The sequence below is a fragment of the Papio anubis genome, chromosome 8, assembly GCF_008728515.1.
Source record: "Papio anubis isolate 15944 chromosome 8, Panubis1.0, whole genome shotgun sequence".
NCBI classification, from domain to species: Eukaryota; Metazoa; Chordata; class Mammalia; order Primates; family Cercopithecidae; genus Papio; species Papio anubis.
In genome coordinates, this window is record NC_044983.1 from 58,805,822 (window position 1) to 58,877,910 (window position 72,089).

The window sequence follows — 72,089 nt, forward strand, 5'->3', positions numbered from 1 at the left end:
GACTTGTTTTGTGGCCTAACATATGGTCTACCTGGAGAATGTTCTATATGCTGATGAGAAGAATACACATTCTGCAGCTGTTGAATGACATGTTGTGTATATGTCTATTAAGACCACTTGCTCTAAAGTGCAGCTTAAATCCAATGTTTCTTTGTTGATTTTTTGTCTAGATGATCGGTCCGATGCTATGAGTAAAGAATTGAAGTCCCCAACTATTATTATATTAGGGTCTATCTGTCCCTTTAAATCCCAAATAAATAACCCAATGATGCACCTCAAGGAACTAGAAAAGCAACAACAAATAAAACTTAAAATTAGCAGAAAGAAATAAATAATAAAATTCAGAGCAGAAATAAATGAAATAGAGAACCAAAAAAATACAAAAGATCAATGAAACAAGAAGTTGGTTTTTTGAAAAGATAAACAAAATTGACAAAACATTAGCTAGACTAAGAAAAAAAAGAGAAAATTCAAATAAACAAACTCAGAAATGAAAAAGAAGACATACAACTCATGCCATTAAATTACAGGGCTATTTACTATTTCTCAGACATGCCTTACTCTTTCTGATCTCTAAGTCTTTCCTCAATTTATTTTCTTTAAGTATCCTTCTCCTCAGTTTTCATTGCTACCTTAAAGGCTTTGATTCAAATAATATCTCCTTTTTGCAGCACTATTCACAATAGCAAAGACTTGGATCCAACCCAAATGTCCATCAGTGACAGACTAGATTAAGAAAATGTGGCACATATACACCATGGAATACTATGCAGCATAAAAAAGGATGAGTTCGTGTCCTTTGTAGGGACATGGATGCAGCTGGAAACCATCGTTCTCAGCAAACTATCACAAGAACAGAAAACGAAACACCGCATGTTCTCACTCATAGGTGGGAATTGAACAATGAGATCACTTGGACACAGGAAGGGGAACATCACACACCAGGGCCTGTTGTGGGGAGCAGGGAGGGATAGCATTAGGAGATATACCTAATGTAAATGACGAGTTAATGGGTGCAGCACACCAACATGGCACATGCATACATACGTAACAAACCTGCACGTTGTGCACATGTACCCTAGAACTTAAAGTATTAAAAAAAAAAAAAAAAAAAAAAAAAGAACACATCCTCAGTACCCTACATGGAAATTATCTTTCCTTCTGTTAAACTCTTGAAACACTTTATTAGAATCACTTTAATGGCCCTTACAATATACTGCACTTTAGCTATTTGGAATATATTTTTCCCACTCCCACGCAGCATATGATTAATTTTCCTAGTCACTGTAGTACTTAATTCAGTCTACTTATCAAAAGTAGATATTTAACAGATTAATATGATTGCCTGAGAGAGAGAACAGTCCGTTGAGTGCTAGGTATGGGTGTGGAAGAAGAATGGTGTATATCATTGCTAACCAGAAAAGTCGTAGGGTTGTACAGCTGCCAATCCTAATTTTATTGCTCTCATTTCTAGTTCCTCCACAGCATCTAGGTATGGCAAAATTCAATATATAAGGCCAGTAAGGAGTGTTTCAGACAATACCATCTGACTAATTGGCTGGAGTTCTTGGTTATATGTCTAACCTGTTTTATGATCTACAGTGTTAATTTAGGTGATTGACAAAGATAAAGCTATTTGCAATAGGACTTCAGTGCTATTTCTGTAAGAAAAAATCTAGTTTGACAAATTAAATCATGATCTAGGCTAATTGCATATTGTTTCAAAATCAAATGACTCTATCTTGTACTTCATGCTCAATTTTGCTGAGAACCTAAAACTGTTCTAAAAATTGAAGTCTATTAAAGAAAATAAAATTATCTGATTAAGTGGCAAACTATGGCATTTTTTGCTTAGAACTTTTAACTTCTTGACTATACATGGCTTAGGGATTAGTTTGTGGTCCCCTTTATGTACAGCAAAAGACATTAGAGAAATATGGTGTTGAACTAAGCAGCTGGAATACCAGCCTGTCACTAAACTTATGAAGAAAAAACTGACACTTGAGTAATGGACAAATAGATGTGCTAAGATTTTTTTTTCTGTAAGGAAAAGCAGTTTTTGAAAAAGAATGCCTCATATTTATATTTTAAAATTAAAAAATAACTTGTACACTATGGTTTATGTGAAAGATGTTTATTTTCTTTCAAACAATATTAAAACAAATAAATTACTGTGCAGTTAACACAATGAGCACATAATACAGTTAATCTTTTAAAAGGCACTTCTGGTATAATCACTAAAGTAATATGGACAATTAGACAATTACTTGCTTTGACACTTTGTTCGTTTACCCATTCATTTCAATTTTCTTTTAATATTCTTCAGTGAATTGCTTCATTTGTAAACATTACCAAGTTCCATCATAAAATATGCCTAGATTGATTGACTTATCTTAATTCTATTTGCTATTGATCCTATCATCAAAAAATCACATTTAAAAGACATTTTAAAATGTTATCCTTTATTTGGGTACTAAACTAATCACTCCTCCACAGAGTCATAAGAAAGTATTTGAAATAGCCAAAAATAAATGAAGTGGAACTGGTGATATAAATCTTCCAGAAACAAAAGTTGGGTGAGCCAGAGGTTTTTTGTTATTCACACTGTTTATTCTTTTTAAGTGGTTTTATTCATTTATAATTTTTAATTATACAATTTTAAATAGTATGCTTTTATTTTAAAAGAATTTAAAGTGTTTTTTAGAAAACAGGCAGGGTCTAGTTTTTTAATAAAAATTATAGTGTTGTTAGCTTCCCAATGCTAAGTCAAAATCAAAACACGTTCTCTAAAGAACATCCACAATTACTTTCAATTTTATCATAGATATATGCATAATCATAAGTATCAGCTTACCTGATTAAACTAATTTTCTTATAAAGAAAAACACCCTTCACATATCCTTACATAAAGATACTATTAATGTATATGATTAATGTTGAAACTTAACTAGCTGAACAAATGTTCAACAGATTTTGGACCCCATATTCTTTCATTTTCAGGTTTATAACAAAATTAAGAAATTATAAAATACTTATAAAAAGTACAAAAATTATGTCATAAATTGAGAGCTATGTTGAATATAAAGCTGAGATGATATCTTTCTTAATAAATGAAATATTATAAACTGCAGTACAAACAGTATGTCTTTACCGGTTATTTATTTATTTTTAAAATAGACACAGGGTTTCCCTGTGTTGCCCAGGCTGGTCTACCACTCCTGCGCTCAAGCAATCATCCTGCCTCGGCCTCCCAAAGTGCTGGGATTACAGGTTTGAGCCACCACGCCCAGCCTCTACCAGATGTTTTTTTTTAAGTTAATATAAATTGCAGGATTTGATTAAAATATTCTGATACAATAGTCAAACTCATATTATTTTATGCATAGTCTGAAAAATACCAGATGTAATTGACAGTAATTTTTTAAAATATAAACAGTTCCTTTCCTTTGTGTAGTTATGTTATTTTTAACTAAAAACAGTTCATGTATAAGACAATTAAATATGATTCCATCCCTTTCTGTGTAGTCATAAGAATAGCCAAAAGCAAAAGTTAAAATTACATTTTTGATTTGTTTAAAAATGCAAAACAGATATTGAGAAGCCGTCAACTGTGCCTGATGTATTTTCTAAATTACTTTGTTACTCAATGACATCAACATGAATGATTTCATAGAGATCTAAAGATGCCACACAAAGTAGTATGGTATATAGACTCCTCAGTTGAAAGTTTCTATTGTGGCCAGGCGCGATGGCTCACGACTGTAATCCCAGTACCTTGGGAGGCTGAAGCAGGCAAATTACTTGAGTTCAGGAGTTTGAGACCAGCTTGACCAACATGGCAAAAACCCATCTCTATGTAAAAATACAAAACTTAGCCAGGAGTGGTGGTGTGCACCTGTAATCCTAGCAGAGGTTGCAGTGAACTAAGATCGCACCACTGCACTCCAGCCTGGGGGACACAGCAAGACTCTGTCTGGAAAAAAAAAAAAAAGTTTCTATCGTGTTAATATACTAAAATAAAATTTCCCTGAGATGAAATGTCTTGCTGGCCCACAGGAATAACTATAAAACTCTATTCAGATTTTAATTATAATGAATTATAATTTAATCTGACATCCACTTAAAATAAGTGTTAATTTTTTTATCATCAGTTGACTTGTGCGAATATTTTTACATGGAATATTTCTAAATTTATTTCTAAACTAACATAATCAGAGAACTTTTTAAAAATATAATTTTCTAGAAACATACAAAGATGCACATGAACGGCTACTTTAGTAATAACTTTCATGTTCTCTTCCAAGTACAAAATCGCCAATTTTTATGCTCTTAAAATGTACTGCCATTTAATTACTTCAAAAGTAGAGAAAAAAGCATTTAAAAAGTAAAAAATCTTTCCAAACACTTGTGTTCCTCATGTCAGAAGATTTCTACATTTTTAAAGATCAGGCAAGCATTAGTTTAAAAGATTTGCTCCTTTTCTTTCATTCATTTAACCAGGTTGGATATCACTCATGTTTTTAATTAGGAAGCCATTCACATGAAATAACTTCTCATTGAACGCTCTCAGAAATGCTGCTGAGATAATCTTCAGATTTCATTATAAAATTTGTCCATTCCTGACAAATGTCCTCCATGGAGAATTCTTCACCCCCATATTCCAGAGGAAGAATGTCTGGGAAATGCTGAAGCAAGCTTTGTTTGTAGTTGTTCCCATGCATATGAATCTGAAATAGCCAAAACATTTTAGAAGGAATCCTCATTAGATGCATTTCCAGTGGAAAATCAACCTCATAAAACAAGGTATTCTAATAACTTCTAAAATAGGAAAGTATAAATAGATACTACATCCTTTATTCCTCTGGTTATGAATCTAATAATTTTACTTATGTTTAGGTTGTGTTACTGTGGATCTAATAATCTTACTCTTTCTTGGATTTGCATTCTTATAACTCCATAAAATTTATAAAAAGTCATTTTCCTCTTCCATAAGTAAATTTTTAAAGACTAAAGTTATTTTATAAATTCTATTCCCTTATTTGCAAGTGATTCTTACCAAACTAATATCTTGGGACTAGTCTATAGATAATAAAAATGTACTAGTTGGTACCAATTCATATTAAGTAGAAGCATATATCTGAGCACACAATTAGGTCTATGAGAAACAATTTATATGGTACAGTCGATGGATACTGTTGGCTAGTATAAAGTTAAGAGACAGCCAGGTGCAGTGGCTCATGCCTGTAATCCCAGCACTTTGAGAGACCAAGGCAGGTGGATTACTTGAGCTCAGGAGTTCAACACCAGCCTGGGCAACATGGCTGGTACAAAAAAAAAATACAAAAATTAGCTGGGCATGGTGGTGTGGGACTGTAGTCCCAGCTACGTGGTGGGCTGAGGCAGGAGGACTGCTTGAACCCAGGAGGTGGAGGTTGCAGTGAGCTGAGATCGTGCCACTGCACAAAGTGAGACCCTGTCTTAAAAAAAAAAAGAAAAAAAAAGTCAAAATTTTTTAAAAATATGAAAAAACAATTATGACGGTTGAGAACCTTAACTTTTCAAATATTTTAAACTATAAAAATTGATCATAGAATGCCCTGAAGTTAAGAGAAAGCCATCGAAACTTGAACCAAAAGCACACACCTGCTAAAATAAATAAATAAGCTTTTTCCACTTTCTAGGGCAAAATGTTCCTCTATGAATTCAACAATCATTTAATAAGCACCTACTATGTGCCAGGGTATGAAGCTTGATGGATGAAATGAGTTTCCTATACTCACTTAGGAAACTCACAAAGCCAATCTTTAATTTTTTTTTCTGAAATATGTGAAATATTATCAGTTAATTGAGAAGAAATTCTGTCTCCTCAGGAAGCGGCAAAATAAGAAAATGTATGGGGCATTGCCAAAAAGTTGAAAAGGAAAAAAGTGGCTGGATCAGAGTTTTTTCTCCCTATTTTGGCAAGTCTGTTTCATGTCAACTAACTTTTGCTGACATCCTTCCCCTAACTTCTCAACTCTTTACTTTTCTTTCTTTTTTCTCCATATTCTCCTATTTCTTAGGTTCAGTTTATTCTTGTTTTTGTTTTTATCTAAAATATAATGCAAACTAGAAATAGCTATTTTTAACTCTCTAAGGATTAAACAGAGGGAAACCAACTATTATCAAGTTACACTGAAGATAGAAAAAGACAAACAAAAAAGTTGATTTGTATAAAAATACTAGAATAAAAAGTAGCTGAAAATGGCCATCTTTGCTAAAGCAGGCAATTTAAGGGTGGTTCCTGAAGACAAACAGAAATATCCACTAGATAACCTCTAAAGAAGCTCGAGGGGCATAACTTTCTGACCAGGTATAAGATGTTATATTTTCTTAATATGAAAGAACATCTTTTTTTAAAATTCCAAATGTGTTATTACAGTTTATATTATCACTGCTGACATTTCAGTAATTTTTTAGATTTAAATTGTTAAAGCCTTTACAACTGTTTTGTGTTCAAGGCATTAGATGATGCCAATGTTTGTCTAAATAGATGCTCTAAAAATTCTTCTTTACAGATTAATTTAGAAGAATGGTTGCCATTCTTGAGAACGCATACTCTATTTTCAATATTTCAAAAAGTCTAAGAGATATGAGATGTTTTTTCTGAGATAAGACTCCATAGGGTAGGTAAAAAAAAAAAAAAAAAATCCAGTATCTTTGCTCTAACTAGCGTGACATTGTCATATACCTCAGTTACTGTGGTTCTCAGTTACACTGAAACTGTTAATTAGGCTTCACTGTTTAAGAAAAATGTTTATTTTTATTTGCGTTAATAATAAATTCACATGGTTACAAATCAAAACAAGATAAAAGATACACAGTGAGAGATCTTGCTCCCAAACCTATTCTCATCTACTGTAGTTCACACCTCTTCTCATGTTCCCTATAGATATCCACTTATATTACTTTTTGTATATCCTTTTAATGTAAATGTATGAAATATATTCTTATTTCTCCGCTTTGTATACAAAAGGTAGCATGCCATAAACACTATTCCACATTTTGCTTACTTCAGTTTACAAAACATCCTGCAATCTCGTTGTTTTCTGTTGTGTCGATATTTATTTAACCAATGCCCTAATGGTGAACACCTGCTGGTTTTCAGTCTTCTGCTGCTGTGGCTCCTCTAATATATGTAATTTTGTTTATGTACAGGTAATTCAAGACAGTGATTTTGATGTCTTTGCCACACTGCCCTCTATAGGAATATACCATTAAGCATTCCAACCGGCAGTGTATGAAAAGCCCAGTTACCCCACAGTCTTACAACCAATATGCCTCATTTTTATAAATTAAAACTAAATTTTAATTTACTTTTTTTTAGTTGACTTGTTAGATAAATATTCAAAATATTGGGCTAACGACATAGATGGGCAGGTACGAGGAAAGATAATAAAGCAATCCTTAAATTAAAAAGGGTTGGAATGTTTGGCGTAGAGGAACACAAACTTGAATACGCTTTACTCACCCGTTTCTTAATTTTTTCAGTCAGGAATGGTTTGATCATGGAAAAGACAGCATGGAAAATTACTGGTTCATTTATCAAATGGATGCCACGAACTTTCAATGGAAATGAATCCTTTTGAAAATAAAAAAATCTTAATAACAAAACATAAATATTACAATCTGATACCTAATGTCAAATCTCTTCTTTGAACACTTGCGAAACTTACGGAAATATCTAAAGTGTGATTTTATCTTCAAAATTATTTATTCCAACAACACACAAGCGTCACTTACAGTTCTCTGTCACTAGATTAAGAAAAGATCTCTAAAAAGGTTTCTCCTTATAGATTTGGCAAAGTATTTTACGAAATATCTGCACACTTTCACCAGAAAATTCCTTTCCCATCACATATAGATGTTCTTTTAACAAACCAATGAGTCCTTTGGAAATTTACATTTAATTTTTTCCCCAAAAATGTTTATTTTGAGAAAAAAATTCACAAATATTGAAAGACTAGGACAATAAACACATACTTTTAAACTCTGACATTGGTATACGTCTTTAGCATCACAGTAATATAGGCTTGTTTAGAAAGTTTACAAAGTTAAGAGTTAAAGGAAGAGGATAGTTTTCCTACCTACAAGTTGTATTATTAATACAGAGACCTTTCATTCCAAGGTTGTTTTATATGAAGTTCTTTTATTTTTTCCATGCATTGCTTTCAGAGGTATATTATTAATTTGGGGATTGTCCTTCCAAATCCCTTCTATGCATAATTTTCTTTTAAACATAATTGCTAATATGCTGTCTAAATAATTTTCAACCCACTGTGTTCCACTGATACAATACAGCTTTTGCAAATATCATGTTTTATTATTGTTGCAAGAATCCATCAAATGAATGTGCCATTTCTTAAGTAACCATCTTTCTATTTTCTGGACTAATAAAGTATTTATTTTATTTTATTTCATTTTACTTCTTTACTGAAATTGATGCTGCAGTAACTGTCTTTATGTATAGGAGAAGTGGTGGCTATAAGCACAACTTTTACATTCAGATGACCTGGGCTGGAATTCTCACTTCACTACTGACAAACTGTGCGTGCCTGGGCATCGCTATGTCACTTCTCAGATATAGTTTATTAATTGCAAAGTGGGAAAATACAATAGTCATATGTCATAGGCTCAGTGTGGACATTAAAAGATAATGCATTTGAAACACTTAGCAAAGTACCTGGCACATAGTAAGCTATTATTGTTATATGCTCTCTTTAATATATTAAAGATTATTCCTTAGCTAGTTTCCCAGAAATAGAATTACTGAGTCAAAGGTGATGACCACTTTAAAAACCTTTTGAAAAAAAAGATATCAATATATACCTACCAAGACTTATGTGACATCTTATTGTGCCATTGCTTATATATTTTTTAATCAATTTTTAATTTAGGAAAAATATTTTAATGATGAAAAGATAAAGTCACCACATATTAAGATGCATAAATCCTCTCATTACTAATTTGAACGTATTTTTGCAGTTTGTTGCAACATTTTTTCTTTTATAAACTAATAACATTTTACTTCCTCTTAGCATTATTGAATTCTACATATTATTTCTAAAATTGTATTTAAATTTCTAATAAATGTACTTTTGCTTCTCTTTGTCTAATATATAACAAAATTTAAAACTATAATTTGTAAGTATTATGCCTAATAGTTAAAATATACATTTACCGTAAGTACAGCAGCAATCTTCTTGGCTACAGATGGAGTGATTTGAAAAGCATGAGAAAACTGCCAGCCTTCCAGATCAAAGATAGCCTTGATTCCATTCCGCTGAGTTTCTACCTCCCGTACAATAAGCTCGGATGTGATTAGACTTACTCGAAATACATCATAAGCTGTAAAAACTTTGGGGTCCCAGTGTGCTAAAAAAACAAAGCATATCATATCTTAGCATTGTATAAAAAATCAGAAAGATTTCCAAAGGGAGATTAATTCATTTTAGACTTAAAAGATCAGTTGAAATAAAAGCATCTACAAAGATCATGAATTGAATAATAAATCCAACTGGGGTACAAGAACATGTGCCTGCTTCTCCCTCCCTCCTCAAATTCTAGCAAAGAATGACTTTTAAAGAGTATGGGGGGAAAAGGAATGGATGCAGGATGAATTTGACTACAAGATGAAGTTACAACCTCACATAAAGATGGGAACGCCATTGTGTATGCTCCAAGCTCAGAGGTGTTGGAAATGGAAAAGCAAGGGCCTGGATTATAAAGAGCAATTAGGGCCCCATAGTAACTAAAGAGGTGGCTAAGAGAAATGCATGAGGAAACAGACAGGCAAGTTGATCCTCTGACAGCCTTCCAGTGGCAAGAAGCACATTGTAGAGTCATGTCCCTGTAGGCTAGAGCAGGAAGTGAGGGCTTGGGAAAGAAGAGCCAGGAAAGCACTTAGGTGGCTGCCCACACCAAAGAAAAACAGGGAGTACCTGTGCTAAGAGAGGAGTTACTGAGATTCTTGTTCATTCATCTCACCCCTTCCCACCACCCCCGGGACAGGTCATGCCATGCAGAAATGACAGTAATGGATAGACAAGCAGATAATCTTTTTTAAAAGACATCTATTCCTTAAAAATTAGAATATTAAACACATTCATACACAGAGAGAGAGAGAGGGAAGCCAAACTCAATAGACAAAGGCATCAACTCGAGAAAATAAGAAAGCAGGAGACACTTAAAAACATAATAGAAGCCAGGTGCAGGTGCCGTGGTAAGTGCCTATTAGGGTGGTTGAACTGGTGGCAGGGGGACACTGAAGCCCAGGAGTTCAAGTCCAATCAGGGCAACATAGCAAGAACCAGTCTGTGTAAAAAAAAAATATTTAAGAATTTTTTTAAAGAAGCATAATAGTTTCAGCAGGGGTGGGGAGAATACTGTAAGTTATTACAAGAACAGACTATTATTAAAAAGACTCAGTTGAGATCTTAGAAATAAAAAGATAAGTTTTTAAAAAAAATTCATTGATGGGAGAAATGCTGGAAAAGACAGAGCCGATCAAGGAAAAATGGTTTAGAAGATTAAGTTGAAGAATTCTCTCAAATTTGGCACAAAAGAGCCAAGAGTTCACATGTATGAATAAAAAGGTAAGAAACACATGCAGCTGGATCCAGGAGTTTCAACATCCAACTAATAAAAGTTCTAGAAGGCAGTAACAGAGAACAAAGGAGAGAGGAATCATAGCAATAGAGAAAAGTTCTCCAAAGCTGAAAAAAACATGTAAGTCTTCAGACTGAAGTGCCCGACAGGATGAATGAAAAAGAAAAAAAAAAAAAAAAAAACAATCTTAACTAAGTAATAGTAAATTTTAAAGCAAACAAACAAAGTTTCTGGCATGGGGAACTGGATAGAATGGTAACACCATTTATTTATTTATTTTCAACTCTTTTTTAGATTCAGGAGGTGCATGTGCAGGTTTGTTACCATGGTATACTGCATGATGCTGAGGTTTCAGGTATAGATGATCTTGTCACCCAGGTATGTGAGCGTAGTACCCAATAGTTAGTTTTTCAACCCTTGCTCCCCTCCTTCCCTCTCCTCTCTTGTTGTCTCCAGTGTCTACGGTTCCTATCTTTAAGTCATATATATCCAGTGTTTAGCTCCTACTTATAAGTGAGAACGTGTAGTATTTGGTTTTCTGTTCCTGTCTTAATTCACTAAAGATAATGGCCTCCAGCTGCATCCATGTTGCTGCAAAGGACATAATTTCATTCGTTTTACGGCTGTGTAGTATTCCATGGTGTACACGTGGTGCCATTTATTGAGATAAGAGACGTGTTTGGGTGGAAAAGATCATAAGTATGGACATGTTAAAATGGTGACTGTGAGATATCCAACTGGGTGCAGCTGGAATAGGAGCTAGTTGTGTGGGTCGGGATCCTCAAGGAAAAGGTGGGAGTGAAGATACAAATCTGGGGGTTGTTTGTGCCTATATGACGATCCACATGAGACAATCTGGGATTGTCTCAGAGCTATGTTTTTCTCTATCAAAGCAGAGAGAAGAAAATGCTGAGGCCAATGTCCTAAAAAAATTCAGAGTTTAAAGAATGAATAGAAGAGAAGATGCCAGCAAAAGAGATTAAGGAGGAGCAGCCAGTGAGGTCAGAGGAAAACACCAGGTGGACATGGCATCAGAGAAGCCAAGGGAAGAGGATTTTTCAAGAAAGAGGAAGTGATTCACTGTGTTGAGAGGTTAAGTGAAATAGGACTAAACCCGCCCATTAGATGTGGTGAAAAGAAAGTCACTGATGGTTGGTTATGTTCATTTCAGCAGGGATGGGAGTGAAATCAAACTAGGGTGGGCTGAGGAAGAACTGTGAGAAAATATGGATGGTGGACATAGCTAACAAAAGGAGTCTGGCTGAGAACAAGAAGAGGGGGAGATGGATGTAAGGAAATGGAGAAGGATGGAGAGTTTTGTGGAAACAAGGAGTTTTTGTTTTGTTTTCGGTGGCTGGTCATTAACTGATTTAAATGATAACTGGTAGCATGTAGTAGCAAGAGAAAAGTTGAAGATCTAGAAAAAGAAAGAATAAACAGAAATATTCCTAAGAAGGCACAATGCGATTGTTATTTTTTAATTTTTATTTTCTGTCATATTAATGGATCCTTTAGGAGGTGTGTTATTTTTTAAAAGTCTCAAATTTCTGGCCGGGTATGGTGGCTCACGCCTCTGATCCCAGCACTTTGGGAGGCCAAGGTGGGCAGATCACTTGAGGCCAGGAGTTCAAGACCAGCCTGGCCAACATGGTGAAACTTTGTCTTTACTAAAAATACAAAATTAGCTGAGCATAGTGGCACACGCCTGTAGTCCCAGCTACTTGGAAAGCTGAGGCGGGAGAATCGCTTGAACTCGGGAGGCGGAGGTTGCAGTGAGTCGAGGTGGCCCACTGCTCTCCAGCCTGGGCAACAGAACAAGACTCTGTCTCAAAACAACAAAAAACAAAAAAACAACAACAAAAAAAACCAAACCTCAGATTTCTCATAAGAATTTGAATAATCAACCCACAGGTAACCCAGATCAAAAATACTATACTAACTTCAGACATTGGCTGAATACAATAATGATTAAAAAAACAAGCAGAACAAAAGAAGTTTGCCAATCAAAAAAATAGTTAATATCCTAAGTTCTGAACCAACCAACATAATTGTTTGACCTACACTGGCTAATATAGTAGCCATTAGCCATGTGTGGCCATTCAAATTTAAATTAAAAATTTAGTTTCACCGGGTGCAGTGGTTCATGCCTAGAACCCCAGCACTTTGTGGGTCTGATAGGGGAGGATTGCTTGAGGCCAGGAGTGAGACCATCCTGGGCAACATAGTGAGAACGTATCTCTAAAAACTAAAAATAAAATAACCGACTGGGTGTGGTAGCACATGCCTCTAGTCCCAGCTACTCCAAAAGCTGAAGCGGGAGGATCACTTGAGCCCAGGAGTTCAAGGCTGCAGTGAGCTGATTGTGCCACTGCACTCTAGCCCAGGTGGCAGAGCAAGATCCTAGCTTAGAAGAAAAAAAAAAAAAATCTGTTTCTTAGTTGCAGTAGTCACATTTCAGCGCTCAATAGCCACATGAGAATAGTGGCTACTGTAGAACAGTTTCATCATCATAGAAAGTTCTGTGGTACAGTGCTGGCTAGAATTTAAGCTCCATTGAAGCAAAAGAAAAATATACCTTATATTTTGAATTCCTTCTTCAGTATCTACTTCACATGTATTGAGCGCTTTTATGTACCAGGTAATGTTCTTGTTATATTTTAGATAGACTGATTGATTGATTTCATGCTTACAGCAACCCTATGTGATAGCTTTTCACTATGCCCATTTTATAGATGAGAAAATGCAGTTACAGCTACATAGTGTTTCACACAGCTAGAATGTAGCAGAGCTGAGATTCCAATCCAGGTCACATGCTCCAGAACCTGTATTCACAAGAACTAAGCCATAGTCAAAACTTCACACTCACTGTTAAATTTTACTTTTGCTGCTGTAGTATACTATGGAAACTCAAAAAACATAAAATTATATCCTCCAGTATGTTGGCTGATAAAGGTCAAAACTTAGCTTCACCTTGGGTTGCCCGGCCCGCATGGAGGAAAGGGCTGTGTGTATTTTCTCATTGCTTTTACTACACAGAGATGGTATCTAGAGGAAGTGGTTATGCTAAAGTTCTATCAAAAAGCTCCACCACAGATTTCCTTCTTTAACTCCTCCCATTAATTCAATTAAATTTAGAAAAGTTTTCATTTTACTCATAAAACTTTCTGAGTTTCTCCCTTTCATCTTAGAATAAGAGAACATACAGGAGATTTGCAACATACCTTCCTGTTCTGACCATCATTAAATTACGTTTTCTTGATTTTCAAATCTCTTGAGTTAAACAATATACTTCTAAATTAATGTGCTACACGAGGCCCAGAAAATATCCCTACTGGTTCAGTGTTAAGGTATTTATGATCAAATCTGCACATCTGCTTTCTCACTATCAAGGTGTCACTTTTACTTCTTCACCTGCCTCAGTCAGTTTATGAACAAACTAGAAACAATAAAATCTAGCCAGGCAATGCAGAGCCAAGACATTTACAGAAATAATTAGCTGCAGGTTTCAGTTTTATGGTTCTTGGACCCCTGAGTAGAGTTACCAGGTAAAATATACAACACCCAATTAAAGTTGAATTTCAGATAACCAGTATATAATTTTTAACATAAGGATGCTCCATACATACTTAAAAACACTATTTGTTGTTTATCTGAAATTCAAATGTAACTGGGCATCCTTTAAATTTTATAACATATAGGTTTATTTTCTAAATAAAACATAGGTACTTTGTTAAATCTGGCAAGACTACCACTAAATAGCTCAAGGAACTTCATTGCTGTGAGCTCATTCAATTTCCTCTGACACTAGTGCAGCAATGAAAGAACAGAAAGATCATGATGTCTGTTTTATATATGGGATTTCATGATTAACTCAATTTTATTTGACACTTAAGGTAGCACACAAAAATAAAAAATAAAAAACAGCCCCAAATCATTTTACTCCATCTTCCAATATCCTTTCGAAAATTATCTTCTTGCAGTATAGCAAGCAGTTGAGTTATAGCCAGGTATCTTATCTATAAGCAGGCAAGAAATGCAAATATTTAAATATTTTAAATCTTTAAATAGTTTAAATCTTTAAAGATATAGATATTTCTGTAAAATCATAATTCAAAAATTCTGGTCATGAAATGATAGTTTATCTTTGTCCTTCCAACTGGGTCATGAGATATTCTGGGAATAGTGTGAGTCCCTCTCCTGTGCCTGTCATTTTTAATCACACACAGGTCTGAAGGAGGACAGAAGTTATAGGTCACCAATTGCTATGGTCTGAATGTTTGCGTCCCCTCAACGGTCATATGCTGAAATTCTGACTCCCAACGTGATGGTAGTAAGAGGTGGGGCCTTTGCGAGATGATGAGGTCATGAGGATGGAACCCTCATGAATAGGATTACTTCCCTTATGAATTCCAAGAGAGATGCCTTTTCCCTTCCAATATGTGAGGTTAAAGTGAGAGATATCACCTAGGAACCAGGTAGCAGCCCTCACCAAACACCAAATCTGCCAGTGCCTTGATCTTGGACTTCCCAGCCTCCAGAACTGTGAGAAATAGAATTCTGTTTTTATAAGTCATCCAGTCTATGGCATTTTGTTATAGTGGCCGGAATACACTAAGACACCAATCTACAAGAAACACTAGCAACACCTAATAGAAAAAAGGGGGATGCAATGAGAATAAACAGGAGTTAATGGAATACAGTATTTGCAACAGCTCCCAGAGGAGTTGCCTTTCCTCTGTACCCTCCTCCACCCAAGAGAATGAGCCTCTTGCTCCTCGGCCTGGGGCATTTTCGAACTAGTCATTCACTCACTCATTCCACAAATATTTAGTGACTGCCTACCAAGCACCAGACCATGTTTTCAGTGCTTGGAATACACCAGTAAACAGAGCAGATAAAATCCATAATCTCATGGAGTTTACATTATAGCCCAGAATTCTGGTTGTTTTTTGTTCGTTCGTTTGTTTGAGACAGACTCTTGCTCTTTTGCCCAGGCTGGACTGCAACGGCGCAATTGGCTCACTGCAACCTCTGCCTCCCAGGTTCATGTGATCCTCCTGCCTCGGCCTCCCAAGTAGCTGGGATTACAGGCATGCACCACCACACCCGGCTAATTTTTGTATTTTTAGTAGACACAGGGTTTCACCATGTTGGCCAGGTTGGTCTCAAACTCCTGACCTCAGCTGGGATTACAGGCATGAGCCACCATGCCCAGCCAATAGTTCAGAATTCTTATTTGTACTTCCCACTAAGCATTTTTGAAACACTATTCCATGATTTTTTAAAATATTCTCATACTATTTATCGTCACTATTTTCCTTTCTTCTTGTCTTGTACAGTTGACTGCATGGAAGAATGGAACTAGGATTTTCACTTGTATCTGTTAATTTTCTCACAACTACCAAAGTGTTATTATATTTGGGGGACATTAAGACCTAAATTAACCTAAGTTAAAACCTAAAATTTTAAATTAAAGCCCAAATTCCTAAAGATGAATGCTTTGAAGCTCTCTATATGGTATTCAAGGAAGAAATGGAAGAAAGAGAGAAGAGAGGGGAGGGAACAGAACTGGATTGGAGGAGAGGAGAAAAAAAGAAGAGTTGTATATGACTTACCGATTCTGTAAATAAGAACTTTGCTGCCGGTAGGATCCCTGGATCTCAGGACTCCATGGTAGCCAGCCTTTAGGAGGCCAATAATACTTCTAGGGTGTAGATCTGCACTTATTTCTGGACATTCTGCTCTCCACTTATAATAGTTTTGTAGTAACTGAAAAATAAAATTAAAATTGTCTACAAATGGCATACATGGTAAGGATTTTGTAAAAATGAAAGAAAAGCTTTGGCATTGTGTATAAACTTTGCCATCCATTATGTCAAGAGTTTAATCTGGGGTATCTTTTTAGCTGTGAAAACTGGAAGTTCCCTTTATCAAGGATCTGAGGTGACCGGGGTTTATCACAAATTCAGAGCTGAGCAATTTTCATCCACCACCCATGGCATTTCTCCAAAGACAGCCCACCAATTCCCCCCCTCCTGATATACCTATGCACCATTCTTCGCATTAAGAGGTGGCATCTATTTGCTTCCCTCCCCTTGAATCTAGGCTGGCCTTCCACCTCGCTTTGATCTAATATCAATTGGCAGAAGTGACACTTCATGGGCCAAGCTTTAAGAAGCCTGGTACCTTCTGAATTTACTATTTGGGATCCAGACACTATGCGAGATTACTGAATGATAGCAGTTCATGTGGAGAGAGGCATGAAGGTTAAGAGGCCATCCTGGATAGTGTGACTTCAGCCAAGTTCCCATCTAATGCCATGTGGAACAGAGATGAACCACTCCCACTGAGCCCTGTGCAAACTGGTGATATCAAAAACAAATAAATCATTGTGTTTTAAGCCACTTATTCTTGGAGTGACTTGTTACTTAGCAATAGAGAACTGAAACACCACCTTTGGTATTTTTTGAAATAAGGAAGTATAGAAATCAATCAAATGAGTTAGAAGAGCCCAGTAGCAGTATGCTTGGGTATTGGATCTTGTCAAAATATGGTTTGAAGAAATCCCACTTTCTTTCTTTCCAAAAGAACCACCAGAAATGTCTAATTGCATATGCAAATAATACAAACACCGCCAGCATATTGTGGAAAATACTAAAGCAAATTATGTACTCAAAAATTATTATGTTTATATTTTAATTTTCCTCTTTATGATTTTTGGCACTCTCAATTTTTCACAAGTTACAATATATTTGTTTTGAGTTTAAAGAGACCTATTAACAACGTGAAACTGCAATGCAAAGAAAAGGACAGAATTTATATTTGAGAGTCACTGGAATAAACAAGGTAACTATAACCACAAAAACAGCAATGATCTGGTGGAGAAACTACAAACAACAAAAACTAGAGAGGAAAATGCTGAGCCTTGGAAAATGTCAATGGCTGGGAATGGCTGGAGGAAGAGAGAAACTGAGTGGACCTTAAGAGAACCAGCACTGGTAGAGGAGAGGGAAGACAGTGCCATCTGTGTTGCTCTGCTCCCCCTCATCCCCATCTCTGATTTATCTCCCTCTCTTTCTCTCTCTGTCTGTCTCCCTCTATTTCATTTCTGTATTTAATAAACTTTTCTTAACTTTAAAAAAAGAGAGAATGTTGCTAAGAGTTAAATGCAGAGGGAAGTAAGAAAGAAAAAAGTCAATTTGCCAACAAAGAAATAATTGGTGACCTAAATAGCAGTTTCCAAAAGCAGTGAGAACAACAGGCACATTGTGGATCCTAATATCTTCATTCTACTCTATAAGGTAAATTTCTCCTCCTCCTCCAGTCTTAGGGGGTACCAGAATAATTGTTAATAGCATTCTACAATGCTGTTTACTTTTCTGATAGTTTCCTCAGAGATAAAAAGTCTTTTTCATTCCAATTCAAGTAAAATGCTAGAGGCAGCATATTAGTAACTACATAGAAATTTTTTTTTTTTTCCTGTGGAATGATAAAAGTCGTGGCTTCATTAGAAGGATGATTTAGGTTTAATAGTGGCAGGGTGCTCAGCTTATTCATCTCTGCAGAGTGCTGCACACTCAGGAGATAACAACACGTGTTGAATGAAAGAATAAATTAAGTCATGAGTAAACCAACTGGATCCACACACTTGAAAAACTGACTTCTATGTAGAGGCACAAATCACTATCTGGCACAATTTTTGCAAACTGAAAGATGTAAACCTGGATCTTTGGTCATTACTTATCCACTGATAGATAAATTCACAGTACAGTTGTCATAAATAAATTATGTAAATGAACTGCTACTGAGCAATTCTCAAACAAATCACCCTATGTCCACAACAACAACAAAGAAGTGGCTAAAAATAAATATTCATTATTGGAAGGTGTCTGTTTTGCAATTATTAGAAGTAAATAAACATTTAAAATGTTATGGGTTAACTATGTTTTGTAACAGAGTAGGTTTCTTCTTACATGTTTCATGTACTTTGAAGCAAAATAAGAATCACCATATTTGGAGCACTTTTATAGGGTCTAATGCCATCATTTGAATTCCTCCTCACAACCACCCTGAGAAGTAGCTACAGTTGTGGCATTATAAGAATAAGAAAAGTAATGCTCCAACCAGGTGCAGTGGCTCACGCCTGTAATCCCAGCACTTTGGGAGGCCAAAGTGGATGCATCACGAGGTCAAGAGATCAAGACCATCCCGGCCAACATGGTGAAACCCCATCTCTAAAACTACAAAAATTAGCTGGGTGTGGTGGCGCATGATCAGGAGGTTGAGGCAGGAGAATCACTTGAAACTGGGAGGCGAAGGTTGCAGTTATCTGAGCTGAGATCGTGCCGATGCGCTCCAGCCTGGCAACAGAGCAAGACTCTGTCTCAAAAAAAAAAGTAAAGTAAAACTCTGAGAAGTTACACATTTGTTCAAGGGCAGTCACTATCAGGAGCAGAGTAGAAACTGAAATGGACACATGATGTGAAAAATTTTATTAAAAAAGCTGCATTTAGAGAGAAATTAGCAGGGAGAATCTATGGAATTTTGAAAGCTTTGGGAAAACCATAAAGATAATTATAGCATAAAAAGCTTATCATGTGGAACAAAAGTATAAGGAACTGGGCTATCACTTGATAGAAGGAATTCATGAGACTATGTAGAACAGGCAGAGAAGTGAATGGTTATCTGTTTTATATGTTGAGAAGTGAATGGTTATCTGTTTTATATGTTTGTTGTTTTAAACAGAAGAGGCAAGTGCAGTGTATTTGAGAGCACAGGCTCTCTCCTGAGCCCCACCCAAGTTCAAATCCCTGCTTCAACACGTAATAGCTACATAATTTCAGAAAAGTTACTTACTCTTTATATCTCTTTCTCCCAAAATGAGAAAATAATAAAAGATAATCCATGAAAACCCTACTTACCAAAGTATGTTGCATTCTATAAGCACATTAGCTATTAGGATTATATAATAAAACCTTACTAATTCATTATAACTTCAAATACAAAAACTAGAATAATGAGAAATTTCATTGTGACTGAAGCACTTATCAAGTTTTCTTTATACAAAAACCATAGGGCTTCTATATTATGAATGAAGAAGTTAGAGTTGAATTAAGTGCTATTGCAGAGGAAAATGAAAAAAAAGTTTTGCACTCTTACCCTTTCCTTTTCCTTTCCAGTTGGCAGAAAAGCAAGACAAAGAGTTCACAGACAGAAACTTGATTTATATCCAGTGGATTTAGACACAGTCCTGCTAGCCAATTCCTCAAGGGCATAGTGCAATGAAAACAATTCCTTATTTAAGGAATACAGAAAAAAATATATATGTCCCAGGGGCTGAGGGTCAATTTTATTTTTCTATTTAAACGTTACTTTTTTAAAAGCAGCTAAAAGGAAATCAGTAAGTTAAACATGTTTTATTGTTAGTTATCTCTAAACATATATATGTTTAACGCCTTATTTAAGCTTCATTCTTCATAGGACCTGAGATTGTGTTTTCATATTCAGTAGTTACCAGTACATATTAGTTTATTACTCATGATATTGGGATACTTATATAGACATCTAAAAAATGAAAATAAATAAAGCTGGATTCCTATTTTACTCCTAACATAAAAACAAATCTCAATAGATCAAAGACTCCAACATAAAAAAGATAAGACATAAATAACTAGAAAAAATTTTGGACAAGAGAAGAGATTATAAAACCCAAAGGCAATCAAAGACTAATAAAATCAATTCATTTGATTACATTAAAATTTAAAATTCTGCACAGAAAAAATATAACTAACATAACAGACAAAAATCAAGGACAAAGGCCTAAAATACATTAAAATATTTTACAAATCAGTAAAACATAAAAATGGGATCCATTATAAGATGGCTGAATAGGAACAGCTCTGGTCTGCAGCTCCCAGTGTGATCAATGCAGAAGACAGGTGATTTCTGCATTTCCAACTGAGGTACCCGGTTCATCTCATTGGGACTGGTTGGACAGTGGGTGCAGCCCACAGAGGGTGAGCTGAAGCGAGGTGGGGCATCGCCTCACCTGGCAAGCGCAAGGGGTTGGAGGATTTCCCTTTCCTAGCCAAAGGAAGCCGTCAGAGACTGTACCTGGAAAAAGGGACATGCCCACCCAAATACTATGCTTTCCCAAGGTCTTAGCAACCACAGACAAGGAGATTCTCTCCTGTGCATGGCTCGGGGGGGTCCCATGTGCATGGAGCCTTGCTCACTACTAGCACAGCAGGCTGAGATCTAACTTCAAAGTGGCAGCCTGGCTCGGGGAGGGGCATCTGCCATTGCTGAGGCTTGAGTAGGTAAACTAAGCAGGCCAAAAGCTCAAACTGGGTGGAGCCCACCACAGCTCAACAAGGCCTATGGCCTCTATAGACTCCACCTCTGTGGGCAGGGCATAGCTGAACAAAAGACAGCAGACTGCTTCTGCAGACTTAAACATTGACAGTTCTGTCTGACAGTTCTGAAGAGATGAGTGGTTTCCCCAGCACGATGTTTATGCTCTGAGAATGGACACACTGCTTCCTCAAGTGGGTCCCTAACCCCTCTGTAGCCTAACTGGGAGACACCTCCCAGTAGGGGCCGACAGATACCTCATATAGGCCCCTCTGGGACGAAGCTTCCAGAGGAAGGATCAGGCAACAATATTTGCTATTCTTCAATATTTGCTGTTCTGCAGCCTCCACTGGTCATACACAGGCAAACGGGGTCTGGAGTGGACCTCCAGCAAACTCCAACAGACCTGCAGCTGAGAGATCTGGCTGTTAGAAGGAAAACTAACAAACAGACAGGAATAGCACCAACATCAACAAAAAGTACATCCACACCAAAACTCAATCTGTAGGTCATGAACGTCAAAGACCAAAGGTAGAAAAAACCACAAAGATGGGGAGAAACTAGAGCAGAAAAGCTGAAAATTCTAAAAACCAAAGCACCTCTTCTCCTACAAAGGATCACAGCTCCTTGCCAGCAATGGAACAAAGCCAGACAGAGAATGACTTTGACGAGTTGACAGAAGTAGGCTTCAGAAGGTCAGTAATAACACACTTCTCTGAGCCAAAGGAACATGTTCAAACCCATCGCAAGGAAGCTAAACACCTAGAAAAAAAGGTTAGACGAATGGCTAACTAGAATAAACAGTGTAGAGAAGACCTTAAATGACCTGATGGAACTGAAAAACATGGCATGAAAACTTCATGACACATACACGAGCTTCAATAGCTGATTTGATCAAGTGGAAGAAAGGGTATCAGTGATTGAAAATCAAATTAATGAAATAAAGCAAGAAGACAAGGTTAGAGGAAAAAGAGCAAAAAGAAACGAACAAAGACTTCAAGAAATATGGGACTATGTGAAAAGACCAAATCTACTTTTGATAGGTACACCTGAAAGTGATGGGGAGAATGGAACCAAGCTGGAAAACACTCTTCAGGATATTATCCAGGAGAATTTCCCCAACCTAGCAAGGCAGACCAACATTCAAATTCAGGATATACAGAGAACACCAGAAAGATACTCCTCAAGAAGAGCAACCCCAAGACACATAATTGTCAGATTCACCAAGATTGAAATGAAGGAAGAATTGTTAAGGGCAGGCAGAGAGAAAGGTTGGGTTACCCACAAAGGGAAGCCCATCAGACTAACAGCAGATCTCTCGACAGAAACCCTACAAGCCAGAAGACAGTGGGGCCAATATTCAACATTCTTAAAGAAAAGAATTTCAACCCAGAATTTCATATCCAGCCAAACTAAGCTTCATAAGTGAAGGAGAAATAAAATCCTTTACAGACAAGCTGAGAGATTTGTCACCACCAGGCCTGCCTTACAAGAGCCCCTGAAGGAAACACTAAATGTGGAAAGGAACAACCAGGATCAGTCACTGAAAAACATGCCAAATTGTAGAGACCATTGATGCCATGAGGAAATTGCATCAATTAATGGGCAAAATAACCAGCTAACATCATAATGACAGAATCAAGTTCACACACAACAATATTAACCTTAAATGTAAATGGGCTAAATGCCCCAATTAAAAGACACAGACTGACAAATTGGATAGTCAAGACCCATCAGTGTGCTATATTCAGGAGACCCATCTCACATGCAGAGACACATATAGGCTCAGAATAAAGGAATGGAAGGCAGGGCGCGGTGGCTCACGCCTGTAATCCCAGCACTTTGGGAGGCCAAGGCAGGCGGATCACAAGGTCAGGAGATCGAGACCATCCTGGCTAACATGGTGAAACCTTGTCTCTACTGAAAATACAAAAAATTAGCCAGGCGTGGTGGCGGTCGCCTGTAGTCCTAGCTACTCGGGAGGCTGAGGCAGGAGAATGGCGTGAACCCAGGAGGTGGAGCTTGCAGTGAGCCAAGATCATGCCACTGCACTCCAGCCTGGGCAACAGAGCAGGACTCTATCTCAAAAATAAATAAATAAATAAATAAATAAATAAATAAAGGAATGGAGGAAGATCTACCAAGCACGTGGAAAGCAAAACAAACAAACAAACAAACAAAGGCAGGGGTTGCAATCCTAGTCTCTGATAAAACAGACTTTAAACCAACAAAGATCAAAAGAGACAAAGAAGGCCATTATATAATGGTAAAGGGATCAATTCTACAAGAAGAGCTAACTATCCTAAATATATAAGCACCCAATACAGAAGCACCCAAATTCATAAAGCAAGTCCTTAGAGACCTACAAAGAGACTTAGACTCCTACATAATAATAATGGGAGACTTTAACACCCCACTGTCAATATTAGACAGATCAATGAGACAGAAGGTTAACAAGGATATCCAGGACTTGAACTCAGTTCTGCACCAAGCAGACCTAATAGACATCTAGAGAACTCTCCACCCCAAATCAACAGAATATACATTCTTCTCAGCACCACGTCGCACTTATTCTAAAATTGACCACATAATTGGAAGTAAAGCACTCCTCAGCAAATGTAAAAGAACAGAAATCACAACAAACTGTCTCTCAGATCACAGTGCAATCAAATTAGAACTCAGGATTAAGAAACTCACTCAAAACCGCACAACTACATGGAAATTGAACCACCTACTCCTGAATGACTATTGGGTAAATAAGGAAATGAAGGCAGAAATAAAGATGTTCTTTGACACCAATAAGAACAAAGACACAATGTACCAGAATCTCTGGGACAAATTTAAAGGAGTGTGTAGAGGGAAATTTATAGCACTAAATGCCCACAAGAGAAAGCAGGAAAGATCTCAAATCGACACCCTAACATCACAATTAAAAGAGCTAGAGATGCAAGAGCAAACAAATTCAAAAGCTAGCAGAAGGCAAGAAATAACTAAGATCAGAGCAGAACTGAAAGAGATAGAGACACAAAAAACCCTTCAAAAAATCAATGAATCCAGGAGCTGATTTTTTGGAAAGATCAACAAAATTGATAGACCGCTAGCAAGACTAATAAAGAAGAAAAGAGAGAAGAATCAAATAGGCACGATAAAAAATGATCAAGGGGATATCACCACCGATCCCACATAAATACAAACTACCATCAGAGAATACTATAAACACTTTTACTCAAATAAACTGGAAAATCTAGAAGAAATGGATAAGTTCCTGGACACATACACCTTCCCAAGACTAAACCAAGAAGAAGCTGAATCTCTGAATAGACCAATAACAGGCTCTGAAATTGAGGCAATAATTAATAGCCTACCAACCAAAAAAAGGACCAGACAGATTAACAGACAAATTCTACCAGTGGTACAAAGAGGAGTTGGTACCATTCCTTCTGAAACTATTCCAATCAATAGAAAAAGAGGGGATCCTCACTAACTCACTTTATGAGGCCAACATCATCCTGATACCAAAGGCTGGCAGAGACACAACAAAAAAAGAAAATTTTAGACCAATATGCCTGATGAACATAGATGCAAAAATTCTCAATAAAATACTGGCAAACCGAATCAAGCAGCACATCAAAAAGCTTATCCAACATGACCAAGAGGGCTTCATCCCTGGGATACAAGCCTGGTTCAACATACGCAAATCAATAAACGTAATCCATCACATAAACAGAAGCAACGACAAAAACCACATGATTATCTCAATAGATGCAGAAAAGCTCTTTGACAAAATTCAACAGCCCTTCATGCTAAAGACTGTCAAAAAACTGGATGTTGGCCGGGCGCGGTGGCTCACGCCTGTAATCCCAGCACTTTGGGAGGCCGAGGCGGGTGGATCACAAGGTCAGGAGATCGAGACCACGGTGAAACCTCGTCTCTACTAAAAATACAAAAAATTAACCGGGCGCGGTTGTGGGTGCCTGTAGTCCCAGCTACTCGGGAGGCTGAGGCAGGAGAATGGCGGGAACCCGGGAGGCGGAGCTTGCAGTGAGCTGAGATCCGGCCACTGCACTCCAGCCTGGGCGACAGAGCGGGACTCCGTCTCAAAAAAAAAAAAAAAAAAAAAAAAAAAACTGGATGTTGATGGAATGTATCTCAAAATAAGAAGAGGTATTTATGACAGACCCACAGCCTATATCATACTGAATGGGCAAAAACTGGAAGCATTTCCTTTGAAAACAGGCACAAGGAAGCCCTCTCTCACCCCTCCCATTCAACACAGTGTTGGAAGTTCTGGCTAGGGCACTCAGGCAGGAGAAAGAAATAAAGGGTATTCAATTAGTAAATGAGGAAGTCATATTGTCCCTGTTTGCAGAAGACATGATTGTATATTTAGAAAGCCCCACCGTCTCAACCCAAAATCTCCTTAAGCTGATAAGCAACTTCAGCAAAGTCTCAGGATACATAATCAATGTGCAAAACTCACAAGCATTTCTATATACCAATAACAGACAAACAGAGAGCCAAATCATGAGAGAACTCCCATTCACAATTGCTACAGTGAGAATAAAATACCTAGGAATCCAACTTACAAGGGATGTGAAGGACCTCTTCAAGGAGTACTACAAACCACTGCTCAACGAAATAAAAGAGGACACAAACAAATGGAAGAACATTCCATGCTCATGGATAGGAAGAAACAATATCGTGAAAATGGCCATACTGCCCAAGGTAGTTTACAGATTCAATGCCATCCCCATCAAGCTACCAATGCCTTTCTTAACAGAATTGGAAAAAACTACTATAAAGTTCATATGGAACCAAAAAAGATCCCGCATTGCCAAGACAATCCTAAGCAAAAAGAACAAAGCTGGAGGTATCACGCTACCTGACTTCAAACTATACTACAAGGCTACAGTAACCAAAACAGCATGGTACTGGTACCAAAACAGTTAAACAGACCAATGGAACAGAACAGAGGCCTGAGAAATAACACCACATATCTACAGCCATCTGATCTTTGACAAACCTGACAAAAACAAGAAATGAGGAAAGGATTCCCTATTTAATAAATGGTGCTGGGAAAACTGGCTAGCCATATGTAGAAAGCTGAAACTGGATCCCTTTCTTAAACCTTATACAAAAATTAATTCAAGGTGGATTAAAGACTTAAATGTTAGACCTAAAACCATAAAAACTCTAGAAAAAACCTAGGCAATACAATTCAGGACATAGGCATGGGCAAGGACTTCATGACTAAAACACCAAAAGCAATGGCAACAAAAGCTAAAATAGACAAATGGGATCTAATTAAACTAAAGAGCTTTTGTACAGCAAAAGAAACTACCATTAGAGTGAAGAGGCAACCTACAGAATGGGAGAAAATTCTAGAAATCTACCCATCTGACAAAGGTCTAATATCCAGAATCTGCAAGGAACTTAAACAAATTTATAAGAAAAACAACCCCATCAAAAAGTGGGTGAAGGATATGAACAGACACTTCTCAAAAGAAGACATTATGCAGCCAACAGACACATGAAGAAATTCTCATCATCACTGGCCATCAGAGAAATGCAAATCAAAACCACAATGAGATACCATCTCATGCCAGTTAGAATGGCGATCATTGAAAAGTCAGGAAACAACAGATGCTGGAGAGGATGTGGAGAAATAGGAACATTTTTACACTGTTGGTGGGAGTATAAATTAGTTTAACCATTGTGGAAGACAGTGTGGTGATTCTTCAAGGATCTAGAACTAGAAATACCATTTATCCCAGCAATCCCATTACTGGGTATATACCCAAAGGATTATAAATCATGCTACTATAAAGACACACGCACAAGTATATTTATTGTGGCACTATTCACAATAGCAAAGACTTGGAACCAACCCAAATGTCCATCAATGATAGACTGGATTAAGAAAATGTGGCACATATACACCATGGAATACTATGCAGCCATAAAAAAGAATGAGTTCATGTCCTTTGCAGGGACATGGATGAAGCTGGAAACCATCTATCTCAGCAAACTATCACAAAGACAGAAAACCAAACACTGCATGTTCTCACTCATAGGTGGGAACTGAACAATGAGAACACTTGGACACAGGGTAGGGAACATCACATACCAGGGCCTGTTGGAGGGAGGGGAACTGGGGGAGGGATAGCATTAGGAGAAATACCTAATGTAAATGACGAGTTGATGAGTGCAGCAAACCAACATGGCACATGTATACCTATGCATCAAACCTGAACGCTGTGCACATGTACCCTAAAACTTAAAGTATAATAGTAAAAAATGAACAAAAGTAAACACAGGCCATTTTCAGTTAACTGGAAATTTTGAAATTTTACATGTATATAAAAATTATTAATCACACTTATAATTAAATAAATGCATATTATAATAACAATGAAAAAGTATATCTCTTCTAGCAGGTTTATACACAAAACATGTTTGGTAATACAGTGTGGGTTATGGAGGAAAAGGCAAAATCATGTGATATCAAAGTGACAAGTGATAGAGATTCTTTCTTTCTCTCTTTTTTTTTTTTTTTTTTGAAACAGGGCCTCACTCTGTTGTCCAGGCTGTCGTGCAATGGCACAATCTCAGCTCTCTGTAACCTCCGCCTCCTGGGTCTAGTGATTCTCCCACCTCAGCCTCCCAAGTAGCTGGGATTACCAGCATGTGCCACCACACCTGGCTAATTTTTGTTATTTTTTGTAGAGATGAGGTTTCATCACGTTGCGCAGGTTGTTCGTGATCTCCTGAGCTCAATTGATCCACCATCCTCAGCCTCCCAAAGTGCTGGGATTGCAGGTCTGAGCCACTGCGACCTTTGGAAGGCACTGAAAACTCTTTGGAAGACACTTTGCTATATTACTCAACACTGAAAAATACACATCTAATTTCACCCAGCAATTTCACTGGTTGAATTTATCCTGTAAGTTTATATTCCTATTTATGCACAAAGTATAAGGACATGAAGCATGCCCAGTCAGTGATGGAAGAAACCAAGCCGCCTTGTTGACTGCAACTTGTGTACGACTAGGCAAATCGTAGAGTCCAAAAAATAATTGTTGAATGAAGGAATGAACAGCAATAAGCCCTAAGTCCAATAACAGGTTACATAAATATTAATGTAGTCTGCTATATCCATACAGTAGAATAACAGCAGCCCAATAAAGAGTAAGATGGATGTATACCAGTTGATACGGGATGGCTGCAAAGACAGGAAAGAAAGACAAAATAGAAATCACACACAAACATGCTTGTGCAAGATCAGGCTGACTAAAAAGATAAATGAGTAACACTAACCAGCCTCTGGGTATGTGACTGACAAACTAAAGTTTGAGGTAGGGAGCTTTTTTCCTTTAGAAAGTTTGTGTTAGAAACTTGTTTTTCACGTTTTAGGATTTTGTGTTATCTAGATTATTTTTACCATAATTTTACTTAAGTTAAAAACAACCTCAGGCTGCTCTGTCTCTATGGAGTAGCCATTATTTTGTTTCTTTACATTCTTAATAAACTTGCTTTCACTCTAAAACAAACAAACAAGAGAAACCCTCAAAAACCTCATACTGAGACACACTGGAATTTTGTACTATAATGTCTTTCCTGCTAGGCAGCTGTGTGACACTGAACAAGCCACTTAGAGAAAGGGCTAGATCTGGTCCAACTGCTAAATGCTTACAGTGTGCCAGGCACTGTGCTGGGCACAGCTTGTTCTGTTAAACTGGTTAATGTTCAATCTTCACAATCAATGAGACAGGCATTTCCATCATTATTTAACAGATAAGGATGCTGAACCTAAAGTGATAGAACTCAAGATCGCATCCCTCTTTCTAATCCTTATCTTTCCATCACCTCTTCTTTCAATGAGCTGTAACAAACCGGAAACACAAAGGAACTGCCCGGCTACAACCCAGACTCGAAGTATACTGGGTTGTTTTACTGTCTTGACACTTAAGTGTTACTAGTAATAATACTATGTTGCTACTATATGGCTTCAGAGCTTCAGTTTTACCAGCAATTTCATTTTCCCCGCTACACGTAGTTAATCTGGTCACGTGTGATAAATCTGAGCTTCGAACTTCTAAGCTGTTACTTTGTTTTGTACCACAAGCTTTCCTACAGAGAGGAAGGCATTTCCCCCAAACTTTGTAGGTTCAGGAGACTCATCTAGCGCAGGCGTTCCCCAGGCTTGAGATCAAATGGGCCATTATCCCACCGCTCCAACACTTTCTAGGTTTCTCGTTTCCATGACCCAGAGAAACTGGAAGGACCAGCGCCGGATTCTCGTAACACCTACAGCCTCAGCGCCCACGCCAGGTGGTTACCGGCGCATTACCTGCCAGGGTCCTGCCTGCACCTTGGGCTTTGGCACGGGTCGGGGATCCCGGGTCGTGGGACAGGGGACTGGGCGGGTGAGGTGCGCACTGCCGAGCGCCCGGGACACGCACGCTTACCCTCCAGGCCAGGTCCAGATCGAAATCCCGGGCGCGCAGGAACCGCAGCAGGAAGGAGTCGGTGAGCGGCAGCGGCGCGAGGGGGACGCCAGCTTCCAGGGCCCGGCGCCGCAGCTCCGCCATGCCCGGCTGCAGCAACGGCGAGTGGTCCGGTAGCGCGTTGAGCTGCGGCCCCCTTGAGGGCTGGAACCGCGCCTCTGCCATGCCCGCCGCCGCCGCTGGGGCCGCAGCTACCCGAGCACCCGGGAAAAGCGCGCGCCCCGCGCCACCCTCGGCCCCGCCTCTGCGGCCGCTGCCCAACCCACAACCACCCTCCAGCCTGGCAGGGCGGCCTCCGGCCTCGCACGCCCGACCCGTGCCGAGCAGAGCTGCCTCTTAAAGGAAACCGCATAGTGTCCCCACGGATGCTAACCACCCGTTTAACAGCTTTAGTTAGAAACCCCACCTTTTTCCCAGCGAGGGAAACCACTGGTGCTCAACACCGAGGGAACGATGTCAAAGTTAGTGGGGATGTTTTTTACAATCTACTAGAGAACCTTTTTTTTTTTCTTTTTCCTTCCTCCCTCTCTCTTGCTTCCATTCTTCCATCCTTCTTACAGTCTTGGAGCTGAAAGGAGCCTTAGAACGAGCCTTTAATGGCCCGTGGCGGATGCGCTACCTAGCCCTCTCCGACCTCTTTCCATCAGATTCCAGACTGCTGACCCCTCGCCTCGCACTGGATTACAGCATGCATTCTAAAACACGCATTCCACAATGCCTCCTTAGCTGCCTCACCGCTTTTCTCCCTTCCTCCCGATTCGGGAAAACTTCTCTAATCCTGGCACCGGCCCCTGTTTCTGACACAAATAAGTGACTAGCTCGTGCCCTGCCCGCCTTCCCCACCAATATTTATATATTTATATGTTTTATTAATTTATTATTTACTTATTTAGAGACAGGATCTCACTGTCGCCCAGGTTGGAGTGCAGCAGTCTGATCAAGGCTCACAGCAGCCTCCAACTCCTGGGCTCAAGTGATCCTCCTGCCTGGGCCTCCCAAAGTTTTCGTATTACAGGCATGAGCCACAATGACTGGCCTCCAAATATTTTTAGCGCCGTAAACTTACTCTGTTACACTCCACCACCACTAAACTTTAAGCATCTGTACTCGCTAAAATAGACAGTCCAAAGCTGTTATATGATTGTGTCTATGAAAGCCTGGGGAATGAAGATGAAGTAGGGAAATAATGTGGAAACTTGAAAGGCTATTTCATGGTCCTTTTCTTGATTTCTCCGTATTGGAACTAGCCTACAATTGACGTGTCTTCCCGAGAGAGAATTCATGAAACCGTTTCTTATTAAATGCATACTATGCTTCAGTTAAATGCTGGACTTGGAAAAAAACAAACCAAATCTTTGCTTTTAAGGAGCTCAGAGGGTGGAGAAAGAGACTGCCATTTCATTAATTAAAGAAAGAGTGATTGCATGACCCTGTTCTAGGTACTGAGGCTGCTCCTGTGAACAAAATGGACACAACTCTTGCTTTCAAGTTTTCATTCTTTGGGGGGAGGGAATGGATGATAAACAAGATAAATCAGTAAATAATGTGATATAAGAAATGGCAGTCAATGCCATAGGGAAACAAAGCCAAAACGTGGGCAGCGCCTATAGTGATGCTGGAATAAACACCTGAGTGAGGTGAGTGAGCTGGCCCAGGGGTATCTGGGACTGGAGGGCTGTGGGCTTTGGCTTCTATTCTGAGGGAGATGGGAAGCATTAGAGTAAATAATCCCAATCCAATCAGAAAGCAACTATACTTGGGGACAAAAGACTCCTAGTTTTGGCTTATACTCAGTGAGACCGAGCTATTGGAGTAAAGGTTTACGAGTCAATGTGACAAGTGCACAAAACAGGTTTGGAGACCATGGTGTGAGAACACAGAGGAACACTACCAACACTCCCTAGGAGATCTGGAAAGGCCTCACAAAGGGGCTGTTTGCATGGCCTTAGTGAATGTACTGGGAATGTTTGCCAGCCAAAGGAGAGAAGGGGAAAGAAGAAAGTACTAGTCAAGAGGGGCTGCCTGTGCAAGGCCTTTCTGGAAGCTCCGAAGAATTAAAAGACAATGCTAGTCTTTCTTTTCTAGAAGTTTTAAGTGTCTAAAAGTAAATTAATAAGACAGGGCCTATAGAGCGTGTTTTCCTCCCTTCAAGAAGATGTTTTTCAACGCACTCTCCTACTTGTTTTTAGCAATTAGCATCTGCTTTTTTGAAATTGGGCAGAAAGTTCAGTGAGAGATCGGGGACATTATCTAGCTATAGCTGTTGAAGGTGCAAAGAGAATGTTTCTTCCTCTCTGAAAGTTCCATGATTTTAGTCTATAAAACAAACTGACAGTAGACAGACTAATGGGAAAAAGGCACACACGTATATTAACGTGTGTAAACAAGGGAGTCATACACAAAGTATGAGACTTAAAGAAGGGGCCAGGTAATGAAGTTTTATACCATCCTGAGGTTACAAAAAGAACAGGGGCTTGGGGCTTCTCGGGGAGAGATGGAGACACTGGTTATGGGAAAGTGAGGGAGGAAAGCATGGCGTAGAGCTTATCTAGTTTTGCAGATAAAATCCTCCAGGGAGGAGCTCTCAGAAAGAATAAGACAGGAGCCTGTGGTAGCAGTTTCCTTAGCAAACCTTTAAGGTGTCCAACTTTTAGTCCCTTTTTCCCAAAAATTAAGCTTTCCTAGATCCAGAGAAGGGAAGCCACAGAGAAAGCTTGGATGTTTATTTCACCTATATGGATTTTCTCTGCAGATACAAATCTCCCCCATAAAAGACAGCTTTTCAGGGCTATTCTTGTGTTGGCAGTCCCTCTGAATAGCCATCTCAAAATAGACCAAAAGAGTATATTGTGAATGGCATATTTTTGGTTTCCTTCATTTTAGTTTCCTTTTTTTTTTTTTTTTTTTTTTTTATTTTTGAGACGGAGTCTTGCTCTGTCGCCAGGCTGGAGTGCAGTGGCGCAGTCTCAGTTCACTGCAACCTCTGCCCGCCAGGTTCAATCGATTCTCCTACCTCAGCCTCCTGAGTAGCTGGAACTACAGGTGGGCGCTGCCATGCCTAGCTAATTTGTGTATTTTTAGTAGAGATGGGGTTTCACCATGTTGGCCAGGATGGTCTCAATCTCTTGACCTTGTGATCAGCCCGCCTCAGCCTCCCAAAGTGCTGGGATTTCAGGCGTGAGCCACTGTGCCCGGCTTAGTATCCCTTTTTAGAACTGATAAATCTGTTATTTCTGCATCTGTGAAACTCTTCTAAGAAATCAATAAGATTGATTGATTGATTGATTGCCATTAAACTCAGTGAAAATGAAGCTTACATGGAGCCCAGATGGTGGTGAGAGGTGGCCCCTGAATACCTAAGAGGTGGCAAAGGAAGCAGCGGATGTCTGTAACTCAAGTGGGAAGCAATGCCAATATCAATGGTTAGTCCAGTGGTAGAAAAGATTGCACCACTATGGGAAAGAGAGAAAAACGTTGACGAATTGATGGGGCAGACATATAAGGCGACAATTTTACACTAAAATTTGATTACTTTGGGGGTAAATTATACAGATCTTGCTTCTGTCTTTCAACAATGGTATTTTGCGTTTGTATAAAAATTTTAGATTTCTTGGCACAAGCTTTCAAGAGACATTACTCAATTTTTGTTTTGAAGTGTTTTCAGATTTTCTATGCTCATATTTTTGTCTGGTGAGCTCTTGTGTTTACCGAAAATGCATCTAGGCCTCTGGCTGAAAGATTCCAAAGGGGTTTCTGGAACTAATGGTATGAGGAAATAAAAACAAAACTGGAAGGAAAAGTTCGTTGACTTTTGTAGCTACCTTACAATTTACTCTGAAATTACTTAACATGTAGTTATTTATTAACATAATAATTCATAAGTATACTGATTTATTTTCCTTTCAGCTTCAGAGAAAAGACAAATATTTTTCTCTGTTGAAAGATAACTTTTCAAAAAAGATAAAATTATGACACATACACATATATAAAAGTGAACATGTGTTAAAGATTTTATTCAACTGGTAAGGAGGAAAGTAGACACATTATTGCAAGTTCGAAGAAGTAAAAAAAAAAAAGCACACATTTACATGGAGTAAAGGATGTTGAAAGGGATGTGCAAATGGAGGCAAAACTAACTTCTTTCACAGTGAGGGACAAAGGTCAATCAAAACTCCTCCAGGTATGACAGAATTAGCATGTTATTAGACAAGAATTATTTGCCATTGCTATCAGTTATCTACAGTTCATAGAATTGTAAAATAGCTTCAATAGAATGAGAATCAAATAATGCAGGAGGTGCCATCTAGAGTCTATGTAATGCATAATTTTCCACTGAAGCACAAATATTACCCCACATCACTTGGGAAACTCTATGTAAGATTTATAAAATAATATTTACCATAGAACATTTCAAACATATGTAAAAATAATAGTAATGAATACCAATGTACAGCCTGCTTCAGTAATCAATGATATTTTGCCAATCTTGTTTTATCCACCCCCCGTACTTTTTAATAAGCTGAAATATTTTAAAGACATACCCACATATTACACTATTTTAAATATCACACTCTTGTAAATACCACAAAATAAACTTTTTACATCACCACAATACCATTTTTCACACTTAAAAAATTAGCAACAATTCCCCAGTATTATCTAGTACCCAGTCTATATACAAAATTCCCTGATTATCTCAAAGATATTTTGTTTAAGTTCTTCACATTAGGATCCACATACAGTTCATACATTGCATTTGGTTGCTGTGTGTAAGTGTCAAGAATAGCCTCCCTCTTTTTTAAATGCTATTAATTTGTCTGCATAACCAGGTCAATTTTGTTTAGCATTTACCATCTTCCGGATTTTTCTGATTGCTTCTTATTGGCATCATTACATTGTTTTTCTTTCCTCTGCATTTCTGGTAAAGAATAGTTAGATCTAGAGGATTGGTTAGATTTAGATTCAATCTTACTTTGGCAAGAATGTTTCATGAGGTGCATCACATGAAAAGGTATATAATATCTATGTTGTTCCCAGTGTAGATCCTCACAAAAGAGGAAAATGCTTTGAGAATGGACCATGCAATGCTTCCATGGTACATCTCAAAAGATATTCTCCTGATGCTAGTGGGTGACCCAACATCAATCAGCTCACTCTCTGATCAACCTATCTCCAATGGGAATCTTACTGCCCTTGAAGGCAAATGTTTCCACAGCCTCAAAGTGTTTAAATTGTTCTTTTTCCCCCTCTAAATGCACAAAGAAATGAACAGCCCGCTGTAGTAATAACCATTTACTGCAACTGCTCTCAGACGTCTCCAAAACTGCTGCCCTTGCCAGTGACCTGGTAGCTATTGCACACACAGTGGCTAAGTGCTTTCTCACAAAACACAGTAATCCCTGGTACCCCCTAAAGCCAAAAAGATCATGGAACTCAAGATGTATTAAAGGCTTAAATGTAAAACCCAAAACCATAAAAATCCTAGAAGAAAGCCTAGGCAATAACATTCAGGACATAGGCATGGGCAAAGACTTCATGACTAAAACACAAAAAGCAATTGCAACAAAAGCCAAAACTGACAAACAGGATCTAATTAAACTAAAAAGCTTCAGCACAGCAAAAGAAACTATCGTCAGAATGAACAGGCAACCTACAGAATGGGAGAAAATTTTTTCAATCTACCCATTTGACAAAGGTCTAATATTCAGAATCTACAAGGAACTTAAACAAATTTACAAGGAAAACAACCCCATCAAAAAGTGGGCAAAGGACGCTTCTCAAAAGAAAACATTTATGCACCAACAAACATATGAAAAAAAGCTCATCATCCCTGATCAGCAGAGAAATGCAAATCAAACCCACAATAAAATACCATCTAATGCCAGTCAGAATGGCGATTATTAAAAAGTCAGGAAACAATAGATGCTGGTGAGGCTGTAGAGAAATAGGAATGCTTTTACACTGTTAGTGAGATTGAAAATTAGTTAAACCATTGTGGAAGACAGTGTGGCAATTCCTCAAGGATCTAGAACCAGAATACCTTTTGACTCAGCAATCTCATTACTGGGTGTATACCCAAAGGAATATAAATCATTCCACTCTAAAGACACATGCACACATATGTCCACTGAAGCACTATTTACAGTAGCACAGACTTGGAACCAAGCCAAATGCCCATCAATGATAGACTGGATAAAGAAAAAGTGGTACATATACACACCTTGGAATACTATGCAGTCATAAAAAAGAATGAGATCCTGTCCTTTGTAGGCACATGGATGAAGCTGGAAGCCATCATCCTCAGCATACTAACACAGGAATAGAAAACTGAACATTGCATGTTCTCACTCATAAGTGGGAGCTGAGCAATGAGAACACATGGACATGGGGAGGAGAACACACACACACTGGGGCCTTTTGGGGGTTGGGGGGCAAGGGGAGGGATAGCATTAGGACAAATATCTAATGCATGTGGGGCTTAAAACCTAGATGACGGGTTGATAGGTGCAGCAAACCACCATGGCACATGTATACCTAGGTAACAAATCTGCACAATCCACGTAAGTATCCCAGAACTTAAAGTAAAATAGGAAAGGAAAGGAGAGGAGGGGAGGGGGGGAGGGGAGAGGAGAGGAGAGGAGGAAGGGAGGGAAGGAAGGGAAGGAAGAAGGGAAGGAAGTGAGGGAGGGAAGAGAGAGAGGGAGGGAGGGGAGGGGAGGGGAGAGGAGGGGAAGACAGGAGAGATCATGGAACTCAATGCAAAAGAAAGCAGAGTTTTAGACCTGAGAAAAACCTGTCCATAACTCTTGCGACTCCATGAGGAAGACAAAAGACCTTAAAGAGGAGGTGTGTGGCACCTTTCTCTGGGTTCCTCAAGGGGTCTCAGGGTGGCTAGAAATCTCTAGATTTCTTTATGTGGCAAAAGGAAGGAGGAGCCAAAGTGGAAGTAAATGGAAAAACAAGTCTTAGAGGAGTCAATTGGGAGAGATTTTAAGCTTTCCAAAGGCGAATGAAGTTTTGCATTTTTCTCATTAAAAAAACATGCCAACAAGAAGGGAAGCAAACAGAGGGACCAACCCCTCTGAGAGTAACACCTTATTAAAAATGATTTCAGTCGACTGAAAAAACTTTCCAGGAACAGGGTCCAAAAGAGAAAAAGTAGAAAGACCTTTAAAAATAAAAATAAAAATCATAACTTGTTGGCTGGGCGCGGTAGCTCACGCCTGTAATCCCAGCACTTTGGGAGACTGAGGCGGGCGGGTCACGAGGTCAGGAGATAGAGACCATCCTGGCTAACACGGTGAAACCCCGTATCTACCGGAAAATACAAAAAATTAGCCGGGCGTGGTGGCGGGCGCCTGTAGTCCCAGTTACTCGGGAGGCTGAGGCAGAAGAATGGCGTGAACCCGGGAGGCAGAGCTTGCAGTGAGCCGAGATCGTGCCACTGCACTCCAGCCTGGGCGGCAGAGCGAGACTCTGCCTCAAAAAAAAAAAAAAAAAAAACTTAAAAAAAAAATTCATAACTTGTTATCAGCTTTCAGCTAAGCTGGCTTCTGACCTTAGAGTTCTTTTTAAAAAAAAAAAAAGCTTTCAAATCTCTTATCAGATTTCCACCAGCACAACCAGCCAATATTCCTGGCTTTTGAACTTTTTTTTTCTGTTAAACCAAAAGTATCTTTCCAAGTGACTCACTAAAATCAACAAGCCTTAACCAAGGTTATTACTGAAACTAAGGACGCCCTAGACAGCTCCAAAGGGTTGCAAAGCAGTTCTCACAAGGTGCAGGACTACAACAAAGATGTCTCAAAGAAAGGAAAGTTTTACTAGCCTCAAACAGGGAATAACCCACATTTCTGTACAGCCATATTCTCTAGGGTCTCAGCTTCTCAGCTGACCATCTACCTACAAAGATCCAAAAGCCTCGTGTGCTCTCAGAGACGGAAGAAGACAGGCAATCAAAACCTGTTGTTGGAAGGGAAAAGGATCAGTAACAAAAGAGTACCCCCAAAAGTACCTTTTTAGAAGTACAGCTTTCCAGTGGTGTACTTATCCTTGTCAGGACTCAGTCCAATAAGTCTCTTCATGAAAACCCCAGGAGGTATTTTTCCAGATTTAGAATAAACTTTCACCATATAAGCAAGAGAAGTTTCTTGGAGAGAGCATAGAAAAGGCAATCTCAATGATTATCTGAGACAGAGAGAGAGAGAGAGAAAGAAAGAGAGAGAGAATTCACTCCGAGGAATAGGCTGAGATAGTAAAATACTTGTTGCCACAGATGGCTATGAATGGTGCTTGTTCTGCTGAAGTCTCAGGGAAGAAAAAAAAAAACAGCGTTTGTGCATACAGTGCTGCCAATATCCCACAGATCTGGGATATTGTTAACAGACCTGTTAATCCATGACACTAGGTAGCTTCTCCTGGGATTCCATATTGCCAGGACTAACCAGGCAACAACAGTGAGAAGACAAAAGCCTCTTATGGATGGAACTTTTTATTAAGACAAACTCTCCTGAGAGCTTGACACATTTGGAACAAAAAGTGTTTTGCTTAAAACTGTGTGTGTCTTGGGTTCCAGACTTTTCAGACAGGGCTACTGGACATGACGTGAAAATCACACTCAGAATGACAGTGCTCCCACTTGGTCACAAGTCAAGCTCTCAAAACCATTAAAACAAGAGGAGAGGAGAATCTCATTCAGTTTTTATTCATGGTTCTCATATTCTCTACCAGTGGGACAGAATCTATCTGATGGGATAACCCAAACCTTTGTTTCATAAGCTCTGAGTCCTTGGTGCCCCTAACTTTGTTGAGTTAATGTAGTTTTTCTTAATTATTACCACATAACATAGAACTCTTGGGTGAATTCCTTCGGGTGGAAATATGGTCTTTCTTACCCCTCTTCTATAGCTGAAACCCAATTTCTCCTTAGTAATTCAGATCATGAAAAGTCTCTTCATGAAAATCCCAGCAGGGGCTAGAATTTGGCTAGCACTATGACTCCCCTTTTCTGAAGGTCAATTCAATAGTAAGAGAAGTTGTAAATGGTTATGTGACAGTTTCAGTTTCTAATTTATTACAACCATAATTGTATTCTCTAATCAAATAATTCTCTTGGGTACTAAGACCTTTAAATTTTCTGAATCAAAGCTTTTTGGTACAGTAAACAAACTTAGTAAGTAGGTTATTAGATGTAATAGTAAGAGAAACATAGTCACTTTTATCTATTGTTTCCTGACCCTTGTCTTATGCAATAGTGTTTCTGCACCAAATATTGGCCATGTGTTTAAGGTATATCGATATCCTCTAACGCAAATTATAAATCTTACAGGATGCTTTCTCTCAGGTAACACCATAATTGAGTCTTGCTTGATTCTTTGTCAATCTTTAGTTGATTCTAAGTCAATCAACTGTGTCTAGGTGGTAAGGAGGCTGGCAAACCCAGTGAATTCTGTTGGAATGAGCTCTTCACTATGTCTACTATGCCATAAAATAAATTCTCAGTCTGAAGCAATTATGTGTGCGATACTACGGTGATGACAAGACATCTGTAAGTCTACCCACAATGGTGTTTCTGAAGCTACTTTGGTGAGGAAAGCCAATTTATAAGTGAAATGTGTAACTTTTCTATGAGAACATATTACTGCCTCTCCCTTATGTAAGTGGGTTCCGTGTAATCAACAGGTCAGCCGCTGAATTGTCTCCCCAGGGAATGGTGCCATATTGGGGCTCATTACATTGATGTCAAATTGGGAAAGAACCAGTTCAGACTTAGTGAAGGGAAGTCAGGATTTTGAGTTACGTATATAGCGCACATTTCTGCCATCATGTAATTGCCACTTTGTAATGGAACCCATTAAATTGACAATAGGGTGCCTGGCAATTAAAAGGATCACACACAGGATGGGTTGTCTTATCCTCTTGATTACTGAGAGACTCCTCTGCAGTGGAGACCTTTAGTAACCTTTTATCATCACCTTTCCATCAGAAATCCTTGTCTCCAAAGGGTATTTATATTTGAAGCCTGTGCCCATCTCAGGAGATACATCCACACATTTCCACCCATCTGCCTGATTGTCAGATATTTAATATTGTTGTTTCCAAATCTGTTATCCCAACAACCCATTAGCCACTGTACATAAAACAGAGTAGATATGTATTTCAGGCCTTTTCTCCTACAACATGAAGCAGACAGCCAGATGTACCTGAAGTTCTGCCCACTGGGAAAGTTTCCCTTTACCATCATCTTTCAGGGATAACCTGAATGAACATGTCATGAAGTAGTTGTTTACATCCAGTTTGTGCCTTTATGGTGTTGGCCCATTCATAAGCTGGATCATGCTTTTCCTCCTCTATTAACTAATTATAGGAATTCTTCATAACACCATAGCTGGGAGTTACGGGAGAGACGGCAAAGCAGTAGGGTGAGGTACCACGAAAATTTGGGCTGCATACTTATGAAATTTTTCTATGCTTCCTTACCTGCTAGAGCCCTGCTTTGTATATATTCTTTCCATTTTACAACAAAATACTGCTGCAAACATTCAATTTTATGATTTATTAGATCAGGTAATAAAAAACTGATGATGAACAATTCAGGTTAGATAAGTACTTGGTGTTCCACGGTCAGACCTCCAGTCTCTGCCAGAGCCCAATAGCAAGCCAGGAGCTCTATTTGAATGAAGAAGTGTTGTGAGCAGAATAGGGCATGCCCTTACTAAAAAATGCTAGAAGTATGCACTGTGATTCTCCTAATGAGGCCCCTCTGTCTGCCATAGTCATTTCCAACACCATTGGGTGGGTCATAAGACTCAAATGGCAGGGCAGCTGGTGCTACAGCTTGAACCTACTGCAAAGCTTTTTCTTACTTCATGCCCCATACAACACTGACAGCCTGACAGCTGGATGCCAAGTAGTCTGGAGCAGCAAGCTCCAGTGTGGTAACATGTTGCTTCTAACATCCAAGGGGCCAATCCGATGTGCCTCTTTCCTCACTGACATGGCAGCACCTGAACTAATATGAGGCTCATTTCTGTCCTCTGGCATGTGCCATCTTACTAAAGCACCTCATTTGTTGGCTATATCCTGCTCACCAGACCCAATTAACATATAATAATGTAACAGACAAGTGTGCTGAATAGTTTCCATTTCCACTCCAGGTACACTGACTATTCTTTCCCACAATTCTCTGTGTGCCACAAAGCTGGCCTTTATTGGCTTCCTCAGTGGGTTTCCTTGACCTCTGGCTTCAAATTGTGACATGGAAGCAAAATCAGAGATAAAATAATGATGCAATATTTTTTTGGTGGTAAAATAGACGTAACATGATATTTATCATTTTAATCTCTTGTAAGTACGCAATTAAGTAATTAAGTTCAGTTTAACATATTCATTCCCAAATTATTCACCACTATCTGTACATACGTTTTCATCATTCTCAACAAATCTCTGTACCCATTAACCAATAATTCCCCTCCTCCTACTCCCCCAGCTTCTGGTAACCTCTATTCTACTTTCCGTCTCTATAAATTTGCCTGTTATATGTATCCTATGTAATAGAAAGCTAAAGTTTTCTAATAGAAAACTGAAGTAATATTTTTTTACTTTTGCTTGGAACATTACTGATCCTTGTTTCATTTCTCAGAATCAAAGAAACTAATTTTGATTTTTTTATGGACTTTAATAATTGAGTAAGGTATAATACACTGTAATACACCTGTGAACAAAATTTGGAGCATATTTGTTTCTCTGTCTCTGCCTGGCTTCTCCAGAATTTGGAAACTAGTTGTGAGTATTCTTAACTCATGGCAATATAGTTGTTTGCATCAGTGCAATAAAAATCCATGGAATGCTTCCATATTTGTTTTTCTCTGCCTGACCTATTTTACTTAACATAATGTTTTCAAGGGCCATCCATGTGGTAGTATATATCAAATTACATCCCCTTTATGGCTGAATAATAGTTCATTTTATGTATACAGCACATTTTCTTGATCCATTCATCTGTCCATGGATCCTTGGGTTGCTTCTTCTTTTGGTGATTGTGAATAGCACTGTTATGAGCATTTGTATACAAATACCTGTTTTAGTCTTTACGTTCAGTTTCTCTGGATATATACCCAGGAGTAGACTTTCTGGGTACTGCAGTAGTTCTCTACTTAACTTTTTGAGGAACTCACATGTTGTTTTCCATAGAGGCTTTAACTGGTACGATCTTTTAATCCTTGCCAACCAGCAGGTCATGGGTATAAATCAATGGTCATGGGGAATAGGTGGGGGAGTTGATGAATCGGATGCAGTGCTCAACATTCCCAAAGTCAAAATATGGTAGTTTTATTTAATTGCAAAGCTGGCTTAGAGTTCATAACCAATGGGGCTTAGTCCTTTCATGGATTCTTTTAACAAATTCTGAATTTTGATGCCACAGGGGATGATAACTGTATGGAAAAACATGTGATAGAGAGAGGAGGCAGCCAAATGCCACCCAGGTCATTGTGCACAGGGGACTTGCTCAAACATGCCCATGGTGAGAAATTCTGTCCCTTGTGTTAAGGGACATGTGTTATGTGCATTAAGGAAAATAAATAAATGTGGAGTAGCTCAGACCAGGAGTCTACCTGCACACTGGGAGAATGGGGTGGAGCCACCAGGAATTCACACCTTATGCAGGGGAGAGGAGCCTAGCCTCTTCAGCTCATGTGTGGTGGCCTGGTATTCAATTTGTGAGGTGGGAGCCTATTGCCAGGACGCCCTTTTTTCACTGGGAGCTTTATTTTAATAAATTCCAGTCTCCCCTGGGGACGGTGGCTCACGCCTGTAATCCCAACACTTTGGGAGCTCAAGGCAGGCAGATCACCTGAGGTCAGGAGTTCAAGACCACCCTGACCAACATGGAGAAACTTTGTCTCTACTAAAAATACAAAATTAGCTGGGCGTGATGGTGCATGCCTGTAATCCCACCAACTCGGGAGGCTGGGGCAAGAGAATTGCTTGAACCTGGGAGGTGGAAGGTGCAGAGAGCTGAGATTGCGCCATTGCACTCCAGCTTGGGGTACAATGAACAAGAGCGAACAAGAGTGAAACTCCCTCTCAAAAAATATAAATAAATAAATAGATACCACCGTACTCACCTTTCAATGTATCCACGTGCCTAAGTTTTCCTGGTCGTGACACAAGAACCCAGATTGTAGCTTAACTAAAAAGCAGAAAATCTTGCATTATTTTCATGACCCGTATGGGCACATGAGAAAAGGTGATTATATGCTATCAATCATAATGAAGTTTTTATGTTAAGCTATTGCAAACCATGGAGGTAACCAAATTTCTTTGTCAATCATGTTTCCAACTGTAACTACCCTGGACAGTTTGTTATTCACAGACAATTGTTGTTTTGTTTTGATTATTTTCAAAAGTTGGTTTATAATCAGCTATAGGACTTTGACAGGTGCTCTCAAATGCAGGTTTCTGATAACTTTGGAGATTATAACATTGGAATAAAGGAAAAACGTACAGGACTCATGAAAAGCTGAAATGTTCACAAATATCAAACAGAACAAGAGTTAACAGAATGGACTGAACTAATAGAAAACTGAAGTAATGTTTTTCGACTTTTGCTTGGAACATTGCTGATCCTTGTTTTGTTATTCAGAGTCAAAGAAACTGATTTTGAGCTATTTATGGCCCTTAATAATTGAGTAAGGTATATTCCTGAGAACAAAATTTGGAGCATATTTGTTTCTCTCTGCCTGGCTTCTCCAGAATTTGGAAACTAGCTGTGAGTATTCTTAACTTATGACAATATAGTTGTTTGCATCAGCATAATAAAAATTCATTTCCTTTTGCAACAGGACACAACTGGAGAAACTGATTTTTTTACCAAAACATTGACTGGAAGGGTATGTTTCCTTTTAAGGAGTCAAGCTCGACTTGCAGAGCCAGTAAAATTCCCTTGAGAAAACTGGACTTCTCTACACAGTCCCTGTGTAGACAGGGTTCCTAATCTGCAAATAAAGAATGAGTGAGGAAAGAATGTCACCTTCTGGTTGAGCACGGTAGCTCATGCCTGTAATCCCAACACTTTGGGAGGCCAAGGCGAGTGGATCACTTGAGACCAGGAGTTTGAGACTAGCCTGGCCAGCATGCAGAAACTCTGTCTCTTCTAAAACACACAAAAACTAGCTGGGCATGGTAGTGCACACCTGCAGTCCCAGCTACTCAGGAGGCTGAGGCACGAGAATTGCTTGAACCCAGGAGGCAGATGTTGCAGTGAGCCAGGACCATGCCACTACACTCCAGAGCAAGACTCTGTCTCAATGGAAAAAAAAAAAAAAAAGAATGTCACTTTCTAACAGGCCCAGGAACTCCATGTTCTTGGGACCTCAAGAAGAGAGAAGTTTACCCAACTCACAGGTATTTGAGGGTACAAACTCATGGCTGGGCTCGGCTTTAGAAAGTCCTATCTGAGATTCTTTGCAGAATAGAGTTCCACGAAAGCCAATTTTAAAAGCCTATGTAGAAATAATTATTCTTGCTGCACTTTATGCAAATGATCAGGCCAAGTATAAGACTAAAGTTTATTTTACAAACAACTCAGTCCCATTATGATTTGTTTTTAACAAAATTGAGGACTGGAGAGAAAGAAATTGTGTTTCAGGGTTTATCATACATTTGTCATTAAATTCTATACGCATTAGTTGTTATTAAGTTTTTGCCTACATTTTAATCTAACCCTGCTTATTCCTGTGGACCAACCAGCAATCTCTGACTGCAGCTCAGAAGGAACAAAAGGGATGGGTAATGTAAAAATCTGGATCAATATTCTAGTTCTGAACAATTATTCTGCAAATTCTGCCAAGTGATGGGAATAAATAGGGTGCCCATAATACAGAGGTTTCCTTTTTGGGAAAGTGAGACCAAGGTAGCTAACCAAAGCCAAGCCCTATGCACCCGAATCTTAGCAAGCGTAATTCTAGCCACCAGTTATCTGGGTGTGTCACAAGACATCCTTTTCTCTCTCACGTTGGAGGAGGACTCAATTCCACAGCTTTGCCTTAGCATTTGGCTGATGATAAAGAGTCCATGTAATCCCCTGAGACACATTTTTGTCCAAATTCAGTTCCAAGCTTAGAGTCAAAGCCTTAGGAAAGAAAACTGGATCAGAGGGATCCAGAGGCAGACAATAAAGGAAGTTAAAAGGCATAGCACACGTGAGCTTGACTAATTCCTCCTGTTCCATGGATAAAAGTCATGCTAGTATTCATGGCATACATGAGGTCTAGGGAAATTGAAGGCCACTGACAGCATGGGAGATAGGATATATGTGGGTAAGAGCTTTCTGTGTTGTAGGCACTGCAAGATCATCTGAAACTTTATTTTGGAATCACCAAGCTAAAACAGCTTGTTTCAAAAGTTAAGTGACAGAAAATCATTCAATCTGTTTTCCTTGTCTAAAAAGAGAGGAATTGGACTAGATACTTTCTTAGGTGTAAGCATTATAGTTCTAAAATATTTGAAAATATTCAATCTAAAATTTGCTTTTTCCCCTGTAATATCTTAAATGACAGTATTAATGTGATTAATGTTATATCTAGAAAGTATAAAAATCTTCTTTGTCATGAAAGAGCTTCTATATGGTATAAAAGTAAAACAAACCTAAATAGCCATATCTACTTGGCATGTAGCGTCTAGAATTCACACTAAGAAAAGCCCTCTTCCCAAGTGATGTCGCACTCCCAGCAAGGATGACAGCAGCAGAGTCATAATTGAGGAAGGAATTTTATATGAGGGAAGCTATTTTCTCTGTTACACTTATAATTTAACGTCAGATTAAGAATATGAAAAATGCCAATTTGTCTGGTTTCAGAGAATGTTAACACATAATTACTCCGCTACATGAAAGTCATTTGTATAGATTGTCATAGTCTGGGAATAGGAATAAGTATCTGAAGGCAGAGTTTTTAAAAAGAATGAGGCACCCAGGCATCTGTAGTCTGTTTATTCAGTGGTAACCTACTTTTTTTTAGGGTAGTGTACTAAAGGAGCTGGCTACCCAGTGTTGTAAATATCCAAAGGCCAATGCCAGCATGTGCTTACTTAGCCTTGCCCTTTGAGTTAGTTCTGGAGATCAGCTATACAAATTAACTTTCATCCTATTAGCCAAGTTCAAATAATATTTCAAAACAGTATTTGCTTTTTTGTACTACACCAAAAAATTGGTATTTTCCTGATTTAAATGTTTCCAAAATGTATTTTTATACAGCTTGCATAAACTATAATCAAAGAAATAATTTTTTTGTAGAGACAAGGTTTTGCCATGTTGCCCAGGCTGGTCTCAAACTCCTGAGCTCAGGTGATCTACCCACCTCAGTCTCTTAAAGTGCTGGGATTATACGCATGAGCCACCATGCCTGGCCAGAAATACTATTTTAATACATCAGATTAGAATTGGTTAAATGAAGATCAAAGATTAACATGATTGTTGAGAAGAACATTAGGAAACCAATACTTATACAGAACAATACACCACAGAGAGTGGGAGTACAGTTTGGCACACATTTCCAGATTGTTTGGCAAATCATATTCAAATGCTCTGGGGGAAAAGTACATGCAATTTAATCCAAAGATTTATTTTGAGGAAATTATTGGACAAGAATATAAAGGATGACATACAAACATGCTCATTGTAGGAGGGGTAAACTCAGAGATTTCTCGCTAAATATTTAAAAGTTAAGGCCTGAAGTCTCTGTTGTGAAATCCCCCTAACTGAATGTAACAAGCAGGAGAGGGGGCATCGTGTTGCTATAGCTCCAGGAGAACTGACCAAGCTATGTCATTCACAAGAGGAGTAGGAGGATCATGACCTGAGCCCAGGAGGACCATGGCTTGAGTCCAGGAGGTTGAAGCTGCAGTGAGCCAAGATCGCACCACTGTACTCCAGCCTGGGCAACAGAGTGAGACTCTGCCAAAAACAAAAAGAGAAAAGAAAACAAATCAACTCATTTCAGGTCTTTGGTTAAATGTACCTAGATTTGGGCCGGACAGTGGCTCACAGCTATAATCCTAGCACTTTGGGAGACCGAGGCAGGTGAATCGCCTGAGGTCGGGAGTGCAAGACTGACCTGACCAACATGGAGAAATCCTTTCTCTACTAAAAATGCAAAATTAGCCGGGCATGGTGGCACATGTCTGTAATCCCAGCTACTCGGGAGACTGAGGCAGGAGAATTACTTGAACCTGGGAGGCAGAGGTTGTGGTGAGCCGAGATCGTGCCATTGCACTCTAGCCTGGGCAATAAGAGTGAAACTCCATCTCAAAAACAAAATGTGTATATACATATATATATATATGTATACACACACACACACACACACACACCCAGGTTTTCTTTAGACGATTATATTCTTTAAAAAAAAAAAAAAAAACTCCTAATCATCTACATTTGCATTATGGTCAACTTACTATGTGCCTCGTTAGGCAGTGTGGAAGAAACTACTGGTACCACCTATATCTGTGTTTTCCTTGCTGGACAGGCAGCTAGACCACATTTCCCAGCGCACCCTCCTTTTGCAGTTGGGTGGGACATGTGCCTGAATTCTGGCCAGTGAAATTTAAGCAGATGTGATGTGTGATGTCAAGAGCCAATTAGGAAAGCAGACAAAAAGCATTTCTAGTAACAGAAAGTTAATGCAGATTATTGCTTGCACAGGTATCGAAAGGGCTGAGAAAGTAAAAAGAAGAATAAAGTGATGAAATGCCAAGATTAGTAATGTCAGAAAGCACCTACCATGTGCACAATTGGAAGAATAATGGGAAGAGTTGGTGTCACCAGCGACCAGTAATGTAGAGGAGATGCCACCTGGGCTGGTGCTTGGGACCACAGAGGAAGAGCCCTTGAGTTGGTGCTGGATCCACCGAAAGATGGAGGGACCACCACAGAGCACTGCTGGGATCATGAGGAAGAGGCCCCTAGCAGATGCTGGGACTACGAGCAGGATCTGAGTGCTAATGCTGGGACTGAGGAAGTCAGCACTGGGAATGGGCTGCGCCCGTTGAACAATGAGACAGTTAAAAGACACTTTTCCATAGCTGACTGCTTCTGAAAGAATATTGACACAACGAAGGATGCATTTCTCTTCCTTTCCCCCCATCTTCTAATCTCCCACTATCTTCTCATTGGTAGAAAGAAGTTGACCAGAAGCCAGCTAGCAAAGGAGTCTGAGAAATAAAGTTTGCAAGGTTCTCAGCCCAAAAATACATATCCAGGTACAGAAGGGAGAGGTGGGCATGGGGACTGAGAGCAAAGAGGCAGATGACAGGCAAAAGGCCACCTGATGAGAGCCTGGAATGCCATGCCAAGAGGTTTGGATTGTTCCTGAGGCAACAAGAGGCTTTCCAAAGAAGAAATAAATTAGATTTTCTGGATGTCTAACTGTACCTGAGTTTTAACAATAGTTACATTGAAGAGGAATACAATGTAATTATGACCAAACTTCATTTTATTATCACACAACACCTTTTTCTTCTGTTAAAAAATACATGCTTACAGTGGAAAATTTGAGAACAACATAAAATTATTTAAAAAAATAATAATCCTGCCATCTACAGATTGTCACAATTACTATTTCAGTATATTCCTTCTTTTTGTCTAAAATACATGTTTTTAAATATTAAAATGATAAGGTAAGGCAGGTGCAGTGGCTCACACCTGTAATGCCAGCACTTTGAGAGGCTGAGGCAGGAGGATTGTTTGAGCCCAGCAGTTCGAGACCAGTCTGGGCAATATTGTGAGATCCCATCTCTAAAAGACAATTAAAAATAAAAAAAAATTAGCTGGGCATGGTGGTGTATGCCTGTAGCCCTAGCTACTCAGGAGGCTAAGGTGAGAGGATCACTTGAGCTCACAGTTCAAGTCTGCAGGGAACCATGTTTACGCCACTGCACTCGAACCTGGCTGATAGAGTAAGACCCTATGTCAAAAATAAAAATAAAACGATAAGGTAAAAATATTTTATAGCTTTTTCTTTAACCAACATATTGTATTTCTTTATAGGGTAACTTTAATAATTGCATAATATTTTATCAAATAACATACACTATAAGTTACTTAACCATTCACAACATTGTTAAACTTGGAACAGGATGATAAAATGGACATTTTCTAGACCCTAAGGTATTTAGATATAAGATACCAATGTGATTTATAAGACAAATTACTCTGTAGAATGATTGTCTGAAAACTTGCTCATAACTTTTGAATACCTTATCCTCATCTCGGATATAAAGGGGCCAAAAGTGGAGACGAAGGGGAGATTTATAAAACGGAGTTCTCCAGAGAGATTGAAGCTGAGTCCCAGTGGGGAAGGGAAAAGGAAGGCTTTCTCTTTTTCTTTTTACATCAAGAAAGTTGGCCCTCAATGGGGTCACTCTGAGGGCTAATATGATTCCCCTGTAATTAGGGGGATGTCGTAGACTAGCATGTAATTCTTGGTTGGAAAGCATACCAGGCAGAGACCTGTTGGTGAGCTGCTTTATGGCAAGAGGAGAGGAGGGAAGCTGAGTGTCTCCACTCTCAGGGCTTGTTAGGGTAAAAAAAATGCTGAGTGTTTCCCATGAATGAGATTTGGAGCACATTTGTAGAAAGAGCTAGCCTGGTGCTGCCTTAAATTCCGTCCAAGGGAAGCTGTCTGGAGGGATCAGGTTCCAAAAACAGTCTGTATGAAGCAGACCATGCTGTGGACAGAAGTATGTCTTCTACAGACCATGAATAGAAAACAGAAGTTGAGGGGGTAGAGTTCAGCTGTTGGAAAGTACATCATCTATAACTGTGCTTTCTCAACCGGGGATTATTTTACACCCTTGGGGACATTTGATAGTGTCCAAAGATATTTTTGGTTGTCACAACTGATACAAGCATTACACTCATGGGTAGAGGCCAGATATGGTGATTAACATCCTATACAAGACAACAATTATCTAGCCCAAATGGCAAGAGTGCTGAGATTGAGAAACCCTGATCAGGCCGGGCGCGGTGGCTCAAGCCTGTAATCCCAGCACTTTGGGAGGCCGAGACGGGCGAATTACGAGGTCAGGAGATCGAGACCATCCTGGCTAACACGGTGAAACCCCGTCTCTACTAAAAAATACAAAAACTAGCCAGGCGAGGTGGCGGGCGCCTGTAGTCCCAGCTACTCGGGAGGCTGAGGCAGGAGAATGGCGTGAACCCGGGAGGCGGAGCTTGCAGTGAGCTGAGATCCGGCCACTGCACTCCAGCCTGGGCAACAGAGCAAGACTCTGTCTCTAAAAAACAAAACACAAGCCAGGTGCAGTGGCTCAAGCCTGTAATCCCAGCACTTTGGGAGGCCAAGACGGGCGGATCACGAGGTCAGGAGATCGAGACCATCCTGGCTAACACGGTGAAACCCCGTCTCTACTAAAAAAATACAAAAAAATAGCCCGGCGAGGTGGTGGGCGCCTGTAGTCCCAGCTACTCGGGAGGCTGAGGCAGGAGAATGGCGTGAACCCGGGAGGCGGAGCTTGCAGTGAGCTGAGATCCGGCCACTGCACTCCAGCCTGGACGACAGAGCCAGACTCCGTCTCAAAAAAAAAAAAAAGAGAAACCCTGATCTATACTATGGAGAAGGAGAGAGTCAGTACAGTATTAAATATCTGTCAAAAAATGGATTGTGGGATGGCTGCATAATTCTATGAACATACTAAAATTCTAAAAACCATTGAGACGTACACTATAAATGGATGAATTATTACATATGTGAATCATATCTCACACATATATAATAATTTATATTTTTCTACTATAAGTTTGTTTCTATAATATGGCAATGCCCATTGTTTTATAAAAATATCATTTTATAAAAATAAATTTATAATTAAAAAACTGTTAATATGTAACCAATACATTGAATAACCAGGACCCATGGAAGTTAATCAGAAGGAAACTTTATTTTTGTATCCTAGTATGGCTTTACAATCTGTCTATTGGAAGAAATTCTTTCCCAACCACTGGAAAATTTTTTTAAAATCATTCCCATGATCCCTTATTTTCAGCAAAACAGTCTCGATTTAGAAATTACAATATTTAATCCTACGTAATAATCACGTAAGAATCACAACTATGAATTAAATTGTCACCTGAAAGACTTTCAGGGATCATTTCTATAGTTTGTTACAAGAAAAGTTTCTCTGAATTATAGAGCACAAATAATAACATTAAAAAATAAGATAAAATTGCACTTGACTCCCAGCTTGGCCTTTCTGCAGTTAGAAAAAGGAGAATTAACTGAAAATTCCACTCATTTGACATCATCTTATTTATGGCCCTTTCAGGGTTTAAAAGGACAAGGAGAAGAGGGTTGAAGGATGAAAGATAAGAAAGAGCAAAAAAGATTCCCATTTAACTGATATTGATGTAACCTCATGCTTACATCTTACGATAACTTTACGTGTAACCTTTTCAGGAACTGCCAGGATGTTTTCCAAGGTAGGTGAAATGTTTCATATCGTCACCAACAATGTATGAGGATTCTCACTTCTCAACATCCTCATCAACACTTGTTATTATCTGACTTTTTTATTATAGCCATACTAACAGGTGTGAAATGGTATCTAATTATGATTTTGATTTTCATTTCCCTGACGTCTAATGATGATGAATATATTTTCATGTACTTATTTGCCATTTGTATCTCTTCTTTGAAGAAATATTTGTTTATATCCTTTGCTCATTTTTTTTTTTTTTTTTTGAGACGGAGTCTGGCTCTATCGCCCGGGCTGGAGTGCAGTGGCCGGATCTCAGCTCACTGCAAGCTCCACCTCCCGGGTTTACGCCATTCTCCTGCCTCAGCCTCCCGAGTAGCTGGGACTACAGGTGCCCGCCACCTCGCCCGGCTAGTTTTTTGTATTTTTTAGTAGAGACGGGGTTTCACCGTGTTAGCCAGGATGGTCTCGATCTTCTGACCTCGTGATCCGCCCGTCTCGGCCTCCCAAAGTGCTGGGATTACAGGCTTGAGCCACCGCGCCCGGCCCCTTTGCTCATTTTTAAATCGAATTATCTTTTCATTACTGACGTGTAAGAGTTCTTTATATGTTCTAGATGTAAACTCCTTATCAGACACATGACTTGTAAATATTTTCTCCCATTCTCTGGGTTGTCTTTTGACTTTCTTGCTTGTGTCATTTGAAATGCAAAGTTTTTAATTTTGATGAAATTCAATTTACTTTTTGTTTTGTCACTTGTGCTATAGGTGTCACATCTAAGAAGGTTTTGCCTGTACCAAAATCATCAAAATTTACTCTTACATTTTCTTCTATATGTTTTATAAGTTTAGCCTTTACATTTAGGTTTAGGTCTTTTATGTTTATCTGTAACCTTTGACTTAATTTTGTGTATTAAGTGTGAGGGAGGGATCTAACTTCTTTCTTTTGCATGTGAATATTCAGTTGCCACAACATCATTTGTTGAAAATATTATTTTTCCCCATTGAACAGTCTTGGTACCTTTGTTGAAAATCAACCAACTGTCAATGAAAAGTGTTTATTTCTAGGCTCTCAATTCTAGTCCATTGATCTATATATGTCTATCCTTATGCCAATACCACACTGTATTAATTACTATAGCTTTGTAGTATGTTTTAAAATTCAGATTTTTTTTCCTTAGATATCTAGAATCACTCTATAGTCAGAGTATAAATGTATTTAAATATCTTGATACATGTTGATAAACCTTCTTCCAGTAAAATCAAATTAGTTAATAAAACTACCAAAAGTAGACCATATATTTCCAATGAATCACAATTTTTATATTTCAACAAAATAGGCAAGTTATGAATCTGAAATATATGCAGCAGTGTTATATTTATGGGTATAAGGAACTAATATGCAACTATATTAATTTCCCATTGCTATTGTAACAAACTACCATAAATTTAGTAACTTAAAATAACACAAATTTAGCCAGGTGCAGTGGCATGTGCCTAGTCCCAGCTACTCAAGAAGATGAGGTAGGAGGATTGTTTGGGCCCAAGTGTTTGAGGATGTAATGTGTTATGATCAGGCCTGTAAATAGCCACTGCACTCCAGGCTGGGAAACACAGTGAGACCCTGTTTCTAAAAGACAACACAAATGTATTATCTTACGATTTTGGAGACTGGAAGTTCAAAATCAGTTTTACATGGTTATAGTTGAGGTGTTTACAAGGTGGGTTTGTTCTGGAGGATCTTAAAGGAGAATTCATTTTCTTGCATTTTTCTGCTTCTAGCCTGTATTCTTTTTTTGAGACTGAGTCTTGCTCTATCGCTCAGGCTGGAGTGCAGTGGCACAATCTTGGCTCACTGCAACCTTCTCCTCTCGGGTTCAAATGATTCTCATGCCTCAGTCTCCTGAGTAACTGGGATTACAGGCACCCACCACCACGCCTGGCTAATTTTTGTATTTTTAGTAGAGACAGGGTTTCACCACGTAAGCCAGGCTGATCTCGAAGTCCTGACCTCAAGTGATCCACCCACCTCAGCCTCCCAAAGTGCTGGGATTACAGGCACGAGCCACCGCACCCAGCCTAGCCTGTATTCTTTAGCTTGTGGCTTCTTCTTCCATCTTCAAAGTATGTCATCACCACTCATCTACTTCCATCATCACATCACCTTCTTCTCTAACTTTTGATTCCTCATGTATCTCTCTTACGATGAGTTCTGTAATTACATCAGGCACACCTAAATAATCAGGATAGTCTCTCTATCTCAAGATACCTAATTTAATCATAGCTGTAAAGTGTGTTTTGCCATATAAGGTAAAATTTACAAGTTCCAGAGAATAAGACATAAATAGGAGAGGTCTTCAAAAAACTCACAGAAAATACATATTATGAAAAAACTATGCACGGACTTTAAGTTTTTTTTTGCACCAAAATAAGCTCATACTAACTTATTACAACATGTCTAAACAGAATCTAGTTTAAGGCACAAAAAAGTATAAGACATCAGTTTGAGAAAAGCCCCTATCACAGCAACATGAATTCTGCTAAAATTAACACAAGAACAAACGTCAAATTTGTGGTGAAGCTTAGGTGAAAGAAGATGAAATCATTAATGCTTTACAAAAAGCTTACAGGGACAGTGCCTCAAAGGAATTAGAGGTTACAATTGGATACTTGTTTTAAGAAAGGACAAGACAATGTTGAAGATGAAGCCCTGAATGGCAGACCATCTACATCAATTTGTCAGGAAAAAAATGTACCTTGTTCATGCCCTAATTAAAGAGAACTGACAGTTAACAGCACAAACAATAGCCAACACTATAGATATCCTGACAGATTTCATTCACACAATTCTGACTGAAGAAACAAATTTGAACAAACTTTCCAGTCAATGGAAGCCAAAACCATTGCATGCAGATCAGCTACAGACAAGAACAAGCTTCGATGGAAATTTTAACCAAGTGGAATCAAGATCCTGAAGGATTTCTTCAAAGAATTGTAACAGAAGGTGAAACATGACTTTACCAGTATGACCCTGAAGACAAAGCACAATCAAAGCAATGGCTACCAAGAGGTGAAGGGTCTAGTCAAGAGTAAAAGTCATGGTAACAGTGTATCAGGATGCTCAAAGCATTTTACCTGTTGATTTTCTGGAGGGCCGAAGAGCAATAACATCAGCTTATTATTAGAGCGTTTTTGAGAAATTTAGCCAAAGCTTTAGCAGAAAAACCCTGAAGAAAATTTTATCAGAGTGTTCTTCACCACCACAACAATGCTCCTGCTCATTCCTCTCATCAAACAAGGGAAACTTTGTGAGAGTTTTGGTGGGAAATCATTAGGTATTTACCTTACAGTGCTGATTTCACTTTCAACTTCTTTTTGTTTCCTAATCTTAAAAAAATCTTTAAAAGGAACTCATTTCTGTTAGTAAGATTAAAAAGACTACATTAACATGGTTAAATTCCCAGGATTCTCAATTCTGTAGGAATGGACTAAACAGCTGATATCATAGCTTACAAAAAAAGTATCTTGACCTTGATGGAGGTTATGTTGAGAAATAAAGTTTATCATTTTATTTTTATCTTTTAATTCCATTTTTCCATAAACTTTTTGAAGTTCCCTCATATGTTTGGGAACCATTATTCAGTCTGCCACAAAAACCTTTTTATAGACAGTCTATAAATTTATTCACAAGTAATAAACTTTCACATTTTTTAGTTGCTAAATCAGTGTAATGGCATAAAATTACAACTAATTTCATTAAAATTAACCTGCATTTATTGATGATACAACCAGGAAGAAAGCTGAATACCATGTATTACAATGAGGTAATTTTGTGATATCTGTAGTTATGAGCCAGAGAGATCACTGGGGAACAGACATACAGTAAAGGGGGAAACTTACTGAGCCTCATTGATAAAGGACCTCTGGGTCACAGCGCCAAGGGAGAAGATTTAAGTCACAGTTTTTGCAGACTGCTGTAAATACCATAGGTAATGCCACATAAGTGCATGTGATCAGAAGTGTGCCATAATTTTTTATTACTTTAACTGTATATCTGAAAGTTGAGAACTACTGGTAATTGGAAAATTACTTACCCAAATTTCTAAAAGTACTATATTGTAAATTAATGGCTTACAAAGTACGGTCCAGGTACCACCTGTTATTTCAAAGGACCTCACAGTTATAAGGGTCAAAATTATGTCTTTTAAATGTTTTTAATAGATCATTGCTTGTTTGTCATGTAACATAAGTCAATTTATTTTCCATAATACTTGATAGATGTCACCTTCCAGGTGTTTCATTAAATCAGCTCTAGACTTGCAACAAGTTGATCTGCTTTTGTTTATCAGCAGTAACACAATGAAGAGATTGAGTGGGGGAAATCAAAGACACCTTGAACACCAAACTAAGATCTAAAGTTTGAGAACGAGTGGATTTTTTTAAAAAGGCAATTAATTAATTTTACTTTAGCACCACCTAGTGGAAATTTTGAAGAAATAAATTGGATTTTTTCTCTTTCAAACAAGGAAAAATAAAGTGAACTGAGTTCATTTTAAAGTCAGCTCAAAGTAAATTGCACTTCCTAAAGTGATCAAGGAAACGAATATGCTCCATTTAAAAATGAGAAGCCGTGTAGTCTCAACTATTTATGAGACTGAGGAGGGGGGTTCACTTGAACCCAAGAGTTAGAGTCCAGCTTGGGCAACATTATAAAATCCCATCTCAAAAAAAAAAAAAAAAATTGGAAGCAACTTTATATTTGTAAAACTATTTTTTTCTAGTTATAAGTTGAAACTTACCCATCTTATGTATTTTACAAAATAAAAAAGTCTACTAGGTTAAAACTCATTCATTCATAATTCCCCCATTCAAGTATGTATGTGATTTCAGACATTTTTTTCTATGTCCATGGGTATATATTTACATTTCAAAATGAAGTTTATGTTGTAACACTGTTTTCATTTAACACTTCGTTGGTTATATCAAGCTATTAAATATTTATTACAGTGTTTCATGGACGGATTCAGTAAAAATACATGTAATTTGAACATATGTCTTGGCAAATAAGCAAAAGAAAAAACTTTGAAAAAGATAGGCTGGAAGTTGAGTCTGAAAAATTCTATGAACTAGATAAGCAACCTCAGGCTAAATCTGTTGAAGGTCAGTTTGTTCTCAATAAAACTTGATGAAAGTCAATTTCATAAGGTTAATAGGAATAAATGGCACATTGTGCAAATAAAAAACTAGTGTACAGAGACAATTAATAAACAGTAACTATAGCTATAAGTTGGTTGATGCAAATTAAATAGATATAAAAATCATTTAGCTGGCCAGGTGCGGTGGCTCACGCCTATAATCCCAGTACTTTGGGAGGCTGAGGGGCAGATTACTTGAGGCCAGGAGATCAGCCTGGCCAACATGATGAAACCACTAAAAAAAAAAAAAAAAAAAAAATTAGCCGGGCATGGTGGTGGGGGCCTATAACCCCAACTACTCAGGAATCTCAGACAGGAGAATTGTTTGAACCCGGAGATGGAGGTTGCAGTGAGCCGAGATCGCGCCACTGCACTCCAGCCTGGGCTACAAAGCAAGACTCTGTTTCTAAATAAATAAATAATTTAGTTATGCTGGGAAGTAATTCCATGGTTATTAAAATTAACCTATCACAACTAAGCCTTAAAACTCCTTTATTTTGAAGAACATTCATAGAATTTGCTTAAAAATTAAATTGATTTAATAAAATGTTAAATTTTTATAGCACACACATTTTATTAACATAATAACTGTCTGAAATTAAATAAAAATGAGAGCTGGATGCAGTGGCGTGGGTCTGTAATCCCAGCTACTCAGCAGGCTGAGGTGGGAGGATTGCTTCAGCCCATAAGTTCCAGGCTACAGTGAGCTATGGTTGTGCCACTGCACTCCAGCATGGGTGACAGAGTGAGACCTTGTCTCTAAAAAATAAATAAAATGAGTCAAATGCATACCATTTTATGAAGTTGTAAGAATAATGTGGTTTCAGCTTTTACTTCAATGTATTTAATTACTATACATCTAATGTCATGATCTGTCATGACATACTTCATACGTCTTCACTCATGAACATATTTAGGGCATTTAAAAAATGAGATTAAACAATTCAACAATATGAATATATTGTTACATGTGTTTTTAAACTTTAACTAATGTCTATGTGGTGAATATTCATAGTTTCCATTATTGTCTTATTTCTAAACTGTTATGATCATTATCTGTATTTATACATCTTTGCATGCAGCCAATGCAGAAATGAAATTGTAGAAACAGTGATCAATTTTTTTAATTTTTAAAAAAGAAATGAAATTGTGGTAATAATGGCAAGTTTAGAATAGCGACTATAACTTTTTTTTTTCTTAGAGATAGAGTATCATTCTGTCACTGAGGCTGGAGTGCAATGGTACAATCATAGCTCACTATACCCTCAAACTTCTGGGGTCAAAAGATCCTTGCACCTCAGCCTCCTGAGTACCTGGGACCACAGGCATGCACCATTATCAGCTGGCTAATTTTTTGGTTTTTTATGTAGTGATGGGCAGGTGGGGGATGACTCAGTATGTTGCCCAGGTTGGTCTCGAACTCCTGTCCTCAAGCACTTCTCCCACTTCGGCCCCCCAGAGTGCTAGAATTACAGGCGTAAGCCACTGTAACTTGCCGTTATTCCCACAATTTCCCAGCCTGTGCCAGACAGGCTGTTCTTTAAGGAATCACCCCACAAAAGCAGAGGTAACTCCTTAAAACAAACTAAAAGTAAGCAATTTTATGGTGACCACTAGTAAGCTACCAAGAAAGGCATCTCTCTTATGATCCAGCTAGATCCAGGTGTTGAGCTTACAATACCTAAAAGAATATTCAGACTACATCTTAGTTCAGGCTCTATGGAAATAGCGTCTGAGACAGCGATCTGCACGCAGGGAGTTTATTGGGGCATGCACTCAGGAGGAACACCTCTAGGGGAGCCAGGGAAGTAAACTGGGCAGAAGTTAAACTGTGATGCAGCAGAAACTGTGATGCAGCAGCTGGAGAGGCGTCAGTCAATCCCAGAGAGAGCCCTGGATCTGGATCGCCCTTCAGAGATGAAGGAAAGAAGATCGCCTGTGCCCTCACCCCAACCAATAACTGGATAGAAGCTGTCTCCAGGGAGGGGGCGTAACCTTGGATAAGTCAGCCTCCTTCTGCTAAGGATGATTTCTGAAGAGGAACTGTGAGACATCAGTAGCCAAGAGTGTGAGCAGCTGGGGAAATGAGCGTGTCAGTCCTGAAGGGCCAGGTCCGGGCAGGACACCACAGCAGCCAGCACAAAGTATAAATTCTCTGTCAGTCTTTCCAGAACATGACTTCTCTCACTCACCTAAGATATTGATAACATCTCAGCAATTGACATGTAATGCTTGACTGTTACTAAAACTGCAGATTTTCTCTGCTGTCACTTAAATAGACTCATGTGTGTTATCAGACAAGTCAGAGGTCTGACATCCTCTGTGAAAACTGAGAAGACTAACCAAAAATTGCATCTGAATGAAGGTTACTACTTCTCCAAGAAGATAGATGATCCAAAGAAGTATGTATGCTGAAGGTCAGATCCAGAATCTACTTATAATTTTTTAAAATTTCTTTCCAAATGTAGATAAACAAGGGCTTGAGGCCCTGAAAGTCCATTCTACATAGCACGACAACTTGGCCTAAAAATTTCAGCCTGCAAATGAGGACGCACTCTGAGGTTTCTAAGCTTCATTCAGTTAGAATAGGAGGTAGTCACTAGACATTCAAAGAATCAGCAGTATGTTGAGAAGGAAACTAGCTAACTGCATTAATCTTGATGAAGATGAAGACTTGCCATAAAATACACCACAAGTCCTGAAGCTGGTAAAAGGAAGTTTCTTCATAATTGTGTTGTTCCTTAATTTTTTCTGTAGACTCCAAATAGAGTTGGAGGAATTCTATTTCCCCTGATGATTATGCTTTAACGGGATCTATTTTTCTCTTTTGAATTCCTAGGGCATCCTCTTAGATATTCAAATAACACTTCTCCATTTCTTGGATACTGGAGTGCACGTGACAAACTTTATGTTCTGTATTGATGTGCCTAAGATTCTGCAACTTTTGGCAGAAAAGTATTTGCAAAATACTTTTCTGTTTGTCTGGTGCTTTCTTAACTTCTCCAGATATGTTGGGAAAGATTGCCTTCTCCACTTGGTGTAGTCACTATTAATTGCTCCAACTGTCAGCCCCTCTCAGAGCATTCCTGGCCCATCTGTCCTGTGGCATCACCCTGCTGCACTCCCTCTCAGATTCTCATTTCCATCACTCAGCAATTCTAAGTATATTCTAAGTGCATTCAAGTCTAATTATGTAAAAGAATCATTTCTCTAAAGAAGCAACGTAATTCTGCTAAAGCCTATTCTGATCGTCTTTACAAGTTATTATTTTTTTAATTTCACATCTCATAAATTATTTATGAGGTTGAACATTTTTCACATGTTTATTGGTCATTTGGATATTTTCTTTGATGAATTCCTGCCTATTGTTTTTGCCCATTTTTCATTGAAAATGTGTTTATTTTTTCTATTGATTTGTACATGACCTTTATCCATTAAGGATATCAATCCATTTTTCCTCAATCTGTTTTTTTTTTTAGCAAAATGTAGAGAAAAATAATAACTTACCAAAACGACTTCAAATTTAACCTTCACCACTGAGTTCAACATTCTCCCGTCACGAACTGATATCTTTTTAAATATGTTCATATATTTGTCTATGATATCACCATTCTTCTGATCGCTAAGCTTGGAATTTTCTTTTTCCTTTTTGTTTTTAAGAGACAGAGTCTCACTCTGCTGCCCAGGCTGGAGCACAGTGGTATGATCATAGCTGTCTGTAGCCTCGAACTCCTGGGCTCAAGTAATCTTCCCATTTCACCCTCTGGAGTAGCTGATACAACAGATGTGCACCACCATGCCTGGCTAATATTTTAATTTAAAATTTTTTGTACAGATGGGGTCTGGCTATGATGCCCGGGCTGGTCTCAAACTCCTGACCTCAAGCAATCCTCCTGACTAGGCCTCCCAAAGTTCTAGGACTAAGGATATAGCTAATTGTTATGTACTAAATGCTTACAAATTATGTGTATTATAAAATATAGACAAGCATTTTACAGTATGATATAAAGAAGAAATAATTTAAAATCATTTAGTTTTACTAATGTTATAAAGATACTTTTTGCTCTTACTATTAATATTTTTGCTGAGTACTGAGTGAATATGCATAATCATTTTTTAAAATTTTGAGTGATCACTTTTCAATACAACAATCAAAAGCTGAATTATAAGTTCAGCTTATTTTGATAATCAGCTATAGTTTTAAAAGATACCTCACAAAAATATGTAGATCCAATACTTGCTATTCAATTTCATATACTTAATAAATGAAAACATAATACATTTCCACTTTTCATAATGTCAAGTAGCTGTTTTCTAATGTCAACTACCTGGAAGGTGCTGTATTTTCAAATCTTTAAAAGCATTGGAATCTCACAGAAGTGCTTCATTTTAAATTGAAAGACTTTAGAATATGTTTTTAAAAATCTCTTTCTAAATTTCTTAAGCATGTGTAGATATGAGAATTTGTATAGGTGATATATTTGTTCCAAAAATAAAATTATATCATAATTTTAAAAACATTTGGCGTCAAAATACTTTTGTTTATTTTATGGAAAAAAACAACTTTTGTATTTGTAATTAAAATGTCATATGAACTGACAGATAAAATGTGTGTTTTTAGGTATCCACTAGGTGGAGTAATACTAATCTGACAAAACCAACAAAAGGTCAACAAAGTTAGAAACTTTTTATTTTTAAAGTTTTTATTGGAAATTAACATGTACACACTACGTACAAATAATTAAATTCAAATAAATAACAGCTCTAAATGTTAGAACTAAAACTATAAACTTCTATAAGAAAACATACAAGAAAATCTTTGTGACCTTGCGTAAGGCAAACATTTATTAGATAGGATGCAATAAGCATGAACCATAATAAATAAAATTGATAAATTGGACTTAATAAAAATTGAACCCTTCCAGTCTTTAGAAGAACTACTGTGAAAAAGGGGGAAAAAAAGGCCCCAGACTGGGAGAAAATTTCTCCCTGAAATGTCCTGATGAAGGACATGTATATGGGATATGCAAAGAACCCTCAGAAGTCCATAAGAAGACAATCAAGAGAAATCAAAATACCATAAAGAGATAAAGGTGAATGTTTATTCATAATAGCCAAAATTTGGGAAAAAAACACATATCCATTTATTGTTAAATAGATTGTGGATAAACGTGGAAAAACAATGAATAAACCTCTTTATAATGAAATACTATCAGCAAGAAAAAGGAATGAGTGCTGGTACATGCAATAACCTGGATGAATCTCAATAGTATTACAAATGATGCTAGAATGAATAACCTATATAACACATATAATTTTGCAAGTGTGCAAATATATATGTGTAGATGTATATATGATAAATTATTTGAAGAGGGATTACTGGGTCAGAGGACATGTGTGTTTGTCATTTTGATAGATATTTCAAAATTGCCTTCCTTGGGGGCTATATTAATTTGCATTCCTACTAGCAGTGTAGAGGGTGCTCAAAAGAGTGTGTGTGTGTAGAATCCTGAGCAACATAGTGAGACTCTGTCTGTACAAAAAATACAAAAATTAGGTGACCATGATGGCACATGCTTGTAGCCTCATCTACTTGAAAAGCTAAAGTGGGAGGATTGCTTGAGCCCAGGATTTCAATGTTATAGTGAGCTATGATCATACCATTGCACTCCAGCCTGGGTGACAGAGTAAGATGCTGTCTCAAAACAAAAAGAAAAAAAAAAGAGTATGTAGAATTTATGGATTTTTGCTAATCTGACAGGGAAATAGCTTCTAAGCATATATTTAATTAATGTTTCTGTTTAAATAGAAGCTCTAATATTTTACCTGGTACTCTAATTGATCATCTCACAGATCTCCTCAAATACATTGCTTACTATAGTACCCCAAAACTGCCACACCATTTTACACTTTGGGCTTGGTGAACCCCTACTTATCCTTCAAAACTTTTACCACTTTTGTGAAGCTTTCCTTGGTTCTTTTAGACTGTGATAAAATTACTTTCCTATGAACTAATGTTATACTTTGTGTCTGCTGCCCTACATGTCGTAGTGAATTTAAATTATTGATCTTCCCCAATTCCCTGTGAACTCTTAAGCATATTGGAGGGTTTATCTAAGTTCCATAAGACAGGGCTGCAATTCATGCGTCTCTCCATGCTCAGGAGCTAGCATGGTGTCTGGCACAAATTAAGGCTACAAATAATGGGTACTGAACTGAAAGGAATGGTCTGTGCAGAAACAAACATGTTTCTGTAAATATGTGTGCATGAATGAATGCACATTTATAAAGGAAATTTTCTGATGAATAAATCTGTCTAACAACATAATTCTGTATCTTGTAGTGATTTGTCTCAACCCTCCCACTCTGATAACTCACATTTTAAAAACGAAAATTTATGTCATTTGGCAAGTAGTTCAGTATGGTCCAGAAGTAGCTAGTAGAATGAGAGAGCCAGGCTTCTTAATTTTATGTTGAGTCCCACCTGTTCATAATGGGCATAAATAACAAGATCATCTAAAATGCTGTTGTGGAAGGAATTTGTTACCTTTTCAGACTCCTAGAGGCAGGGGGAAAATCCTGGTGGCACCATAAAACAAGATTGGAGGCAAGAGACAATGTGCAGCAGATATTCCAAAGTGAATGCAGGTGTCCTGAAATGTGTCACTCAGAGAAGCATGTCTGCTCTCCTTCTATTCTGAGGACATTATAGAAAGCCCTTTTGGAGAACAGCAAGCTGGTGAACATGTCATTTGGGTCATGCAGATGCTGTAACACTTTCTATAATGCCCTTAAAATGCTGTCTGTATTCTAAGGGCATTACAGAAAGCATTACACTAAAAATCCTTCACCTATACCAAGCACATGTCCATAAACTGCCCCAGATCTAAAGGACAAAGACAACTTCTCATTATCTCTTCATCAAAGAGTCGACATTTGGGCATGATGCCTGGAAGTAGCCTGGAAATAAACCTTATATACCAACACCTCACAAACTCAATAGGGAAGATGAATATCTTATCATCATTCATAGTCAGTGAAAAGACTTCTTTAGAATTTGTGAATAATAGCTTAGTACAAACAAGAAGCATTTCTTTAAGATCCATGACCACTCCTCAGTACCAAGGAAGGCAGAAGAGAACTACTATATGCTATTTAGCAAATATTTTTTAAATAACTATGTGTTGGACATTACATTAGGTAATCTGGACAAAAAATTGAATAAAGTATCATGTCAGCCCTAAAGGAGCTTAGAATGTAATTCTGAGGATGAGGCAGTAGTAACATCATATATTTCTACAACGCTTTTCAGTTTACAAAGAACTTCACATTGTAAATTCACACATTGTGAATTCACCTCTCTGCCCCCCTTTCTATGCTACCAGAATTTAAAGGCCATCAGTAAAATACAAAGTACTATGGAGGATCAAAAGAAAGAGATTCCTTGTAGTTGAGTAGTAGGCATGGGGTGAGAAGTGAAGACTTCATGGGGAAGGAAGTATTTTAGGTGAGCTTCAAAAGGTGAATATGCTTCAGTACACAATGATTGGTGGCAATGGTTCTATGTGCATAGACACAAAGTCAAGAGAAGATATATATGTGAATTGGGGATTGGTGACTAGATTAAGAAAGGGAAGAATTTAGTAGAAGCATGAGGAACATTATTTGGCTGGAAAAGTAGCAGAAAATAAGTCTAGAAATTTAGATTCAGGAATGTATGCTTAATTCATCTTGATTCAGGGTAGGTGAATAAAATAAACAAATTGTGCTTTAATCTGAGGTAGAAAGATCAGTTTGGCTACAACTGGGCACCATCACAACAGGTACCCTCAGCAAAGTTGTGCCATAGGCATTTTTACTATCCCTCAAAAGAGTTCCTTGTTTATTTCAAGCTACCCCTCCTAGATTAGCATCAAATTCATTTAATATTCTATATCCTCCTCCAAAAATCTTATCAAGAGTAAACTCTTCTTAATCTAGTCACTAATCCTCAATTCATATACCTATCTTCTTTTTCCCATGTAGCAATTGTCTCTAAATCACCAGAATTTGACTGTTCTTTTATTTATTTGCTTGTTTGTAGTTTCTGATTTTCTGTAAGGAGCAAAAAGTTTTAATAATGCAAATCTATTTTTGTAATAAAATATGATTACCAATACCTTAGATTATATCCTTCAATATTCTATTATACAAACAATATGTATCCTTTTTCTACAACCTAATGTCACATACTTTTTTGCAATTTACCATTTATTGGACAAGTAGGGTACCCCAAATTTTTGAAATGACACTGAAGAGCAGTTAAAAGTAGATGAAAATAAGTTAGTATTAAAAAGTACAATCCCTTTGTACATTAAATCTAGTTTGTGTTTTTCTTTTTTTTAAAGTACAATCCGCCACGGTGGGGGGAGGGCGAGGGGCGATAAAAAATAAGCAAAAAATGCTTAAAGATGCATAAAACATTACAAAACCATCCCCATGACCCAAATGACATGTTGTTGACCAGTTTGCTTTCCTCCAAATTATTTTCAGTAAAATAGTAATGTTTCACTATGAGTACTATACTAGCCAATGATGATATTAAAGATAAAATACCTTAAAAATTTTTTTTTTATTTTAGGTTTGGGAGTACATGTGAAGGTTTGTTACATAGGTAAACACATGTCACAGGGGTGTGTTGTACAGATTATTTCATCACCCAGATATTAAGCCCAGCACCCAATAGTCACCTTTTCTGCACCTCTCCCTCCTCCCAATCTCCACCCTCAAGGAGGCCCCAATGTCTGTTGTTTCCCTCTTTGTGTTCATAAGTTCTTATCATTTAGCTCCCAAAGATGAAATACCTCATCCTTATCTTCAAGGAGCTTTAAGAGACACAGGCAACATAAAGGATTCCCAGAATGCTCCTGATATACAGAGAAAGGTATCCAATCTTGGATAAAGGATCAAGAAAGATATTCTTGAGGAAAGTAATAGAAATGAGCCCTGAAGGATGAGTATGCATTAGGCAAAGAGGTGGCTGGGGAGAATGGGAGTGTAAAAGAATTTCCAGGTAGAGAGAACAATCTGCACAAAGAGACAGAGAATAACAGTACACTGAGAATTTTAAGTACTTTATAGCGGCTAGAAAGTGTTATTAAAAGAAATGACAAAAGCTGCCATTCCTTTTGCACCAACCTAATAGGAATATAAGCCCAGCACGGTGCATCATGCCTGTGATTCCAGCACTTTGGGAGGCTAAGGCGGGCAGATCACGTCAGCTCAGGAGCTCGAGACCAGCCTAGGCAACGTGGTGAAACCCTGGCTCTACAATCAATCAATCAATAAATAAAAATTAGTCGGGTGTGGTAATGCATGCTCGTAGTCCCAGTTCCTCGGGAGGCCAAAGCGGGAGGATCCCTTGAGCCTGGGAGGCCGAGGTTACAGTGAGCCAACCAAGACCATGCCATGGCACTCCAGCCTGAGTGACAAAGTGAGATCCTGTCTTAAAAAGAAAAAGTGAAAAGAAAATTTTAATTTGAAGAAAAAAAAAGTAGGAATATATATGTTCTTATTTTTAGGAACTAAATGTCTTCTTATGATATAATCTATATTACACCTAATATTAGTACAATAATACCAATACGTAAATTACAAAAACTGAATTAGGCTACATTGAATCCTCAAAATTATTTTTCTGGTTATGGATATGGGTTCAATGAAATTGAAAACAACTACCCTAAAAAGTAACTACTCTTACTTTAAGTAAAGAGGAACCATGAAGGGTTTTAAGTAAGAAAGTATGTCAACAAGACCTGAAACCTCGGCAACAGGGTGGAGAAATGCTGATGCCTGAAAAGCAGTCTGGAGGTACGAGTCAAAGTGAGAAATAATGAAAAGTGGAACTCAAGAAACAGGAGTGGGAATGGTGAGAAAGTGACATATTGGAGTGATAGAAGTAAAATAGAGCAGGCTTAATAAATTAATACTTTGTGGAATGCAGAGAAAAAAGAACAGAAATAACAGAAAGAAGAGGACGGATCTCGAGGACAGGTCTCACATGAACAATGACAATCAAATGTCAAGAATAAATAAATTCAAGCAGAATAAATCATTTCAGCAACATTACAGGATGTATATCCTTGTATAGGTCACCATTTACATTAGTTTAGTGCAAGAAAGCATTTTAAGTTCTGAATTGCCAACCTACACAGATATAACATAATAAATATACTGTTGGCAGGCGCCTGTAGTCCCAGCTACTCGGGAGGCTGAGGCAGTAGAATCGCTTGAACCCAGGAGGCAGAGATTGCAGTGAGCCAAGATCGCACCAATCCACCACAGCCTGGGCGACAGAGCGAGACTCTGTCTAAAATATATGTAGTTGGATACCATTAACCCAGAAGTAGAACAAATTATCACACTCTGATTGAAAGAAATATTTGAAATGTAATGAGTTCCAATGGAAGTGGTTTAAAGTTCTAAATTAATTTCTACTTGTAAACACCATCCATTGTTGTAAAGATAGTGACATAATTATAAGAGTACCCAGTCTTTCTAAAGTTCAGCGAATCCCCGTCTGGAAACCATGCAAAGCTACAGATAATGTCTAGAGATAGGCACAGGGTGTAGGAGTGAAAATCTTTTTACTCTGAAACAGCAAGGCTCTTGTGTCAGTTCGAACCCGAGAGCACGCCAGCAAACACCACAAGGCAGTGTGGAGAAACACGCTTTTTTGTTTGGTTGGTTGGTTGGTGTTTTGAGACGGAGTCTTGCTCTGTCACCAGGCTGGAGTGCAGTGGCATGATATCGGCTCACTGCAACCGCCTCCTCCTGGGTTCAAGCGATTTTCCTGCCTTAGCCTCCTGAGCAGCTGGGACTACAGGTGCGCGCCACCACGCCCAGCTAATTTTTTTTTTTTTTTTTTTTTTTTTTTTTTTGGTATTTTTAGTAGAGACGAGTTTTCACCATGTTGGCCAGGATGGTCTCCATCTCTTGACCTTTTGATCTGACCGCCTCGGCTTCCAAAGTGCTGGGATTACAGGCGTGAGCCACCGCGCCTGGCCAACACGCTGTTTTAAAGAGCGCCTGGGTGCAGGAGGGCTGAGGCCTAAAATGACATCAGTATCCAATGAAGACCGGGCAGGGGTTTTACAGTCTCCTGTAAGCAGGAAGTGTCTCAGTCTGATGTAACTGCTACGCCATACCCGGAAGGCCTCTCTTCAGAAGGTATGTGTCTTCGGCCAGCTCCCTTCCTGCTTCTGCTATCTTGCTGAGGCACCCTGCTGGTGCCAAGTGGTCTTGCGCCTTGGGACTGGGCCTGAGAAGGGAGGACTTACTCATTCCCTTAAGTTTTCAGGCCCCGGGGAGAATCTTTCAGAAACTTTCATTGCAAGTTAATTTGGAACATTATGATAGAATGCTATTTTAAATAATTACTACACTTTTTCTCCCTGTTTTATACCGAAATACGGGATTTACCTTATTTTGCAGCCAACTTACCCAGCAAAGAAATAATATAATAAAAATCTAAAAAGTTTTTTGAGCCCTAGCCACTAATATTCTTCCCTTTGCCCTCTATGCTCTACCCGTACTGATTCTATCCTCTCAATTCTAAGACATGTTCTTCCCTCCCTTCCCTCTACTACTCTTCTGCCCCTGCATTTTTCCTTGGGTATTATTTTTCATGTTTCAGCTTAAACTTACTAATTTTCTCAAGAAGGCACTTACCATACCATTATAAGGTTTAAATACTTTTGCCACATGCTCCCATGTACTTCCTTTTGCTAACATTTATTTGATTTGCAATTATTTTTTACTACCTGCCTCCCACTGGACTATAATCATAACTTGGGCAGGGACACTGCATGGCACATGAGGGGCATGTAGTAAATGTTGAATAAATTAAATTAAGCTTTATATGTTGAACATATAAAACAGGCATATTAGGCCAGAATCTCCATCTACAAACTCAGACGTGCAAGAAATATAACTTGATTTCTACAATTCCACTTTATTTGTATTTCACAGCATCGTTTTACAAGGCTAGTAGAAATTTCGTGTTGGTCAATTCCATGTCTTTCCCTCTTTTTCCTCTTGTGATTGTATGGAGCCAAAGTCCTACTAAAACGAAGCTCTTTTATCCTCACTGTCATCTGTCCCTTCAGTTACTGAGATATCCATTCCTCATTTGGCCATTTTGAATTAGTCCAAGAAGATTTCTCTGGAGACATCCTTGTTCCTATTCTAGACTCCGCTGAGCCAGGGTGTCTCTCCTCTACTCTCCATTATTGGATCCATGGGATCCATTCGGTTACCCCAGTCCTGAAACCTGACTCAGGGGAACTCTCCTGAGGCTAAGACCGCACCTGCGCGGACACAACTCACAGCTGCTTCCAGTGAGTCTGGGCACATTGCTGAAGTCTGCATTGCTGGAGTAAGGAAGTGGTATGGACCTCTCACCCCCACATGGGGTAGTGCTCTCTGGAGCTCAGCAAGGGCAACTTCTTTCTCTCGGGCCCTCCCACGCCCCTCCTCTCAGACTCTGCAAACTCCTCTCAACCTTGGGGATTCTTGTTTGCAAAGGGTGTATAGGGATATGGAAGAGGAAGGGTTGTATTCTTTCGATATCTTCTAACTCTTCTGTCTATTCATCAGTTTCTTCTTTTTATCTGTAGGTCTCTGCTTTTAAAAATCAAAAGCCAGGAAGACACTCCCCCAACCTTATTTTTTTCTGTAGCCACATCCTTTCCCTGAGTATAAATCAAAGAGTACAGCTGCTGCTTAAATATGGAAAAAGGATCAAGAAGCAAAAGGAAAATGTGGAAAAAAGAGAAGAGGGGGTTTGGATAGAGACCAATAAATATTGCAAAATCAGTCTCCTGCTTAATAAGTATAATTGTAATTCCTGAATGAAATATTCATGATGGGTTTCTAAAGATGAATTTAAGATTATTTGCTAATTGTAAGTGTGAGAATGTGGTAAAGTGCATCACTGCCTCTTACAGAATTCTGGACTCATGGTTTGTCCAATATAGTATTTTGTTATTATTTCTGCTTATTTTGTTACTTTATTTATTTATTTATTTTATATGAGACAGGGTCTCTGTCACCCAGGCTGGAGTGCAGTCGCATGATCTCAGCTCACTGCACCCGCCACCTCCTGGCTTCAAGCGATTCTCCAGCCTCAGCCTCCCAAGTAGCTGGGATTACAGGCATGTACCACCATGTCCGGCCAAAAAACTTTAATTTTAAAACATTCATATTAAAGCTGATTTTCTCATAGGCTACGAGGTTATGTCCAACTTTCTACGACCCAACCACCACTTTTAATCAGCTACAAATGACATATCTGTTTAATCTATACATTGCTTTCTAATATATTTAACTTAGAGAACTATAATAATATTTAATAATTCAGTATCATAGTCTATATCAACAAGAAGGAACACTTAGGTATCACAATGTGTCAATCACTATGCTTGTTACTTTAAATACAGTCAATCTTCATTATTTGCAAATTCTGTATTTGCAAATATGTCCACTCATTAAAATTTATTTGTAGGCCAGGCATGGTGCCTCACACCTGTAATCCCAGCACCTTGGGAAGCTAAGGCGGGTGGATCACTTGATGCCAGGAGTTCGAGACCAGCCTGGCCAACGTGGCGAACACCCCAACCCCCCATCTCTAAAAAAAAATTTGTAATCCCCAAATCAACACTCCAGTGTTTTCATGGTCACAGACATATACATGCACAGAACAGAAAAAACAAATTGCATTGCTGGAGGAGGCCCATTTCCTAGCTGAACTCAAACCAGATGATGCTCTGCCTTTTTCTTTCGGTTCTTACACAGTAAACAAGTTTCCTTTTTGTGATCTTAGCGCCACATTTTTTACATTTTTGTACTTTTTCTTGGTGATTTTGTTGTCTGAAATGGCTCCGAAGTGTAGTTCTGAAGTGCTGTCCAGAGTTTCTAAGTGAAGAAGTTGTAATGTGTCTTATGAAGAAAATTAAGTATGTTAAACAAACCTCCTTCAGGCAGCAGTTATAATGCTTTGGCCTTGAGTTCGTTGTTAATGAATCAACAGTTTATATTACATAAGGTGTCTTTACACAGAAACAGGAATAAAACAAGGTTCCCTGGTTATCCCCTGATGAGAATGTTGTGACCAGGGGCTTGAGGGAACCTAACGCTATATTACACCCAGGAGCAATGACTCCATAATCTCTAATTCAATGTTTGAGATGACTTTATAGAACTACTGCGGATAAGAAAAAATCGACTGTGCATTTGTTTGTATATGCTAATTCTTCTTTTAAAATTTTTTGTTATGAAAAAATTCAAATAGATAAGTAAAGAGAATGGTAAAATGAAACCCAGGGGATGTACCACCCAGCCTCAAAAATTACCAACTCAGCCAAACTTGTTTTCTCTTTAACCTTTCTAATTCCTTCTCTCCTCCTTGCATTTGACACAAATCCCAGACATTGTATCATTTCAGCCTTATCTACTTTATACATTAAATTATTGTTAACTTTTTAAAATTATGAGAATAGATAATCTCAACTCTGGAAGAGTTACAAGGAGGAGAAAATAACTATATAAATTAATACTGAATTAACATTTTATTTTTCTCAGTCTTTTTATGTATAGAGTAAATTAAAAGATTGAAATCATTCTGATTAGATTTCTTTTCATATAACATTAAATTTTTTTAAATAACGTTAAACATTCTTCAAAAATATAGTGAAATAGCCTCTGCATGGTGGTTCACAATGGTAATCTCAGCACTTTGGAAAGCCAAGTTGGGTAGATCACCTGAGTCCAGGAGTTCAACACCAGCCTGGGCAACATGGTGAAACTCCGTCTTTACCAAAACATACAAATATTAACTGGGCATGGTGGCACAAGCCTATAATCCCAGCTACTCGGGAGGCTGAGGTGGGAGGATCACCTCAGCCCTGGAAGGTAGAGGCTACAGTGAACTATGATCACATCATTGCAGTCTACCCTGGGTGACAGAGGCAGATCCTGTCTCAAAAATGTGTGTGTGTGCGTGCGCACGCATGCGCGTGCACGTGCATGTAAAATAAAATATAACTTTTTACACATTCTCGTTTAATGTCATACTATTTTTTCATATCTACCCTACTTTTTAAGAGAGATGTGACCACTTATTTAAAATTAATGTCATTTGAGATAATTGTAGATTCATGTATGTTGTAAGAAAGAATACAGACAATAAAGTATACACTTTGCCAACCTAAAAGGAAGAAGCTGAGGCAAAATTAATATAGAGCGTTTATTTGGGCCAAGTTTGAGGACTGCAGACCAGGACGCACTTCCACGTTACCTTGAGAAGTGCTCTGGGGAACAAAGGAGAGGATCCCATTTTTAAAGAAAAAGGGATGAATCAGCAGAGGGAGTGATTACACAGGTTTTTGTCAGGAATTCTCATTGGTTTACAGAACTTACAATAGTCAGTGATTGGTGATACACTGTTGAACTATAGGGTGTGTGGCATTTTATGCCTACTCGGCATTATTAGTCTAGAGCCCACATAACAAGTGACTTCAACAGGGGTTTTTTTTGGATTTTTGGTTTTTTTTCTTTTTGAAACAGCTTCTCACCCTGTTGCCCAAGCTGGATTTCAGTAATGCAATCTTAGGTCACTGTAACCTCTGCCTTTCAGGCTCAAGCCATCTTCCCACCTCAGCCGCCATAGCAGCTGGGACTACAGGCGCATGCTACCATGCCTGGCAAATTTTTTGTATATTTTGCAGAGACAGGGTTTCACCATATTGCCCAGGCTGGCCTCGAACTCCTGAGCTCAAGCGATCTGCCCTCCTTGGCCTCTCAAAGTGCTGGAATTACAGACCTAAGTCACTGCGCCGGGACTCAAAAGGTAATTATTGGCT

General features: G+C 38.4%; 1 protein-coding gene across 1 annotated transcript; it reads right to left on the bottom strand.

The window, feature by feature from the left end:
- Positions 1-2,118: 2,118 nt before the first annotated feature.
- TTPA (alpha tocopherol transfer protein) lies at positions 2,119-29,699 on the bottom strand. The gene is made up of 5 exons (XM_031669586.1): positions 29,469-29,699; positions 16,263-16,416; positions 9,221-9,414; positions 7,511-7,621; positions 2,119-4,727 (listed from the first exon to the last, which is right to left on the bottom strand). Exons 1-5 carry the CDS (start codon positions 29,670-29,672, stop codon positions 4,554-4,556), a joined length of 837 nt encoding a protein of 278 aa, XP_031525446.1. The 5' UTR covers positions 29,673-29,699; the 3' UTR covers positions 2,119-4,553.
- Positions 29,700-72,089: the final 42,390 nt, after the last annotated feature.

Bases quoted from the DNA above. Each gene is read 5' to 3' on its own strand.
- TTPA (XM_031669586.1), bottom strand. From the start codon at position 29,672: ATGGCAGAGGCGCGGTTCCAGCCCTCAAGGGGGCCGCAGCTCAACGCG. The intron at 16,417-29,468 runs GTAAGCGTGCGT...TTTATTTTTCAG, and splicing joins ATCTGGACCTGGCCTGGAGG to TTACTACAAAACTATTATAA. The intron at 9,415-16,262 runs GTAAGTCATATA...TTGTTTTTTTAG, and splicing joins AGTTCTTATTTACAGAATCG to CACACTGGGACCCCAAAGTT.